This window comes from Triturus cristatus, chromosome 6 (assembly GCF_964204655.1).
Source record: "Triturus cristatus chromosome 6, aTriCri1.1, whole genome shotgun sequence".
Lineage (NCBI taxonomy): Eukaryota > Metazoa > Chordata > Amphibia > Caudata > Salamandridae > Triturus > Triturus cristatus.
Genome location: NC_140589.1, coordinates 240,302,777 through 240,374,865, shown reverse-complemented (window position 1 = coordinate 240,374,865; position 72,089 = coordinate 240,302,777).

Below are 72,089 nucleotides of genomic sequence, written 5' to 3'. Positions count from 1 at the left end.
GCTGATTTTGTATCTTCTTCTTTCCACTGGAACTCTACCAAAATTAAATATTTAGGTTTATGGTTCACCCCTTCTATCAAGGAAACTGTATCGCTCAATCTTAAAAACCTCCAATCGACTTTAATTAGTTCCACAACAAGATGGCATCCCTTGTTTTTATCTTGGTGGGGTAGATTGGATTCTATAAAAATGATGTTGGTCCCTATAATCTTATTTTTCTTATCTAATCTGCCTGTTAACATCCCTAAATCTTGTTACAAACAAATATATACTATTTTATCAAAATTTTTGTGGCATAACAAAAAATCTAGGATGTCTTTTTCCAAACTTAAACAACCTAAAAATTTGGGTGGGGTTAATTTCCCTGATTTTGCACTATACCATACTTCCTTCTTTCTTAAGAATTCTTCTTCCCTACTATCTCAAAATACGACTGATTTGTTATCATTGCCTCTGTGGGTAGATATTGAATCCTCTTTCATTTACCCTCTCTCATTTGATGATTTTTTGTCCATATCGAATACTCCTCAGAAATTCTCCCTTCCTATTCTTAAACATATTCGTAAAACTCTTCATCCTCTTATGCTAGATGGTTTCGATGACCGTACCCATTTCTTACAATCACCGATTTGGTATAATACTCGTATTAAGATCAAGAATCGGACCCTTTTTTGGAAAGAATGGTTCAATCTTGGTCTTAAATGGACTCATCAACTTTTCATAGGCGACACTTGCATTCCTTTCCGTATATTGCAACAACGCTTCTCTCTTCCCTCCTCATTTCTTTCTAAATATAAATTGTTGACTTCAGCTGCCCAAAGTTCCTATGATAAGCTTCCGGCTTCCTCCACACAGATCATTTCTTCTCCTGTTACGATTTCATTCTTGAAATCGAACCCCTCAGCCTCTCAAATTTACAATAAATTGAGACATACTAATCAGACTCGAGACAAATCTGCAGTTGAAACTAATTGGGAATCCGACTTAAGCACTTCCTTTTCCACGTCAGTATGGGATAACATCTGGATTAAGATAAGGAAATCTTCTAGGGCAGCAAATACTACACAAACATTATTTTTTATATACAATAGACTATTAATTACTCCAGCCAAATTACATCAGATTAACCCTATCTCTCCCTCTACTTGTTGGTCATGCCCAGCTCCTGTTGCAGACCTTAAGCATATGTTGTTTACTTGCCCAGTCATTCATCAATTTTGGGTTAAAGTTTGGCAGCAAATTAACAAAATATTTCACACACATATCCCCTTTTCTTTCTCTCACATTTTTCTAGGTAGTGTTGCAGAAGTTTGGCCTTCATCTACTTCCCTTAATACTCTTATTATTGACTTACTCATTGCTGTTGCCTTTCAACAGATCACTAAGTCGTGGAAAAATGCTTCTAATGTCTCTTTTCAAGCCTGGTGGTATGGCGTTTGTTATAATCATAGGTTAGATGGAGCTTATGTTTACCCGATTACTCTGGCTATTAAACGTGACTTGTTATGGCTTCCTGTTACCAGTTTTTTAGATTTATCTGCTCAATCATTACCATCCCATGTTCCTGCCATAGAGGAAGTTTCCAAGCCTCCTTAAATTAAGTTTAATTCCATTAAGGTAACTTAAATGTTGTTCTACTTTATATATACTCTCAATATATGAGTGAATTCGTGGTAGTGAGTTCATTACAATGTACCTGTTATACTTGGTGTATAATACTGTTCTATGGTATTGTTATAGGACTTACATATATTTTTCTTTTTCTCTCCTTCCCCCCTTCTTCTCCCCTCTTTTCTTTTTCTCTCTCCTTAGTATATATAGTTTATTTTCTATTGATATTACTTCTATATGCTAGATTGTATTATTGATGTATCTATTGCTTATTTTCAATAAACTTTCTTTAAACTCAAAAAAAGAAAAATGCAAAGCACCCACAGTGTTGTATTGTAGTACATTTTCTATTCATAATGTACTACGTTGAATTGAGGGGGCTATATACACGCCAATAATCCTCATCCTCTATTGTGTGTATGTAAACACAACTATATTCATTACTTCTTTTTATGAAGAGCTTATCCACAGATTGTAGCGTGGAGTTAATCGAGGCATATATTTGTAGGACTCACCTAAGCCCCTTTTCATGTTTTACTAAATGAGATATCTATTTTTATTTGGACTCTGTTTAGATATATTGATACAAATATTGGCAATCCAATTTATGGTCCAGTGCCATTTTACAACATATACACTTCCAGTGAATGTTTTTAATAATGCATACTGTGATCACTTGAGCACTGAGCACACATTCTTGGGAAGTAAACTTGTTCTTTGTTGGCAACAGATGGTCATGGTCTTTCTATTGATAAAATTATTTGTATGAAATTGTATTCATGAAAGTCCGATTTTACGATTAATATATGATGATTATTACTACAAGGGGCCTTTGCTCTTTATTGTGTTATATGCCCCTGGTTCCAGGTGGTCAAATAGCGACCTCTGTTGCATAAACACCTTTTTAAGTTTTCGTACTGTGGCATTTCTTCAAAACTAGTGCAAAATATATTGTAAGTGGCATATATGGACACCTCTTGAATTCTCATATGAGCTGCATCACCTTTTGCACGTTCATTTAAACAGTACCTCTTTCTCGTTGGGTGGAAAATGGGTGCAATAATACTCAATGCTTCCTCCTTGTGATTGGGTGCTTTTATGCTCTAACTAAAAAAGCTATCTTGAATTGTCACTGTCCTGCATACTACCTAAATACTTTTTCATACACAAGTTGTTGGAAATGGCCGTTTTTGCAGGGTCACCCCCAAAGCCTTTGTTTTCCTCCACCCCTTTTTCTGACCTTTGATTTTGGTAGGCTCAGCGCCCACCTTACCGCTACTAACCAGTGTTAAAGTGCTTATGCCTTCTCCTTAAAACATGCTAACATTAGCTATTGTCATATTTAATTTACTTATAAGTCCCTAGTAACGTGCACTACATGTGCCTAGGGCCTGTAAATGATATGCTACTAGTGGACCTGCCGCACTGATTGTGCCACTCACTTAGGTAGCCCTTTAACCATGTCTCAGGCCTGCCATTGCAGAGCCTGTATGGGCAGTTTAGCCTGCCACGTCGACCTGGAACAATAAACCTTTTGCCAGGTCCAAACCTTCACTTTTTGTACACATAAGTCACCCTTAAGATAGGCCATTAACAACCCAAAGGGCAAGGCAGATTATATTTAAAAGGCATGACATGTACTTTTAAGTTTACATGTCCTGGTAGTGAAAAACACCCAAAGTTATTTTTCACTACTGCAAGGCCTAGCTCTCCCATAGGGTAACATTGGGACTACCTTATTACATTTTATAAGTGTAATTCCCAATTGTGAAGAGATTGACTTTTCAAGTTTGATGTCTCTGGAATCACAATTTAAAATCACAACTTATAGTGAAGTTGGATTTTAAATTGCCATTCTGAAAATGACACTTTTAGAAAGTTGGCATTTTCTTACTTTAGCCAAGTCAAGTCAAGTCAATATAACTTTATTCGGCTATGTTCTGGCCATAAAAGTACATTTACACAAAAGGAAACCCATACAAGTGGACTATAAAAGCTACTGTACATGTGCAAATATCAAAACACAGTTAAAAAGTTTGACAGAAAGATTTAAAACATTTCTTGATTTAGCCCAGTAACACCTGAGTCATTACAACGGGCAATTCATATATTTCCTTCTGCGTATTTCCTCCGATAGAAAGCTCGCAACCCCATAATATACCAATGGAGAAGAGAGCATTTGCAGATCAATCAGGGCTGGTCCTACTTATGCAAATTACCAATTTTTTAAAAGAGGTAAAATATGTCTAGATCGTAATTTGTTATACAAACCACAGAACAACATCTTACTTTAGCCATTTCGTGCCTGCAGCCTGTCTCTGACCACACGTCTGGGGTGGGTGACAGTTTGGCTTTGTGTATTCTCCGTAGACAGTCACACATTAGGAGCGTAGGTGTGACTTGATGGGCCATCTTGGCAGTATGGGAGGGAGGAGCTGGACCCAGTTTTGCTTACACCTGGATAGGCTGTGTCCTGTCCCCACACAAAAGGCTGCATACCCCCTGTAGTGAGTCTGGGGCCAGGGCAGAAAGGGAGGACATGTGTGCACTTCAAAGGCATGTTTTTGAGTCTGCCCCGCTTCAAAGACACAACTGGATATAAGTACTGGACCTCTGACATTACCACTTTAGTACACTGCTGGACCTGTGAAGACTCTGCCAAGAAGGACTTCTTTGCGGCTGAAGGACTGCCACTCTTCCAGACTGCTGCTTTTTTTGACTCCTGCATTTCCCTTGCTGTACTGCCCTGCTACCTGCTATTCGACTGCCTGGGTGAGCAGGACTGGACCCGCATCACTTGAACCCAGAGTGACTCCAAGGGTTAACTGGCTGGCGTCCTGATCTGAAATCTCAGGGACATTCAAGACTTCCAACCACCCTGCGTCTGCACCTGGACTTTGCCATCTGTGAGTCTGCCCTGTCAAGTGGTGGCAGCCCAGTCCTGGGCCCTTGGAAGTGGGCCTAAGGTGCTTGCTCCAACAGAACCCACGCCTCCTCTGTTGAACTGGTGCATTGCTGCCGTTGCATGGATCAGAACAGGTGCATCACTCCTGTTAGGTGGACCAGAACCAACAGGTGCAATGACTCTGCTGTATTAACCGGTCCCAACGTATCACCTTAAGAACCAGCACTGCCTAATTCTCTACCCAGCGCAAGGTCTTTGCATCCTTGTCAACGGCATTCTCGATGAAGAATCTCTGCAGTGCAGCTCTTTGCTCATCAAAGGTGACACATCATCACTGCCGCACAGATCAGGACCGACGGATCGCCAGCACTGGTGGATTGACACAGATGCATTGCTTTGGCTGCACCCCACATCTTTGACATCGACGCAGCTGGGATTAAGGTACTTTTGTTCAGCGGGCTTCAATGGGTCCCTGTATCTGCCCCGCGCTCCATTTCGGTCGTCTGAACGTTTGACTTTGCCCTGATCTGGAGTCACCAGATATCCCAAATAAGCGCTATTTTTACAGTTTATTCTTTAAAAAATCACATCTCAAGTTCTACTTATTGGATGTTTGTCACATTGGTCTTGTTTTATTTCTTAAATTAAGTTCTATTTTTCTAACCTGATGTAGAATATGTTTGTATGGTGTTTTCACTGTTTTACTGTTTGAAGTGTTGCACAAATACTTTACACAGTCCCTCTAAGTTAAGCCTGACTGCTCTTTGCCAAGCTACCAGAGAGTGAGCACAGGTTAATTTAGGGTTTGCCCGCTTCTTACCCTGACTAGGATAGTGATTGATGCTTGACTAGGGTTCATACCCCAGTCAACTTACAACCCAATTTCAATTGCAAGTAAAGTGACATCTATATGTAATTTGTTTTTTGTAACAGACTTTTCTATTAATAAAGAAAAGGAGGTTGAAAGCTGTTAAATCTTCCTTTGAGATGAAAATAATTCTTTAACAAAAAGTCTTTTGTTCATGCTTTACAGCAAGCAGGAGGGAGCCTGTGAGGCCTAGATGCTCTTAAACTAATTAAAGTCAGAATCATATTCTGTTGAGTGTGTGCTGACTTTGGATTGGTGATAGGAGCTCAAAATTTTGATTATCCAGGGAAGCTCCTGTCAGTTTTTGATTAGATGTGAGTGTCCCCAATTTCCCGTCGTTATTAGGGTCAATGCTGGATATGAGTCATGAGGTTGCTTTAAGTGCTGAATGGCTTGCCCATCCAATGACCAGCCCTGTGAACATCAGTATGAGGGCCTGATTTAGAGCTTGGCAGACAGCTTCCTCAATCACAAACGGTATGGATATCCTGCCTGCCTTATTACAAAATCACTATTTACAATGGCACTTATAATAAGGTGGGCAGGATGGAGTAACCTGTTTTTAAAACTATGCATCAGGTAGTATATTTTTAATAGACAAACAGGCTTTAAGGTTATGTCCTTCCACTTTTAAGTGCTAGTTATGTATACCAATTGTAATTTATACAATCCTAAAAGTAGTTGAGATCAGACCAAAGCAGTGTAGCTGGTCACTGGTTATTCCACATCACTGCACTCTGTTCCTGCCAGACCATGAGTGAGGAGATAGGTGTTGTGTTCAAACTTTAGTGCTATCTTCAACTTGTTCTGCAGATTGCGTACCTGGTCCATCGTGTTCATCTGCATTTTCATTGCTCCCATTCTTCCAGCATCTTTGCATACATGTCTGAGCTGTACAACTGACATGGTATTTCTGAGCTGTAGGAGAGGATTAGGAGGTGTGTTTCTTGCCAGCAGGGTTTCTTCCTTTTTATTACTGGTTCCAATTTCTGCTGGGAGATGAATGGAAGCTGTGTCTCAGGACTTTATGGATTACTCCCTACTTCCCAGCCACTTTCTCTAACCTATACAAGGTCATCATACTCATAATCTGAAGTGCAGAATATTTTGATACAGAGTAAACCTCAGACTTGAAGTGCTCTGGGCTATCTGCATTCTGACAAAGGGCTTACCACCCACACTGGTAAAAGCATAAGCATGGTCAGGGGAGGGGAGCCTCTGGTTGTTAATTCTTTCTGACTTACTCTATCTGGAAACTGTGCAGTTTGCATATCCCAGGTATGGTTAACTATGCCGGTCCAGGGACATGTCAGATTCAGAGCTAGGGGCCCACCTGAAGCTCTTACTTTGCTTTCCTTCTCTCCGCCATATACAGTGACAGGAATCAGAATTGACACAAAGTAAGACAGAAGTATTTATTCGTGGCAGCTAACACCACTGTTGTTCTTGGACAATGATTCTATATCAGCAATATATAACTAACTGAAATAAATGTGACTCATCTCCCTAGTCACTGTACATAATAGGTGCCGTGCAATTCTACCATTGAAATAGGTAACTAGCTGCAACATTATAGTACTGGCATGGCAAAGTATGCTTAGTAGTGGCGAATATGAGGAACCTAACATGACACTGTACCTACCTGGGGCACTGTGATGCATGCATGACAATATGTTTCTATCTAGGACATCATGGATATCATGGTTCTGGCCAGATATTTGCACCAAACTAGCTAAATGTGGCATGATGGAAATGCTTACCTAAGTTGTCACAGCCATACTTGGTTCAGTACCTTATTACCTCGGTACGACATATTGATGCTGGTATGATTTAACTGGGGCTTTTGATAATGGTAAACTTAACCAGGTCAAAAGTGCTGTCAGGAATCTGACATAGCATTATACCAATGGCTTCTGCTTTTCTGTTATAAATGATTGGCACAGGTAAAAAAAACTACTGGATAAAAAGTGGGATACTTTGTTGATACTGTGTTGTGGTCAGAATAGCTTTCGTGCAGAAAGGAATCTTCCTGCACAAAATCTATCCTTAGAGGCTTATTCTGCTTTACATGTGTGTTGAAAAATGAAGCAGACATACAAATAGGAAACAACAAGGAGAAATAAAGATATTTCTCCTGATTACGCCAGTCTCAGTGTGAGTAAATATGGGTTTGCGTTAAACTACATGGGTGGATGCATAGGAACACCCATGGTTCACCCATGTAATGCCTCACTGATACAAGGTAACACAAGGTTGCGCTATGCTGTAAAGATTCTTAGGTCATGAAGAAGCTCACAGACCATTTCAGAGCTTAGTTGATCGCTCTACGAACAATTGGAAATTCCTGACATTGTAGCCTTGTTTTTAATCTTTTCAATGGCACCATTAATAAAATGTATCAGATTAAAAATGGTATTATTTTAGACAGATATAAATCCTGGCTCCCCTCTTTTAAAAGACAAATAAAATGTCTCTTGCAGGAGCTCCTTCCATTAGGTGTTCCATGCAGACTATCTGCCCTGAAGGAGGGGAACCTATGATGAAGAATGCCACCTTAGGTGGGTGAGGGCCATTCTTCCTAAATATAGATACCTCTAGAATACCTCTCCTTTGTGATCTACTACCTATACAGGTTTGCTAAACTTTTTAAGTTTGCAAACTGAATAGAGATAGCTGGGAAACCAAAGCAAACACAACAATTGCCAGTCTTAGGCCATGATTCCAAGTGTGTCAGAGGAGTAGACGCCTATGTATCACACCTGATGAATTCCAACACTATGGGGTCTGTGTAATGCATCCAAGTCCGCATCTTATGGTAAATACCATGCTGTTTTTCCTGTTAAATTGTGGCAGGTTTGACCTGCTAAAATTCAACAAAGATATTTAATAAATCAGTATTTATTGGATGTTGTAAATGCCACCCAACTCAGAATGCGAATCCCCTGAGCAAATAGGGGTTTACGCAGGGGTCAGAAAACATCGACCCACTCAAATTAGGGCTAAATTACAAATGATAGCTTAGAACAGTTTCTAAAAACACTAGACGGATCCCACTTGTAATTTAGACCTGTGCAAAATTTCAATTTGGGGAATTTTGTCTTCTGCTTGTTATGTGAAATTCCTAAAATTATGCCATTACACCAGTAACGTCAGTTTCATACTTATGCAGCTGTTCACTGTAAAAATATAGTGCAGAAATAACACAAACAAGTAGAACAGGATTGGCTGTTTTTCACAGTAATTTGTGTTGCTCTATTTCTTCAGCACAAAATGAATCCTCATGTTATGAATTGACACGAGAACACACTTCTGATTAAAATATAGCCACAAATGATGCGTTTCATGTAATCATGTATGATCCAGCACTCTGGGCCAACCGTCTTGCCATTTCTCCTCCAAGGAACCTTTCTCATTGACTGAGAGGTGATGGGAGTTAACATTAGATTAATCAAATTTCAATTAACAGTGTAACCCATTTGGCTACACAATAAGGACCAGGAATCAGTGACTGTAGTTAAGAAGATGTATTGCAAGTTAGCAGTCAAGTTAAGGTACACATATCCCAGCACAATGCTGTAAAGGTACAGAATAACAACTGGGAAACTCAAATTCCTAAAGACATTTAAGTGCACCAGTATTAGCCAACCAAGAAGTTCAGTCACAGCAATACAAAAGCTCAATAACAATATTTGGTGCTCAGAGAAGAGTTTCTGGTTCTCTCTTCTATACATGAGTGAATCTAAAATCATCTAAGTTACAGCCCAAACTAAAGAGGACGGTTGTATCTCAAAGAATCCCAATGCTAGGGAAATTCAATAAAGGAGAAAAATAGAAGAAATGTGTTAGAATAGGAAGAATGGGAAGGTGCCAGCATTTCAAAATCTCAGCCAAGAGCTTCTAGGGTTGGGGGAATAAGTGTGAGCTTAAGCCATGCTCACGAAAGACTCAAGGGAAAGTATACAGGCCTAAAGGTGTCAAAGTGGAAGTGGAAGAGGTGTGGCGCCGCGGCCAGTGCAACTGACTCCGGAATCTGCGGACCACGGTTCGATCCCCAGTGCCGGCGGCAGTTTAGCCCAGCACCATGTGACTCTGGGCAATAGCTTGCTTAATCTTCCCGACGGCCCCCAGCACCTAGAGACCCTTACGGGTGATTGTTCGCGCTTTACAAATGTCGATTATTAAAGTCCAAAGGAAGTATGCATCTAGGAGGTCTGGTAAGGTTCTGAAAGTGTTCTGCGTTCAGACAGTGTGAACACTAGATTTTAACACAAGAGTTTCTTGAGCCTCTGTTCGCAACATCAGGGGTTCCATTGTTCTTTTCTGTTCTCACGTTGTTAACTGCAACATTTGTGAAATGTCCCACACTGGACATGGGAATGACATCATCCTTGTTCACTCAGGCCATGTTGCAATAATATTGAATAAAACCTTTCAATGAATGCTCTGGCTCTCCATATTCTTCATCAAGGTCTTCTTCTGAGGCTCTCTCTCTATCGCTTGTACAGTGTTGTATCTGTTCTCAACTAACAAACCATGTGAATTGCACCTGCAAGGAAAAAGTAATGTAATCAGAAAATGGAAAACAGTATTTTAGGCAGAATGGAAAACAGGCCTAGTCAGGTCAACTTTAAAGTATTAAATCAATGGTGCACCTTAAGTATGCATGTGGACTTTTAAACAGAAATGAATGTAAATTGTCAGGACGTTAGAGTTATATGTGGCATGTAGAAACATCTTGAATATGTAGGTGAAAGTATGGCTAAGAACTGCATTTTAATGCGATTTATGAAACATTAGCGCACACATTGCATAACACATTCTTGTTTCAAAGTAAACACATTTTTAATAGGTAAGGATGGTTTATTCATCAAATCTGCATTAATAAATTCTCTAATCCTAGGGTGAATGCACTTTAATGACGATGTAAAGTGCAACAACTTTATATTAGTTGTTAGATCACACAAGAAACATGTAGTAAGTGCACGTTTATGTATTTGTGATGTGTAAGGGTGGAGCCAAGATTAAGCCGCACCATGTGTAATTTTGCGTAAGTATCCCAAAATCTTGTGTTATTTTTCAAAAGCAAATTATCTGAATTTCACACACACCTAGCACTAAGCTGAATGTCTGGAAACTCTCCAGACTCCTGAAGTCCATGCCTTTTTCCAAATGTCAATATAACCGACCTTCTATTCTTCTAAGTTGTTTAATTTTCCACCTAAAGACTTGGCTCGATTCCTAATGGGTTTGAATCCAGTAGCCATTGGTGGGCAAGGGTATTGTTGGTGTTTGGGGAGATTAGAAGAAATTATTTTTTTCAGGTTTGAACCCTACTTAATGTTTAATAGTCATGTATCATATCCCTATATACATCTATTGGCTCCACTGAAAAGCAGGAGCCAAGTTAGCACCTGCAGATCCATACAACAAGTTCTCATCACCAGTACAATTGTGTATCAATTCCCTGTAATGTACTATTCTCATAGGCACAAATGGTATAAAACTCTGCTAACCACTTAGACCAAGACAGTGCAGTCATGAAAGGAGATGATCGCTTGTTTGGTAACCTTCACTACCCGGGAGCCACAAGAAGCACTTATGTGGCCAGATTGCCTGGGTTTGGCTCCTTCTTTGGCCTTCTCAAAGGATGAATGGCATAGTCTGCCAATTTGGAATTTTCCCAGGACTTCTTCAGGTCATGCAAAACCTCGAAACTTGGTTGCCTTTTTGCAGCCAATAATAGTAAATCCGCACGCTATCCTCACCTACCTTGCTAGGCAATCGAGAAACAGGCATAGATGGAGCTCTGTTCTGTTTTCCATACTGCAGGATTGGTGTCAGCCTAGGAAACCTATACTATATACCTGCTGGAATGGAAGGGGGGTTTACCTTCAGTTTCATCAGTGACCTTCCCCTGGTGAATCGCTGCTCAAAAACATATCAGAAGACAGAAAGTATAGTTATAAGTCCACTGCAGAGGTTAGGACACCTTTAATTATACGCATGCACATAAGCAACCTGCAAACAAAGTCTGCAACATAGCCTGACTTTTAGTGGCAATACTCAAAGCTTCAAGCTGCAGAATTCCAGCATCTTCATCCAGAGTCGACTTTAGCGCTGGTCTCCCTCAGTGCAATAATTTGTTTGGTGCATGTGCAATGATCTCTTTCTCCATGAATTCCCTCACCACCAACCTCCAACAGTGATCTTCATCTATCCATAGCCCCTCACCGACATACAGTTCTTTTTTTATATCACTACTCTTAGTTCACTCACATTCAGTTCTGTTATCTGTATGGTACACGTTCTTTGCAGCAGGCACATAAGCCCTCTGACCTACTTTAGGATGAGTCAAAGTTGCCACTAGACAAAACTCTGTTCTCTCTACAACAGGAACGTTAATCACCAGAGTTATCTTGACATTCTTATTGTTGGATACAAACTGCTGGATACACAAGGAACTCCACAGCACGTGCATTAAAACCCATAAGATAATTTTGAAGACAGCGTTCCCCCTCCCAGATGTCAGTGCAAGGTACGGCTGCACCTGTTGCACCACCCTAAATCCGGCCCTGTCTCCATCAAGTATTTGTTCATGTAATAAAGATAACTGCAAGTTTAGCAGCACTTTTAAATTAATTGTCAGTAGATAGCCGACCAAACAGATTTCCTTATCCTGTATGGGTGGTATAATCCATTACCATGGATGTAATCTCTACAGCCCTTCCGAAATAAGACTTTAACTTTAACAATTGAAAGATCACTCAGTAGCACAGATATTGTTCCAAATTTGCACCAGGCATTTGCAACAACATTGTACCCAGCCATACAACATGTAATTTCGCTTGGGTCAGTCTGTGCAAATGTAATTTTTGCATTTATTAGGTTGTACAAAAGTTGATGCAAAAATGAACTAGCACAGATGCGATCCGTGTAATCCACCCACTGGATCGAAGAAAAGACTTGTTGATCTATTAAATAACTAAGGGGCAGATGTACAACCATTTTTTGCAGTCACAAACGGGAATTCGGCCCGTTTGCGACTTCAAAATTTGTCAGCCCCATGTATAAACCATATTTTGCGAGTCGCTAACCAATTAGCGACTCACAAAATATGGTTTGCGACTCGCTATTAGGAAGGGGCGTGCCAAGGGCGTTCCCTCCTATAGCGAGTCTGACTGCAATGTGTGATTGTTTTGCAACCGCATTTGCGGTCGCAAAACACACGCAGTTTACCACCCTTTTCAAAAGGGTGGTAAGCCACTGGCAAACAGGAAGGTGTCCCCAGAGGACCCCTTCCCCTTTGTGAATGGGTGCGGAAATATTTTTTAACAGCAGGCAGTGGTCTCAGGGACCACTGCCTACCCTTAAAAAAATGAAACTGAAAAGTTTAATTTTTCTTTTTTAAATCCATCCCGTTTTCCTTTAAGGAAAACAGGCTGCATTTAAAAAAAAAAAACTGCTTTATTAAAAAAGCAGTCACAGACATGGTAGTCTGCTGACCCCAGCAGGCCACCATCCCTGTGAGTGCTAGCCATTCCCAATGGGGTTGCAAATTACGACTGCCTCATGAATATTAATGAGGCAGGTAATTTGCGACCCCATTGGGAATCGCAAACTGTGTCAGGAACACTGTTGTACATTCAGTTTTGCGAGTCGCAATTCGACGCAGTTTATGACTCGCAAATGTGATTGAGCCCGATTCACAGAACTAACTTAAGACAAAATCCTAAACTTACTACCATTTTGGTATTCACAGAAGGCACTTACTCATTTTGGATTTTCACAGAAGGCACTTACTCATTTCGGTATTCACAGAAGTTAGGAGTCCTAACTTTAGGACTCCTAAATGCCTTCTGTGAATACCGAAAGTCTTAAACTTAGGATTTTTCTCAGTTTAGGAGTAGTAAAGTTAGGACTCCTAACTTTAGGACTCCTAAATGCCTTCTGTGAATACCGAAAGTCTTAAAGCTAGGATTTTTCTCAGTTTAGTAGTCCTAAAGTCTAACTTTACTACTCCTAAACTGAGGAAAATCCTAATTTTAAGACTTTCGGTATTCACAGAAGGCATTTAGGAGTCCTAAAGTTAGGAGTCCTAACTTTACTACTCCTAAACTGAGAAAAATCTTAACTTTAAGACTTTCGGTATTCACAGAAGGCATTTAGGAGTCCTAAAGTTAGGACTCCTAACTTCTATGAATACCGAAATGAGTAAGTGCCTTCCGTGAATACCAAAATGAGTAAGTGCCTTCTGTGAATATCAAAATGGTAGTAAGTTTAGGATTTTGTCTTAAGTTAGTTCTGTGAATCGGGCCCATAATTCGTACATATGGCCCCAAGTGCTGTTTTTCAGTGTTGACTCCGGACCGTGAATACAGGCAGCAGCAACCCACAGTGACATTTATGCCACCTTTGTGCATCCTCTGCTTTCTGCTGGTAAACCACTGGTCCTATCACAGGGGTGTTCTCACTTTAAATCTGAAACTTCCCCATGCAGGACGACAAATGCCTTAACGGCGATGCTGATGATACTGACAGCAACAATATACTGGAAGTGCAATTGATAAATGGCAGAGATGATACTGAATGCCCTTTTCCTGCTTCCTTGCTCCCAAGCAGCTGGCAGTCGCCCACTCTCCTTGACCTCTTTCTGTTATCTGCTAAAATTTGTGGACAACGAGGAGTTGATAAATTCTTCAGAAATCTTGTGAGACATAGTTTGTTTGTGATGTGCAAAGCTGTCAGATTCACCCCACACACTCTGGAAGCGTAAACTAGGAGACATTGCAGGAAAATGATTTCACATTTAATACCCTGTCACTGCAGACAAAAATCCTATGAACATGTTGTGGGTGGTAGCTTTTGTTTTAAAAACTAATGTATGTGCTGTGAAATGACTATGCTTAACAACATATGCGTTCTGCCTTATTGGTGACTGTTTACTTTCAGAAAAGTTAATTTCTCGACGTATTCTTCTATAGCCGCAAACAGGTTAATACAGAACATTGGCTCAAACTTGGATTTGTTAGCACAAGGTCAGCTAATGGGAATAATTTCTATTAAAAAAAACTTACTAGAGTATGTACGCAGTTGCATACTGGATATTAACAAAATCAGGGCTTGAAAATTAAACTACTGATGAGCCCTTATAAGGGAGAAACCAGACCTGGGTTGCTTGTGTTATGATTCAGGAAGGACCTGACCTGGCAGTTTGGGCTGGACTGTTCTCATTGGAGCAGTGTCAACACTAATTTGCATATGGCTGGTTTCAAACTTAGGTGGCATGGTGGGTGAAAAACAATGCATTGGGATGCGGCTTGACTGAATGCCAGTGGCTGAGATTAATTCAAGCAGCCCATAATTTTGTTTTGTGTGACGGGTATTCCCAGACGCGGGTCCTGGGCTCACTGTGCTACTGGAACAAAGCTATACCTGGCCGATGAGCCCTAGTAAGGGGCGGCACTGGTCCTGGTTTGCTATTGTTCCGGATCAGGGAGGGACTGGCTCGGCAGTTCGGGCTGTACTGTTCCCATTAGAGCAGGGTCAAGACTGAGTTGCATATGGCTGGGTTCAAACTGACGTGACATGGTGGCAAAAAAATGAAGTGTAATGGAAACTTTAGCCTCTTGTCAGACACCCTGTGACCTACTCAGACTGGATGGATCATTAAGCACCCTTTTTCCAAATGTACTTGTGCACCAAAGTTCAACTTCGCCTGCCAAAAAAGTACCCGGAATTTGTGGAAATGTACACCCTCACATAGCACATATTCATAAATCCAGGAAACACAAAGTTAAAACTGTGATTTTTCACCTACTTACTGCATGGGTATGCATACCATAAAACACAGATAAATCTACTGACAAAAAGGTTACAGGAAGTATGTTTCCAGGATAGTAAGGAGAAGAGAAAACTTACAAAGTACATGGGGAACTGAGGGAAGGGTTTCTCCATAAAGAAAAGTATGTTGGGTGTTACAGAAATCCAGTCTTTTTACCCTATCAAATGTCTGTCTTGCAGAAGTAAGTCTAAGTAGACAGATGTATAGAAGGAAATCCTTGACTCCCCCCATAAGGGCAGTTCTCTGAGGAGTAGATTTATGACTTTTTAAATAGTTTTATGAATTGGCACAAAACGACTATTCTATGGCCAGTCATCACCCGTTTTCCCTATAAAACACTGATGGCTTAATTCAGAAAAGTACACTTACACTTTTCTGTAAGGGTACTATTTTTTTATATTCACAAACTATCAGTTTAATTTTACTAATAAGAATTTTATAACTTGGGAGAGTCCATAGTTGGGGCGGCAAACTCCGCACATAAAAACGATAGGGATTGCCACGAGTTGCAACAATTCCTCATGATCTTTGTAAATTTATACTCAAATTTGAAAATTCTAGGGGGGCGTGGCCTGACGCCTGCCAAGATGGCAGCGTAAAAGCGAGAGCACCACCAGGGCCGGCCGAAGGCCCGCAATATCTTGATTAAATCCTGTGTTTGCATCACTACAAGTACCTGCGAAGAAGCGGGACACCAAGCGCTGTCGTTTGATGTCCAGAAATGAGAGCTACGACTCGCACTGATGGAGAAAGGCTATGGCGAGTTGGTGCGGCCGACTAACGTGGAGGCCTCTAGATCGGCTGGGCGGTGCTTGTGTAGTACGCATCCCGATGTCAGATCATTCCAGGCCGCGAGATCAAGATGCCGATGTGTGTGACCAGGGGACTTTTAATCTGGCCCCCGAGATCCTGTACTGTGCCGCCGGACCTGCCAGGTAAGAATTGAGGCACCGGGCGGTGTTGGGCGGCGGCAGGATTAGTGTGCGGCTGTGGGACTGTGCCCTATGGTCTATCGCTTTGGACCTAAACAGTTGGGGCTGGACGTGAGCCACCCCACATGGACCGCATGCATCTGAGACATTGAGGGCCGTAGCGCAGGCCAGCCCCCACCCTGCGCCCATGATGAGAGGAGCCTGGTGCCGTTACTGCGCCATTGATCTGCCACACCCTTGGTCTGTGCAGTGACGAGGCATCCTGCACTGCGCTGCCTCACCCACCCACGGTGCAATCGGTGAGCTCGGGCGGCATCAGGCAGCAGCGGAATAGAGGCCGATTGTTTGCTGGACATAAACAGAGCCGGGCCTGAGCTTGGGCAGCAGAGGAGGCCCCCTTGCATGGTTCATTGTATTCAATGCTGCTGGGATCCTCGTGCAGTAAGGCCCACTTGAATGATTTTGAATGTGGCGTCACCTGTGGCCATCCTGTTCCTTTATTTCTGCTTCTAGATCCGGACATAGTAGACTGTGGCCAGCGGGGAGGTGGCTCCGCTTAACAGCGGTATTTGCAGTTGGGGTCTGAGCGCCTTTTTCTTCTGCCAATTTCACAAGGGCGATTCTAGGGTGCATACGTTGGAGAAGTTCACGGTGGGTGCGGCCCTACAGTTGTACTACTTCCTGGGGCTGAAGAGTGGTCGCGCCCCACACAACTTTTTGCAGGTGCTGAGGCGGGGTGCAGTTCCTGACCCGGCGGCGGATAGGATACATAAGGCCTCACCATATCCCTGTTTTCAAGTGAGACGCCATCTCTAGGGGGAAGGAAGAGGCTCCGCAGTACAAACAACTCTGGCGCTGGCTTTGGGCGCATATCAACACTTGAGTGGGGTGATTATTGTGGATGTGGTACCCTGCGGGGGTGCCTGTGGATGTGCTGGGTGCCCTGTCTCGGTGGGTAGCTACCAACGGCGACAAGGTCTGGCAACTAGGCCCACTTGGAGCTGCAATGAAATTCGAGTGTGCACTGGGAGTTCACTATTTATCGTCTTTCCTGTGGCCCTGCCCGGTGCAAGATGAGCCTAAAGGAGCCTCGCAAGTGCAGTCTAACAAAATGAAAAAATATGCGGTTCCGAAACAGTCGCTCATGGATGAGGGGCCGTTGGGGGCCAGGAGGAGGCAGCCAAAACGTCTTGAAGCTGTATAATGGCAGCCATTCAAGTTCTTGGAACGACGCTGGAAACAAAGATCGATAAAGTTTCTATTGAAATGAACTTGATCCGTGCTGATATGGCAAAAACCTAGGAGAAGGTTACAATGGCGGAGATGTACATAGCAGAACTGCAATCCACCACACGCAGGTTGGAAGAGCGGGTTCAGCAATTAGTTCATCAGCACAAACAGGTGGCTCTGAAGCTGGAGGACCAGGAAGGTAGGGCCCTACAGAACAACATAAAGGTGGTTGGGGTCCCTGAGGGGGTGGAAGGCCCTAGCATGGACCTTTTTCTGGAGGACCTAATATTGAACCATCTTAAACCTAAACGACTCTCCACCTTCTTTGCCGTGGAAAGGGCACACAGAGCTCCGGTCCCTCCGCCAAAACTGGGGGCTCCCCCCAGGACAATCATCGCACGGATCCTGAACTAAAAGGACCGGGATGCCATTCTGCAGGCAGCTCGCCTCCATGGCGACCCTCCATTTGAGAACACGATCGTTAGGTTTTCCTGGATTTTACTTAGAAGGTGCAGCAGGAACGCCTCACCTTTGATGGAGTGAAGCATGCCCTAAGGGAGAGGGGCATGAAGTAGAGGATGTTTTTTCTGGCGAAACTTAAAGTCATTGACAATGGTAGATCCTGGTTCTTCACAGCCCCTTTGGGCGAGGGGCGATCACAGCGGAACAATCAACGTAGAGAGGACAGCTGGAGAGACACTCAAGATCGTTTATCCAGATCTTCCAGTGGACCCAAGGGGCTAGATGGGCGAGAGAAATGATCTCGGCGGTCATGATCATTGAGACCAGCGGCCTGGGAGGCTCGTGGAAAATAATATTTATGACTCGGATTTGTAGTTTGAGGAACTTGCAGCTGAATCACGTAACATGTATAGTTATGTTTAGTTAATGGGTCGTTGCAATCCTCATGAGGGGTAGCTCTGTGAACCGTGGTAGTGCTCTGCAATGGACCTTTATGGGACTCGGGCTGGGTTACGGCCTTACGGGGACTTAGGGTGGCGACCCTCAGGAGCCCCTTCAATTTTTGAGTGTTTATTGGGAGACAGGCGCTCTGCTAGTTGAAAATGTGGGTAGTTTTAGGCCTATGAAGCAGGGTAGCAGGGAGAGGGGTTGTAGTTCAAGGGGTCTGTTTTTGTACAGTTTTGTCATGTATGCTTCAGAATACTAATGTCATCCGAAGTGACCTGGGTCTTGGGACAGTAGGATAGATGCCGATGCATATGGGGTGGGGGAGGCGGGGTGGAGGAGGGTTGAAGGTGTGTGGATTAGTACAACATACTCCTTTCGGATGGCCTCGCAACACACCCAAAAACTAAAGGTGTTATTGTGGAATGTGAATGGTCTGGGGGACAAAATTAAAAGGACTATGGTGTTACAATATCTCCGTCGACACTCCCCGGACATAGTGCTCCTGAAGTAGATGCACCTCAAGGGAAATAATTACCTAGCGCTTGAACGGTTTGGGTATACGCTTGGTACACATGCTGGGTTTACAACTGGTTCTAGGGGACAGCGATAGTGCTTAGGAACTTGGTGCCACTAGTGGTATCCCGCACAGGGTGGGATCATTTGGGTCGATACACTGCGCTGTCAGGAATGTGGGAAGGGCATAATCTTAATTTATGCTCAGTGCACATCCCTCCAAGAATGCATGGGGCGACCTTCCCAGACCTTAGCAAATTGCTATTGGGCATGCCAGTGGGTACTCTCATCCTGGGAGGGGACATGAAAGAGACAATGTCGCCTGAACTAGACTGAGATGCGAGCTCCCCTAGGGCTGGAGGCGTGCGGCCATTGAAAGTCTTCGCGACTGCGATGGGGCTGGTGGACCTGTGGAGGTTACATAATCCATCTGCCAGACAATACATTCACATCACCGTGGCATACGGTAGGGGGTCTCGTTTGGACTACATTTTCACACACACTACCTGCGTTGGACTCTTCCAGGTGGGCTGTCACAGGGCCCGGGAAATATCTGATCACTCCCTGGTGGAGGTGCTTCTGCTAAGCCCGGTCAGGGACTGGACTTTACCTCCGCGCTTAGGTCCCTTTTTATTCAAAGACCAGGAGTTTAGGGAGCAATTTAAGGAACGTACTGAGCAATATTTTACAGAAAACCTGAGATCTGTGTAGTCCAACTGTATATTGTGGGAGGCTTATAAAGCGGTGGCCAGGGAATTTGTGCAAGCGACTGCTGGGGCTAGACGCAAAGAAAAGAGGGCGCAAGGCGATAGTCTGGAGCAAGAGATTACAGCTCTTGAATCTGCATTAGGACCAGAACTGGGGGGCGATGCAGGATGTCTACCCACACTTCGACTCAAACAAAAAGAGTTCAGAGATCTAGAGGAAAACACAGCTCGTACGCATGCTATAGCGACGCAAAGACGCTTATACGACCTAGGCGATAAGGCAAATAAACTCGTTGCATGGTGAAGGGGACAGGCGCAGCCATAGCAGAGGCGTTCGCCCAATATTATGAGGGGATTTATCAGACCCAGACAGATAGGGGGGTAGAGGATTGCACGGAATTTCTAAGGGATATAGCTTTACCAATGCTCAGTGAAGAGGACCGGGAGGCGGCTGACGCGGACTTCTCTACAGAAGAGATCGAGGGCGCCATACGGGACTTTCAGTCCAGGAAAGCTGAGGGCCCGAACAGGTTCCCGGAAGAACTGTACAAATGTGTGGCAGGGTACTTGGCACCCTACATGCTCCGTATGTTCCAAGAGGTGAGGGCGAAGGGTCAATTGCCACTTGACCTGAGGATGGCTAATATTGTCGTAATCCCTAAGAAAGGCAAGCTGCAAGATTGTTGTAGTTCATACTGGCCTATTTCACTCCCTAATTTGGAGGCCAACGTATTGGCTAAGGCACTCGCAAACAGACCATCTCCGGTGGTACAGTCACCCAGATCAGTCTCTATTCATGCCTCACAGAAACACCAGACTGAATCTTTGTCATTTATACTGGGTAATGTACATGGTGCAGCAGTGCCCGGACGATCAGGCGGCACTCCTATCACTTGATGCCCATATTGCTTTTGATAGTATGGCCATATTTCTTTGCTTTACTAGCCAAGCTTGGATTTGACCTGGGCTTCCGCACCTGGATTGAACTGCTTTAAGCAGCCCCGCTGGCGCGCGACAGGGTTAATGGAATGGTGTCCAGAGTTTTTCGGCTGCATAGGAGAATGCAACAGGGCTGACCGCTCTCTCCGGTCCTCTTTGCGCTCGCACTTGAACCGTTGGCCTCATGGCTAAGAGGGGATCCGCTGGTGAGAGGCATTGATGTGGGAGGGTGGGAAGAACAGATCTCCCTCTGCACAGATGATATCCTGCTGTACTCCCATAGACCAAGGCAGTCCTTTCATAGGCTTATCCATATCATTCGGTCCTTTAGCCAATACTCTGGTTATCGCTAGGGGTGGGCGGAATTTGTGAAATCCACTTTCGCAAATTATCGCGAAAATGTTTAAAATTATCGCAAACAAGCGGAAATATCGCGAAGATGCAGAATTTTTTTTCCCGCATGTTCGCGAGATTTTCTGCATGGTTGCGGGTCGCCAACTTACCCATGTGGTTGCTCGCGGGCGCGGCCATCTTGTTTTGAGTTGTCTCGCGGTGCATGATCACGAGAAGAAAGAAGTGATCGCGCGACGCATAACGTCACTGCGGGCGCGAACTGTGGCGAGACAGCGCAAATGGTTAAAAATGATCCAACATCTCATGGAGAACGCGACCGGATCAAGAAGACTTGTCGGCGAATGCAGGGATTCAGGTAAGGCGATCGCGCGCGCACGAGAATGTATTATTTTACAGCACGAGCAAGAAACAAATTATCGCCAAGCTGCGGAAAGTGGAAATTTTGACATTTTCGCGCTCTCCACGGAACGCGAAAATGTCAAATTATCGCAATTTCCGCGAACGGAACGAAATTTTCGCCCAGGCCTAGTTATCGCATAAACTGGGACAAATCCTTGGTATACATTCTTTCAGGGGAATCCCCGGTCCTGATGTCGGCATGTAAAGAGCTGGTTCACAAGGATTTTTTTGAATACTTGGGTATCTGGATCACCAAAACGGAGGAGGGGTTCATGCAACTAAATGTACATTCGCAGCTAGACAGGTTGAAAGGGGATGTGGCACATTGGCAGCGCTCAACGGTCTCCCTTATGGTAAGGGCGGTCTTGTTCAAAATGATGGCCCTCCCGCCTCTCCTCAATGCCATACAAAATACCCTGTTCCTGATTCCATAAGCATTCTTCCACGCGGTTGAATCTGAACAGCACCATTGTTATGGGGGGGAGGCTCTCCTAGTATTGCCCTAAAGAAATTGCAGAAGGGGGTCTACAAAGGGGGGCTGGCGGTATCGGTTATCCCAAAATATTACTGGGCAGCTCAGCTTGTTAATATTAACCGGTGGGTCTTTTTGCCGAGCCTGAGCTGAGGAGCCTACCTACCGGGTTTACCGCTTGCTATGGGAGCAGACAGCTACCTGGCTACTCTTTATGGGGGTAGGAGGGGCTCCCCGTCTCTTCCGAAACATACTCAGACAGTTGTTACAGCGTGGCGGAAGGCGACCAAAATGATTGGTTGGGAGGCCAGACTTACCGAACAAATGCCACTGTGGGAGGGTGACTTTCTAAGAGAGGTGAGGCGTCTGAAGGGTTTCCAGAGGTGGAGTAGCATAGGCATTGATCTCCTGGGGGACGTTTGGATAAAAGGGAAAATTATAACATTCTCGGTCTTCAGACAGAGTTTCAAATGGGTATGACCGAACACTTCCGATACTTAAAGTTGCGACAAGCACTTCACTGCCACCTGAAGGAAGGGGACTCCATACCGGAGTATACAGCACTTGAAGACAGACTCCTACTTGACCCGATGATTGATAAGGCAATATCCCTCACTTACACAAAAAGCTACTTAATAATACACCTGACTGACTGGGACCCTTACGGGTGGCATGGGAATCGGATGTGGGTCTCCTCGAGGAAAATGACTGGCGAGATTCCCTGCAGAGCCCAAGAGAGATAGCGGTACGAGCAAGATTTAGGCTGATCCAACTGCGCATCCTGCATCGGTCTTACACCTCGAGGACCATACAGTACCATATGGGCCATTGTACCTTGGTACAGTGTATCAGGAGCTGTGGTGAGACAGGAACTTTCTTCCACATATTGTGGGCTTGCCCCAAGATTCGGGTTTTCTGGGCGGGAGTGGCCAGAGTGATGACATTGGTAGTAGGGGAGCAGGTTCCACTCGAAGTACGATGGCATATCCTGGGGGTGACACGACAAATAGTATGGCCCAAAGGGGCAACCACATGGCTTGCCCTGGCGGGGCTGGTGGCAAAACGCAACATCGCCCGTGCATGGGGCTCCAGTGTAGTTCCAATGGTGGCATCCTGGGAAAATGATTTAGATTGGTGTCAGCGGGCTCAGCAGGCAGTATATCAGAGGATGCCCACGCAAATGGGAGAAGATATGGTGGGCCTGGGTGGATACAGAACCGGGCAGTCCCCAGTTTCGTAATGGGCTGCAGGTATGTTCAAGATTACTGTTGATTGATTGTGAACTATGCTCGACGGGTGGAGTGGGAGGGCTAATGGGAGGGTTGAATTGTGGTAATACTTCGTATCTATATATGCCAAACACACTCTATGTATACTGTAATGTTTCTGAAGCATTTGTTGTTTTTGGTTAATAAAAATAGTCTTTTAAAAAAAAATGAAAATTCTAATTGTGGGAAGAGCTGTTTTCAGAGATGATTTGTTTCGTTGATGACGAATTGAGCTAGTGTTCTAGGGGGTAGCGATTCAAAATGTATTGCACACCCACAAAGTTGAACATGTTTTTTTCAGAAGCACATTGCACGGAAAAGTATGTTGATCTACCCACAAGGAAGTTAGAGTTTCCAGGATGGAAAATAGATCTGTCACCTTTTCAAAGGACTGCTGGCAAATAAAAATTCACATCATAATAAAATCTAGGAATTTGCATACAGAATTAACACATGACATGAGCAAAAGTGCAATTTTTATGTGCACTAAAACCACTACAGAAAAAAACAATACTGCTAAGGATCCGGACAAGAGGATACAGTATTTCCCAAAAGGTGGTGCTACCTCCAATAATTCTGAGAAGATCAGACTATGGGGCGTAAAATGGAAAGGTCTGACGTATGTATTTATGTAGATGTGTTTTCCTAATACATTAATATTTTACATTTTTGAAATACCTATCATTAATGTGCAGCACTTTCCACAGATTCAGCAAAGTGAAAACTCAAGCTGTCCAGTGCTTAATTTGAGTCGGGGGTTTCGATGCTTGGCACCGGCACTTAATTGTCAACATCAGCACATCTGAGAGTCTGCCATATGGTGGCACAGTTTGCCTAATTTTGAGATGAGCGTAACCACAGTTGTTTAATAATTCAATATATATTAAAATGACTGATACTTGCCACCCAAACCATTCTTAGAGTTTTGGGGGCCTGGAATTGTCAGGAATGTCACACCAGTAGGAGTGTAAAGGTTAGCAGTCCCCATCCCGAGGACACATCTCCTTGTGTTAGCTAGGCCTTTCCCCACCGCAGTTTTCCCAGATCTCTCCGCTAGCGCCAAGATGCTCCTTGAAGTGAACGTCGCACTTTATATATAAATTCATTCATTCATTGGTACTGTCATTGACAGTGTTGGCAGGGGTGATGTGTGTTGCATGCTGCACTGGCCTCTTGACGACGGCCCTGGCACTTATTTGTTCACAAATTAAGCCCTGAAGCTGCCTAACCAACGTTATGTGGTATTCATTTATCCAGTCCTGATTTGTTTTTCTATTTTGCAATCTGGTATTTTTGCATTTAAATTATCATGTGTGAGAAGGCAATCTACTCCCATCTGGCACCTGGCGTGGGACTCACCTGTTCTTAAAGCCAGCCCCCTGCTTTGTGATTGCACTGCCTTGTAAAGAAATATAAATTCCACAATTTGATGAGGTGACTTTCGCGTCTGCTAGTCATATATTCATTCGTTATTGTCAGCTCATTACTGAGAGAAACTTTTCAGAGTCAATGTGACATTCTTTGCTGAATCCATCTACGGAAAGCAGACATCTTGAGGTGAAATACCAGGCGCGCTGAGCTCTGCACACAGCCACGCGGCGCCCTGGCACTGGAGGCGAGCACAAGATATTAGCCGAGGGTTTTATAACACTGGCGTTTTAATGATTTTGTTCCAGGTCTTGCTTGAAAAAGTATACTCCAGCATGCTTGACGACGGCATTTCAATTTCGATTTCAAGTACACAGAAAAAGGAACTCGAGGACATTAATGGGGCTTGTTTCTGTCTAGGGGTCACTCAGAACAGAGGAAATTAGTCAGGCGGGTTGAGATGCTTGAGTTGTGATATTTGAAGAGCAAGCAATTCAAGGATGGCGGCATTCAAAGAAACAATCTTAGTTGAGTAAAACTGTGATTTATATCCTAGGAAAGGGCGTTATTAAATTATTGATTTGTAAAAGGCCTTGGTATATAATGCATAGGACCCCATTCACTAAGCACTAAATTAAACCTATGAGTAAAAATTGCTGTATTTAGCACTGTAAAGAAATTCAAAAGGTGACCTTGCGATCATAAATTATTTTATTCATGCATTGCATTGCACCATGTAAATTCCCCGTATGTGATTAAGAAGGGGCTGCCGGAGTATGGTTGGATTTAAAAGTCCGCAGCACCCTCCAGCACAAGTTGGTGGGATTCACCAACAAAAGCCATAAATATACAGGTGGGGGTCTACAAAGGACATAAATTAGATTTACGACTTTCTAGAATTCACAAAACTTTTCCAGGTGGCAGTTTCCAGGTTTTATTCTGATGTAGTTTTATTGATTCCTGCTTCCTCCTTCACAGAGACATTTCACCCATGTGTAGTTGTATAAATTGTACAATTACACATTGTGTACAATGGCACAATTTGTTTTCCTCTTCTTTTCTCCACGGAAAAAAACATGTATTTACACCCCACAGAATTATAGGTGAATCCTCTTCCCACCCTGGGAAGGGATTTTCTCCTGCTCGTGACAGGAGGAAGGGCTAGGTGTACTAAGCACCGTAATGGTCGCAAACACTTCAATTTTACATTTGCAACAGTTAAAAGGTTTCTTTCTGTACCAATACTATTTCAGGAGTCTGAAATGTTTTTCTGACTTCTAAAATGGGATTCTGGATGGATACTGTTGGAGCCGGCCTCGTGGCGTGGTCCTGTTCCCCCTCGCTCAGCCGCACGAGGTCCCATGCACCTCGGGGCTCCTCCATCTTGGATTACACGTCACTTCACGTGACCACCTCCGTGACCCTGCTGTACCCGGCCTCGGTCCCAGCGAGGCCCGACATCGAGGCGCCCACCCCTGGCCCGGGGGATACCACGTGAGCCCTTCCCACTCCCGGCAGAGGGCAGTATCGATGGGACCCCCAACCGTCCTTCCACACCTAGGTGCGACCGCCCCACAGCTCTCTGGGGCCTGGCGCCTCTCCTGCTGGGCGTCTGGCCGCGCCCTACCCGGCTTCTCCGCCCTCCTGGGCGCAAGGGTCCGGACATCAAAGGGCTCAAGACCTATATCTGGGGCGACCCGACAACAAGATGACAGTTGTATCCTGGAGTCAAGAGCCCTGCTGATCGGATCGCGGCTGACCCTACGGAGAAAGACTCTTCCTGAAACTACCTGCTGAGCCCTGCTGACGACGTCGCGGCTCCATCATGCTTACAAGACCTTCACGAACCTTTGGGGCCCTGCTGACGCCATCGCGGCCCGACCTTGTTGCAACAGACCATCAGAGCCCAGCTGACCTCGTCGCGGCTCGACCGAAGCGGACCTACCACCGGAGCCCTGCTGACGGTGTCGCGGCTCGACCCAAGCGGAACTACCACCCGAGCCCTGCTGACGCCGTCGCGGCTCTCCACATCTGAGCCGCTCTGAGACCAGCATCCAAGGTCTGGCGCAGGGCCCTCCCGTACCTGGTTGGTACTAAGACTGTCCCGCTACCCTATACCTTCCAAGACATTGAGACTCTTACTGGATCTCTCGATCCCACTGTACATATTGAACGTGCTCCTTTCTTTATATAAAGAACCAAGATAAGCAACCGATCCAGAGTCCTGTGTGGTGGTGTTACTGGGCCTAGTACGATTATAGGAGAAGGACCTCTCCTAGGAGGCTTCTCAGCGGCGCTCGGCTATAATTTGGCGGTAGGAAGGTGCCCGGAGTAGTCCCTCCGACTCCCCGGTGGTCCTCCCTCCAACAGATACAGTTTCGGTATCTGGAAAGGACGTGTTATAGCATCCCTTGTAAATATTGAATTGGTAATATATGTATCAATGATTCGTGACCGAAATCCGACCGCAAAATATTGACATTTTACTGACAGTTCTCGGAGGAGGTGGTAATGTATCCGCAAAAGGAAAGGGGTTTCACTAGTGCAAGATTGTCCAATGGTATCCGGCATTTGCTTACCACTGGTGACAAATAGCTTCTATACATTAACCCACAATAATATCATGACACTGTAGTGCCAGTGTTTTATTGCAACCACACAACAGACTTTCAGTGTCGTCTGTGGAGCAAAAATGGATGGATAATCTAACATAGACACAGTACAAAACATCAGACTGATCTAATAGCAGCACCCTTGACACCCACCCATGCATACATTATACTTCTCCCTAAATGTGCTCCTATCCAATGGAGACCTACAAAGTTTGTATATGATATCATCAGTCTTTTTTGTCATTGCAGACATGCAAAAAACAATTTGTTGTGTACATGCTCACTGGTGTGACTGCATTATATACCATTTAACCTCAGGACATGCCACCTCATGATGACACAATGATATACATGTTTCCAAAATACATAAAATGGCACAGCATATATATTCACTATGAAAATGCAGTTGGTGAAACCTCTGATAGGTGTGTGGATACCTTCCCTTATGTGGAGCATATTTCTGCAGGGAAGATTAGAATCCCCACCTGGATTACCTTCATACTTATATCCAGCAGTATCTTGCAGCTGAGACATCCTTCTGCCAATGAGTCATAAGTGAGAATAGGTTACCGAGGGTCCACAATATAATTTCTGTGGCAGTTATCATCCTGGCAGATAGTGTCCTTCACAACAAAACAGGTCTTCAATAAAACTGTGGAACAACTAACAAGTAGTAGCAAGATTAATGGACTACTTTGCCCAAAAAAGTAACAGGAAAGAAGGTCTGAAAGTGGTTGAACAAACTCAGATGATGATGACACATCAGGAGTGAGTCAATTCTGGAGATCACATCCGAGCACCAGTTACAGAAGTTCTAGTCCCAACTGACCATAATACCAGTATGAGAGTCTGCTTCCCATTGGATTTTCCGGAGGTTGGATCAAGACATCCTTACACCGGAAGATGGCAATTAATCCTCCCTAGACATAAATATCCTCAGTCTTATTTATATTTTCCACTCACACTAGGCTGCTCTCTCGCCCACCACAAACCTTTCAGTGTTTTTATGTCTCTGTAATCTGTTCATGCCTTGCTTCTTAGAAGATTTGGCTACATTTAGAAAGGTCTGTGCTGGATGGAAAGCTATTTTGACAGCTTTGGTCATTATACCGAAGGCCATTGGTGACCCCAGAGTGGAAGCCACAAAGTCAATAAGAGATATTGAGCCAAAGATTGAAGTACAGCTGGGAGAGGTTGTGGTTGGTTAAAATAGGAATGACTGGAGATATGGATTGCCTAACTACTGAGAATCCAGGTGTAGGCAATTTCATCGACCTTGGTTTATTGGTACTATATTACAAAAGAATGGGGATCAAAGCATAAATGCCCGCACCAGTCTTAACATCCCTATAATTTAAACACAAAACAAGGTGCAAAGAGCCTGGGACACAATCCCCTAGGTCCCAATATAGAGAAACCAGGAGAAACCTAACTGGTTCCTCTAGTACCATACAACAAAATAGCTCAGCACACTTGTAGATATTAAATATGGACAATCCACAAAAAAATGTGTCTATAACACAACTGTTTTCCCAAAAAGGAGTCGATATGTTCTGTTGATAATATGTTCTTTAATCACATATGTTTTGCAACCGCCAACGGATTTCGTCCACAATCGACTCCTTTTTAGGAAAACAATTGTGTTGTGTACAAGTTTGCTGAGCTATTTTGTTGTATGGTACTATATTAGGCATTTCGGATATATTTGCTGATGTTGAGTTTTGCTGTGGTATGAAGACTGCTAAACAGGCATTTGCCTCTGCATACTCTGTGTATAATGGTACTTCGTTTCCTTCCTTTCAACCCCTACTAACACAGGCCTGTGCTGACATTGCATCAAGAGAAGATCTTGGTATGTGTAAATTATTAATAACAACTATATTGTAAGGTAAATGCAGAAGTGAACATTGTTCTGTTTATTTACATTTATGGATCAGTTATGTAGTTGTAATTCGTGAGTTTAATACTCACTGTGAAAAAAATCATTCTTTTACACTTGATCACCCGATTTTTTGACTGACTGGTATAGCTGAATTTTCCCCACAGGTGTCTAATCCACAGCGTATATGCTCTGACCCCTAAAACATGGTAAAATTGGCTAATTCCCAATTGAAAGGGTTTAACTTTCTAATAAGGCAATAGTATATGGTACAGTAAAGTGCAATAATTGCAAAGAAAATCAAAAGTCACCTGATGACTGCAGCAACTATTGTGGCATTCACTAAACTTCAAATCTACATGAATAGCCTTACTACTGCGATTTTTAAGTCTGTTGGTCAAACCTGTCAAAATAACCCTTCTTGACAGGAATGATCCCTACTTTTAAAGATTAAGTAAGTCACCGTGCAGAAGGCCATGTAGCCCACATGGTAGGGTGACTAGTATTTAAAAGTGTAACATGTAAGAATTTAAGGATGGAACATTAGTAAAGTATCTAGCCCCCAAATGCTATTTTCACTGTACAGGGGTGTAGCTGTTATGGTGGGGAAAATGAGAGTAGATTTAAAAATACTTTTTTGGTAAACTTAATTTGGAATAAGCTTCAGAGTCCATTCATCACTATTTTTTATATTTATCAAAAATCCAGTTCAATGATAAATTTGAATATTTCATAGATATTAAAAAGTTAGACATTCGATGCCTAAAGCACCAGTAGGTTAAGTAGAATTAGCCTGACTGCAGTTGTCCTCCCTGTCCATGCTTTCCTCTTGATGAGGTGTGGCACCTGCTCCTGGAGCAGAGACATTAGCACAGGCCTCTTAGTAGAGGGCCTGTCTGAGAGAGGAATGTTACTCATTTTCTCTCCCTGTAATGACAGTTGCAGAGGCTTCAGAAACCAGAATTGGAACAGGATGAGTTCAGCCAATCCAAGTTAAGTGTAAAGTGAGACCTGGAGAAGAGAGGCCTTTTGATACTAGGGCACAGTGAACCCCTCCTGGTCACCTTCCCAGTTGGGAGGTGGTCCTAGATCAAGTTTTCTGTAGTTGAGGAGAAGAGGGCCGCTCATTTCCCTAAACACACCCTTGGCTAGGCCACCAGCCTTGTCCAGGGGCAAGAAGGGGTTGTGCCATTTTGTCTCTCCCTAACAACAGTGCACTGTGGAATAATCTGCAGCAAGAAAAACAGAAAAAGGGAGAGGTTGCCACTGAAAGCCTTGTTCCCAAGGGTTAGTGAGTGTCTAGCAGTCACCCCCATCCACTGGCTAGGGAATCTTGCAAACATGGCACCTCACTACCTGCTCATCAAAACACATCATAACTTTTGAATGGACAATAGAGGACTGGACTGTTTGTCTGTGACCTGTGTGTGGACCTGAATGGCTGGACCTGCTCCCAATTAAATTGTACCTAGGACTTAGAAGTGGGGTCTAAGGTGGATCTCTGACATATTATCGACAGACACATTATCGAACTACACAAATATCGCATCAAATATATCGACATCAAAAATATCGACATTGTATACTTATTTAAAAAACTACACTAATATCGACACTACAATATCGTAATACAATTATATCGATCACACAAATATCGCACACATTAATATCGCAATACTAAATATCGACATGAGTTAATAAATATGACACATGTCACAAATATCGATAACCAAAATATAGACATCAATAATATCGTTTTTTTAAAATATATCGACAATTCTAATACTAATAAAACCAATACTTTCAACAACATAAAGACAATATTTTCCCAAAACATACATTTTCAAATGAGATTCTACTTAAACATAAACATAACATTTATAGCGAACTCAATATTTAACAACATAATAAAAAAACACTGAAATAATTATCACATTGGCATTTCGAACACATTTAAATAAAATTACTACACATTATAAACAATCTTTTTATATATAATGATTTAAAACTCTCCTCCTTTAAAACTAAATATACTCTTACTTAGCATTTTCCATAAAAGGAAACCAATTAACTAAAAAAAATTCAAACCATCCAATAGAAAGGCCACATACAGAAAACAACCAATAACATTCAAGAAACAATTTGAAACCACTATATAAACCAATTAAAACAAGTCTTCTACTGTGCCTTAAACCAAAGCATTGAACGAAGAAGAAACTCTACTAAACAGAAGAAACCTACATCCTACTACTATTCTAAAAACGTAAGTAAATATTCTTTTCTAACTAAACTGCCAAATTAAACTAAAACACTAATTTATCTTTACTCAAATAAATAACTAACTTATATATTCCATCTCTTTATGTTTCCACTACAGATATTACTCCAAACAGCTAAAGAAAATATTGAAGATTGCCAGAAAAGACTCACTAAAAAGTAAGTATACTATCAAAATACTTTATAAAATATTAATTAAATCCTACTCAAACCCCAAAACATCCTAAACCCCTAAACAAATCCATGTTCTCTTTTTTAAATTTTTAAAAACCTGTATAAATTAACACCTATAGTCTATACCACTGGGCATGAGGGTAGGCTCTGTTTGCTTAGGGAGAGGTTAGGCTACTGCATCTTATTTATTAGGCAGGAGGGGCACATAGTAAGAGGGGTAGGGGACGGGGGTACATTGACATGTGGTGGGGGAGGGGGGGGGTAGAGAACTGGGTGGGAAGGTTGTTCATTCTCCTGAATAATTGGTCTTGATGATAAATGTGTGGTACTTCCGGGACAGGTGAAGGCGGGGGAATGTTTTTTGACTTGTTAATTTGTAAAACAATAAAATACGTTTCTACAATAAAAAAATAGTCTATACCAAACAGCAATACCACCCCACTTAAAAAACTAAACCAACCACAACAATAAATGTTCTTTAACTTTCAGAGACTACATCAACTAAACAACATTTTGTCTACAAACAACATCTTCATTCAAATATAACCAAAAACACTTGGGTGCCGATCACGATCCGGTAAAAAATGTCCCCGTACGACTCGTATCGGGTCTTTTTACCGTACGAATCGTACAAGTGCCGTACGAACTGGCAATCACGATTCGCATGGTAAAAAGTCCATACGAACCGCACTGGGAATCATTCCCCACACGTCCTCGGGTCGGAAAATGTGTCCGACACGTCCTCGGACGATTTACCTTACAAACGTGAAAAGCCAAGTCCGACCGAGGAATCACGATCCATCCCGTGCGTCCGAGCTTACAACCGTATGGAAAAAACACCGTCCGCACCGAACTCCTATAGCAACCATGGAGACATGTGCCCGCATACGCGCCCAACACTCCCCCCAGCCCCCGTACGTCCGACACGTACCCCCCGTGTATGTATACCCCCACCCATCTAGGTACACCCCAGTACGTTCAAGTCGTACCCCCACCCCAGTACGTGTCGTACCACCGTCTATGTACACCCCAGTACGTTCGAGCCCCACCCCCACCCCTGTACGTGTCGCACCACCGTGTACCTACACCCCAGTACGTTCCAGTCGTACCCCCACCCCAGTACGTGTCATACCCCCGTCCATGTACACCCCAGTACGTTCCAGTCGTACCCCCACCCCAGTACGTGTCATACCCCCGTGTACCTACACCCCAGTACGTTCCAGTCGTACCCCCACCCCTGTACGTGTCGCACCACCGTGTACCTACACCCCAGTATGTTCCAGTCGTACCCCCACCCCAGTACGTGTCGTACCACCGTCTATGTACACCCCAGTACGTTCCAGTCGTACCCCCACCCCAGTACGTGTCATACCCCCGTGTACCTACACCCCAGTACGTTCCAGTCGTACCCCCACCCCTGTACGTGTCGCACCACCGTGTACCTACACCCCAGTACGTTCCAGTCGTACCCCCACCCCAGTACGTGTCGTACCACCGTCTATGTACACCCCAGTACGTTCCAGTCGTACCCCCACCCCAGTACGTGTCATACCCCCGTGTACCTACACCCCAGTACGTTCCAGTCGTACCCCCACCCCTGTACATGTCGCACCACCGTGTACCTACACCCCAGTACGTTCCAGTCGTACCCCCACCCCAGTACGTGTCGTACCACCGTCTATGTACACCCCAGTACGTTCCAGTCGTACCCCCACCCCAGTACGTGTCATACCCCCGTGTACCTACACCCCAGTACGTTCCAGTCGTACCCCCACCCCAGTACGTGTCGTACCACCGTCTATGTACACCCCAGTACGTTCCAGTCGTACCCCCACCCCAGTACGTGTCATACCCCCGTGTACCTACACCCCAGTACGTTCCAGTCGTACCCCCACCCCTGTACGTGTCGCACCACCGTGTACCTACACCCCAGTACGTTCCAGTCGTACCCCCACCCCAGTACGTGTCGTACCACCGTCTATGTACACCCCAGTACGTTCCAGTCGTACCCCCACCCCAGTACGTGTCATACCCCCGTGTACCTACACCCCAGTAAGTTCCAGTCGTACCCCCACCCCTGTACGTGTCGCACCACCGTGTACCTACACCCCAGTACGTTCCAGTCGTACCCCCACCCCAGTACGTGTCGTACCACCGTCTATGTACACCCCAGTACGTTCCAGTCGTACCCCCACCCCAGTACGTGTCATACCCCCGTGTACCTACACCCCAGTACGTTCCAGTCGTACCCCCACCCCAGTACGTGTCGTACCACCATCTATGTACACCCCAGTACGTTCGCGCCCCACCCCCACCCCTGTACGTGTCGTACCACCGTCTATGTACACCCCAGTATGTTCGAGCCCCACCCCCACCCCTGTACAAGTCGTACCACCGTCTATGTACACCCCAGTACGTTCCAGTCGTACCCCCACCCCAGTACGTGTCGTACCACCCTCTATGTACACCCCAGTACGTTCGCGCCCCACCCCCACCCCTGTACGTGTCGCACCACCGTGTACCTACACCCCAGTACGTTCCAGTCGTACCCCCACCCCTGTACGTGTCGCACCACCGTGTACCTACACCCCAGTACGTTCCAGTCGTACCCCCACCCCAGTACGTGTCATACCCCCGTGTACCTACACCCCAGTACGTTCCAGTCGTACCCCCACCCCAGTACGTGTCGTACCACCGTCTATGTACACTCCAGTACGTTCCAGTCGTACCCCCACCCCAGTACGTGTCATACCCCCCGTGTACCTACACCCCAGTACGTTCCAGTCGTACCCCCACCCCAGTACGTGTCGTACCACCGTCTATGTACACCCCAGTACGTTCCAGTCGTACCCCCACCCCAGTACGTGTCATACCCCCGTGTACCTACACCCCAGTACGTTCCAGTCGTACCCCCACCCCAGTACGTGTCGTACCACCCTCTATGTACACCCCAGTACGTTCGAGCCCCACCCCCACCCCTGTAGGTGTCGCATCACCGTGTACCTACACCCCAGTATGTTCCAGTCGTACCCCCACCCCAGTACGTGTCATACCCCCGTCTATGTACACCCCAGTACATTCCGGTCCTACCCCCAACACAACCTCCTAAGTACGGAGCGCACCCCAGGCCCCAACATCACAACCGCATGTACGAGTCGTACCAACCCACACACAAGGACAGCACCGTACAACCAAATGGCCCATCTACACACCGTACACACGCTCAAAACGCACGTACACAACCAGGACAAAACAAAACAACACAAGAAGACACTATTCGAATGGCACAAAGCCACTAAACATGGCCAACAAACACTACAAATATACCTTCACTGACCTGCAACTGCCAAAGACAAACAGAGGGCCAAAACACCACCACTACTTATAACACACCCACCCAAAATTCAAACACTGCCACACCCACCCATGGACCAATAAAAAGGGCCCACACACACAAACCATGAGCCTTTGCAACAGACTCACTGCTGCCAGACACCACAGAACCATACAACAAGCTACACCACACCTTACACTTGCACACCTTCACACAACCACCCTCACAAACACCCCCTCATCACATTCACACACACACACACACACAACCATCCACACACCCCCCCCAACATCCCCACCCACACCCCTCACCATGCCCACTACCAAGAATCCAAAGTTCAGTAACCGAGAGTTGGAGGTCCTTGTTGATCAAATCCTCAGAGTCGAGCCACAGATCTTTGGAACATTGGTCAGAAACACCAGCCTGGCAGCAAAAACAGCCATGTGGCAGACCATCGTCGATGCTGTGAATGCTGTTGCGGAAACCAGGAGGACCAGGCAGGAATGCCAGAACAGGTGGTACGATCTGCGGAGGAGGGTCAGAGCCAAGAGGCAGGAGGAACACGACCAGGCCAATGCCACCGGAGGAGGGCCCTCCCGCAGACCCGTACAGTACCATCCCTGGGAGGAGAGGGTGATGGCCATACTGCCGGTGGAGGCAGTCGATGGATTAGAAGGACTCCGAGACCCGGGTGAGTACACAAACAACGCACCTCACATGGGGGGAACGGCATCCACAACCAAAATCACTAACAGGCATGCAACCACCACAAGCCATCGCATTACTCAACCACGCTCCATGAGCACGCACATGCCACTGCTGCCACCATGCCCCATGCACACAGCTGGACAATGTCAAGTCACAGAAGACAACAACACATGACACGGTAACCCGGATGGCGGGAGGCTGGGCCCCAAAAATCACATAGTGCGACTCCGAAGCAGACAACAATGCACTCTGCCCATATGGCCTAGGTCACAGCCAGACAAACAGTGTGTCCCAACACAGGAATGACTTGCCAGCAAATGGCGGACGCCTTGCATCAACACATGGGGGTGAAGGCACTGTTTTGCACATGACAGCAGCTAATGAACAGCCAACATTGTGAAAGAGTGGCAGCACACACCACCACAGCAGCAGCGCACAGACACACATCACACCCAATGGGTGCCTGGAGATCAGAAACAAACTCACATCAACAAGCCAAGGGCCACTCAAAGATCTGCTAACAGTGTGTGCCCAGGAAGCTGGGCTGAGGTGACAGAGAGTGACACACAGAGGGAGGGAGAGGGGGACAGAGAGGGAGGGAGAGGGGGACAGAGAGGGAGGGAGAGGGGGACAGAGAGGGAGGGAGACACAGGGAGACGGACAGAGGGAGGAGGCTGACACACAGAGGGAGGGAGAGGGTGACAGAGAGGGAGGGAGAGGGGGACAGAGAGGGAGGGAGACACAGGGAGACGGACAGAGGGAGGAGGCTGACACACAGAGGGAGGGAGAGGGTGACAGAGAGGGAGGGAGAGGGGGACAGAGAGGGAGGGAGAGGGGGACAGAGAGGGAGGGAGACACAGGGAGACGGACAGAGGGAGGAGGCTGACACACAGAGGGAGGGAGAGGGTGACAGAGAGGGAGGGAGAGGGGGACAGAGAGGGAGGGAGACACAGGGAGACGGACAGAGGGAGGAGGCTGACACACAGAGGGAGGGAGAGGGTGACAGAGAGGGAGGGAGAGGGGGACAGAGAGGGAGGGAGAGGGGGACAGAGAGGGAGGGAGACACAGGGAGAGCAAATCAGCCGTGTGGTGTGTGGGAATGTCTGCTCGTCAGCAGGTAGACTGCGTGCATGTAGCCAAGGGTGGCCCGTGCCAGAACCCCCCCTCTTCTCCATGGCAAAACACAGGGCCATGTCACAACCTGTGCACGAGCACAATGACAGCTACCTGCATCACATAAGTGTGTGGAACAAATCCATGTGCACATGTACAGTGCTACACGGAAGGCGCCAATGCATGGCTCGCAACACCTGCCCACTCCACTGCTGACTGCAGTCACACTTGACGCAGCAAGTAAGACTGTGCCACACATAGTTAAAGGTGCCAAAGTGGTGCCCAAGGGACACACCCATGCACAAGTGCACTGTGAGTGAAATGCAAGACAGATCCTAATTCCAAGAGGAAATGTGCCAACTTAGGAAATGATGAAACATGGATGTTGCATGGACCAAAATTAACATTGTCTCTCTCACACACAGGTCAACGTCGTGGTGCACCCCCCAACACTGGGGGGAACACTCACAGGACCCGGATCTGCAGGAGCCCGATCCCACCGGCAGCGACCACTCTCACCACTCTGTGGACGACCCCGACCGACCTGGCCCCTCTGGTATCCAACCGCCTGCAGCACCTGCGTCAGGTACAACTGTGCCAACCACCACCCCCACTCCTGCCACATGCCAGGAGACACCCAGGATCCCTGCCCCAACACCACAATGCAGCCAGGCTGGCCAGGAGGGACACGGTGTCCCGGGCACCCAGGAGGAGGCAGGCGACAACGCCAATGCCACCCCTCAGGGGTCCCGGAGACCCGATGTGCCCACAAGGGCAGGCCAGGCGCAAGTGGGCAGGGGTGGTGGGAGTGGAGGACGGCGGAGGCACGAGCCTGACCAGTTGGCTGGGGATCCGGTATTTTCCCATGTCCGTAACATCCTGGACTCATACCGGCAGGACACCACGGTCATGGCCCAGGTTGTGTCCACCCTCAATGAGATCAAGGGGAGCCTCGATGAGATAAAGACCCAGCAGGCCCAGCAACATGCGGAGCTACATGCCTGTCTACTGGTACACCAACGGAGGATGGAGGACAGACAGGCTGAGCAAGTGACGGCATTCCAGGGGATTCACGCTACACTCCGTCGGATGGCCGACAACATGGCCGACCCTCCCTGTGCCAGAAGGCGGAGAACATCACCACCCACAGGGAGGGATCAGGAGGAGGAGGAGGAGGAAACATCCGACGGAGCATCCCAGATGTCGTCACGGCCTGCTGGTGAGGTTCCCCGCAGGAGGCCGGGTCGTCCACGGAAAGGACCGTGAGGGTCGGCGCTACATCACCATCTCCCAGGACACCTGGCCTGGCACCTGGCCCACTGGAGCAACAGCATCACAGCATCAAGAGACATTCTCTGCCACATGGCCCTGCTGGTCACTGGCTGACCAATGTTGACAAAGACTGTGGCATGGACTCTGAGGACATCCAATGGCAAGGACACCAACTCCCCTACTGAACTTTGGATTCCAAATTCCCGGAAAGACACTCACTTTGTTTCCCCCCCCCCCCAATAATAAATCACACTATGAAGAGTAGATGCCTGCTGGTAGCATTATTACCTAACATGTGTCTTGTAAAGTCAAAACATGCCTGAGTCATCTTTTGTCTTCAACCACCCACACCCTGGGGCCTGAGTCTGGCACAGGACACATGGGTCACAGTGTATTAGGCAAGACAGACATGGAGCACCATACACACCCGTGATGGGCCCAACCAGCTGAGGGGGTTACCGAACAACCGTGCTGACAGACACATTGAGTACAGCAACAGTCATGCGCAGAGGTCAGGGATCCAGTCCAGTGTCCTGGGGGGCACCCAGGTATGTGTAGACAGGTGGCAGAAACATGTCCTGCAAGCTTGAGTCCGGTGGATGCAGAGAATGGGGGCCTGGCCAACGTTGGATGCATGGGGATGGCACATGTCACAATACCCACACAGTCATGGACATCATGCCCAATACACAGTCTCAGCCAGACAAGCAGGATGCACCGTGGCAACACACCAGCATTGACTGAGAAGAGGCACCTTGGAGGCATAGGGACACCTTTATTAGTCATGTATTCGGGATTGCAGAGGCAACTCGAAGTACACAGGAACACATCATGTGGAGTAACATGTGGGTCCAACACTGGCACCCCCCTTCAGCAGCACACATGCGTGTTCGCCATGGAACTGCCACACAAGCGTCGGCTAACAGCTAAATACCCACAGCTGCACACGGAGAGCCTGCCATACACCATAGATCCGCGGATGTCGAAGTCCCACACCATGTCAAGCCAATGCTAACCGAATGTGTCCGAGGGCAGTGTCACACACATTGATGCCATCATCACAATCCCCTATCCCATCACTGATGACTGTCAACCAGGCAGACCATCTATTCAGGTGTACACAGCTGCATGTCGTGTCCCATGGGGATGCGACATGGCTGCAGAGGAACCAAACACCGACAGGGGCAGTGTGCACACATCGTGAACAACTGCCACACCCAATACACCCCAGATGCATCCCTTACCCCATGGAGACTTCCAAACGTGTCCGTGCCTGTAACGCTGAGTCAGCCCACGATGTCATGTCCATGAGGAATAGCAGTGCCACAACAATGCAACCAGCAGACGGCATGCGCAGGTACCTGGGGAAGAGAAACACACAAGAAGTCAGCCACAAAAAGCACAGCCACTTGCATGTGCATTTACTCGACACATGTATGGATGACAACATGCTAGGTCACAATTATGACTGAGGAAGTACAACCATCACTGGCACCATCACTCCAGTGACACACCCACACACACCTCTGACTCACGTGCCATACATGCAGGTGGAGACACACATCACAACGCATGCCACACGGGGACCAATGCGTGCACACTCAGACACTGGTACTCACCACTATGCAAAGAAGTCGCGTATGAGCCGAGTCTGGATGTCCTCTTGCGGCTCCACATCCTCCACATCACTAGCCCCATTGCCAAGCCCTTCGTCCTCCACGGGTGGATGGTCCTCGTCATGTTGATTCAGGATGAGTGGCACTGCTCTTTCAACTGCCATGTTGTGCAGCATGCAGCAGACCATGAAGATCTTGCAGACCTTCGCCGGGGCATATGGGAGTGCGCCGCCGGTCTTGTGGAGGCATCTGAATCGGCTCTTCAGCATGTCAAACGTCCTCTCTATCACTCGCCTTGTCCGGCCATGGGCGGTGTTGTAGCGGAGCTGGGCCGGCGTGATGGGGTTGCGGAGAGGTGTGAGCAGCCAAGACATGTTGGGATAGCCAGCGTCCCCTACATGGAAAGCACATGGTCACCGTTAGAAGTGGCGAAGCGGTCGTGCTGGTAGGCTATACTTAATACAGGACAGACAGACTGTACCCACCAACAACACATGCCCGTTCGTTGCGCAGCTGCATCATCATATCAGGCATCCCGCTACGCCTCATGATGTAGGCATCGTGTGCTGATCCTGGAAAACAAGCACAGACATGTGAAATCACCATGTTGGTCAGACACACCACAAGGGTATTGATGGAGTGGTAGTGCTTCCGATTGCGGTACGCCACCTCCTGTGCGTTTGGTGGTACCAAAGCTACATGTGTCCCATCTATGGACCCAATGACATGGGGCATCCCTCCCAGGGCATAGAATCCACGCTTGACCTCAGTCATCTGTTCAGGGGTTGGGAACTTGATGAAGTCATCCAGGTGAATCAACATGGCCTCTAAGAAATCATGCAGCACACCACTGAACGTGCTCTGGGACATGCCACCAACATGAGCTATGGTATTTTGAAAGGTACCCGTGGCAAGAAAATGTAGGGCAGCCATTACCTTCAGCTGGGGTGTCAGTGCCGTGGGATACCTGTGCTGCGGTTGCAGGTGTGGTGCCAGTCTCGCCGTCAACTCCAGAATCAATGGTTGGGTGAAGCGGTAGAGCCGGATGCTGTCATTATCCTGCATGGCAGCCAAGTCTGGAATTCTTCGGGCAAGAGGCGGCGCTCTGCAGTAATTTGGAAGTGACAACGAAGAGTGAGTGCACTACGACAACAACTCATGTGTACTGAGCACATGTTAATCTGGCAATACACACATGCTACATAGGGAGTCAGGTATGTGCTACATGGCCAGGACACGTATGGATGCAAGGTGACACTCCTTCAAAGACCCAGCTACACACGGAGATTGAGAACCTCCCCATGCCATGCCATGGGAATAGCTGTGTCCCAGTGCAAGTGAACAGCCAGACGCAACACAGGAGTGACATACGCCCACACATCAGCAGCAGTAGGATGCCGATTGCAGAGATTGTTAGCGGAACACTGGAGCCACAGGTCACATGACATTACACTAGGCCAGCCCACACACCTTGCCATGAAGGTGCACATGTCATGACTCACCACACATACCTTGTGAGGATGCTGACATGTCCTTGTCACGCTACACCGTGTCCCATGCATACATGTGCACCTCACATCCGATACCACATGTGGCATGGTGTGCGGAACAGTGTGCAATGACAATCTACACACAGACACATGTTGGTTGCTGCAACGGCTGCAGCTTTTGAGGGTGCTCCAACATCAACCTGATGGGAAGCCCCCACACATACATGACATAGTCACATTGTGCACCGTGGGTAGTGACAAGTCAGGTGTCATAACCCCTGTACCGGGCATCAGGGGACACTTCCGTGTGTTGGTGTCCGTGCCATGCCAGTGACGCTCACCCCAAGTGCGCAGTACGACATGCACACATGTCAAAGGAGTCAAGGGCATGCCTGGCACACATCGCACCATCACACAGTACATCTGTACACATCTCATCATACATCTGGTGCCTTCTCGACTCAGGAGTAATGTTCCACATCACAGGCCTTTCACACCTGTGCCCCACACATGTAGTGATGCACAGACGATGCCTCGATGTCAATTAATGGACAAGTATGTCCATCCATGGACAAGTATGTCCGCCCTATCCCTACCTGTGTGCCGCCTGTCACCACTGTGATGTGTGAATACCGCTGTACTGCTGCAAAGAGGGCCTGTGTACGTTCCCATATCACTATGGGAGTGCTGCCGTATGTGTACCCATCGTGATGGCGAGCGTACAGGCATGTGTACGGCCCATACCACTACGAGTACGCATACGCGAGGCCACACATACTGATAGGGAGCGTACAGGCGTGTGTACGCTCCCTATCAGTATGTGTGGTTTGCGTATGCGTACTCGTAGTGATAGGGAGCGTACAGGCGTGTGTACGGCCCGTACCACTATGAGTACGCATACGCGAGGCCACACATACTGATAGGGAGCGTACAGGCGTGTGTACGCTCCCCATCAGTATGGGTGGCCTCGCGTATGCGTACTCGTAGTGATAGGGAGCGTACAGGCGTGTGTACGGCCCGTACCACTACGAGTACGCATACGCGAGGCCACCCATACTGATAGTGAACGTAGTCACGCGTGTACGGGCCGTTGCAATGCATTTGGGGTGCCCTAGGGCCCCGGAACGCACCGTACCTGTGTGTGGAGCTCAAAATTACATAGGGGACACATGAGGGACAAGTATTAAGGCCTACATGCATGCTGGTTGTCATGGAGACCAAGTTCAAAATTCGAATTTCTTCTGGAAGGTGAACAGCAGAAGTCAGTTGGAATTAAAATACTTTGTTGCAATGTGTTTGTGGAGCTGACATCATGCAGGAGAATGAAACCGATAGAGTACACACAGACTGCTAGGTTTGAAGGGATTGGTGGAAACATAGGATGCAAATGTGAGTGACCAATCACTCTGTACTCCTGTGCATGAGACAGGGCAGAAAGGCACATATAAGGCAGCCAGGTCCCATGAGGGAGTACTTGCCTGCACATCTTTGAATTCGTCGACCCAGCTGCTGCTACTGATTCCCTGGAACCATGTCAAGGGCTGTGGAGAGGTCACAGCCATTCACCCTGGAGGAGAACATGGCATTGCTGGATGTGATCCTCCCACAGTACCCCATGCTGTATGGGCGACCAGGGTATCAGGTGAGTGCATAGGCCACTGGCACAGACTGTCCCTATGTTGTGACTGTGACTTCTGCCATTGTGTCCTGGTGTGACACACATGCCATGTACTGTTGGGGGGGTGCCAGGGGGGGGATGCCTGATGTCTCTCAGCAGTGCCCTGAGACAGGAGGGGTGTGTGCCTATCACTAACAGCAGTGCCCTGAGACAGGAGGGGTGGGTACAGAGTGCTCCCAGCAGTGCCCTGAGACAGGAGGGGTGGGTGTGGAGTCCTCCCAGCAGTGCCCTGAGACAGGAGGGGTGGGTACAGTGTGCTCCCAGCAGTGCCCTGAGACAGGAGGGGTGGGTACAGAGTGCTCCCAGCAGTGCCCTGAGACAGGAGGGGTGGGTACAGTGTGCTCCCAGCAGTGCCCTGAGACAGGAGGGGTGTGTGCCTATCACTAACAGCAGTGCCCTGAGACAGGAGGGGTGGGTACAGTGTGCTCCCAGCAGTGCCCTGAGACAGGAGGGGTGGGTACAGAGTGCTCCCAGCAGTGCCCTGAGACAGGAGGGGTGGGTACAGTGTGCTCCCAGCAGTGCCCTGAGACAGGAGGGGTGGGTACAGTGTGCTCCCAGCAGTGCCCTGAGACAGGAGGGGTGGGTACAGAGTGCTCCCAGCAGTGCCCTGAGACAGGAGGGGTGGGTACAGTGTGCTCCCAGCAGTGCCCTGAGACAGGAGGGGTGGGTACAGTGTGCTACCAGCAGTGCCCTGAGACAGGAGGGGTGTGTGCCTATCACTAACAGCAGTGCCCTGAGACAGGAGGGGTGTGTGCCTATCACTAACAGCAGTGCCCTGAGACAGGAGGGGTGGGTACAGTGTGCTCCCAGCAGTGCCCTGAGACAGGAGGGGTGTGTGCCTATCACTAACAGCAGTGCCCTGAGACAGGAGGGGTGGGTGTGATGCACAGTGTGAGCCTTGATCATTGATTGTGACATTGCCATCATTCCACCTGTGTACCCACTATGGCACGTACTGCTTTTTCCCTCACTAGAGGATCATGTCCCTATGACAAAGGTGCAATGCGTTGGCTGCATGACATGCCTTGTTGTTACCAGCTAATTTGTTATCAAATGTCTCTCTGTGACATGTGGCTGGTGTATTGATGTGGTGTCACTTGTTCTTCCTCACAGGTAGGCGCCACTGCCAAGGAGCAGATCTGGCTGACCGCCGTCAGTGCCGTGAGGGGTGTGGATGGTCGGAGGCGGAGCCTGTCCCAGGTGAGGAAACGCTGGCAGGATATCCGGTGCTGGACGCGGAGGATTGCACGGGTCCTGCTGGAGGACTCACCTGAGAGCCACAAGAACCGCGGGCGCCGCCGTCTGAGCCACCTCCACAGGCGTGTGCTGCCGGTGGTCTTTCCAGACTTGGATAGGCGCTTACAGGCGAAGCAGCAGCCGGAAGGGGGTAGGTACATGTGTGTTGGACAGGCCACACAGAGGGCTTGCTTCCCCCCCGCACGACAGGGCCCGAGCTCCGGCCCACCAGGCATACCCCCGTGACAAGCCCCTGTACTCCGTCTCCCGACGGACCCTCTGCCCTCGGACCCCTACTCATCACGGGGCCCAGCCCCACCGGCTTCCCCGGCCGGGTCAAGCCGCCATCTTGGGCCCTGCACCACGCGGCCGCGTGGCCTCACCTCGACCCTAACCCCGGACCTGGCCGGCCCGACATCCCGGCACCACCATCCACCCAGGAGGTGAGCGGACCACTTGGCAGGTCAATGGGAGAACGAAGCGTCAAGAGCTCTTCCCCCGCCAGGTGCCGATCGCCTCCAGCAGCCCCCAGGCGCTGGCTCCACCCCCTGCTGGGTGTCTGGACACCTTCATCCCGGACCCTCCGACCTCCAAGTGCGAGGGTCCGGACATCAAAGGGCACCAGCCCTATAACTAAGGCAGCTCCGGAGCAGGAAGGCAGTTGTATCCTGGAGTCGAGAGACACCGAGTGAACTCAACCCTGACGGTCTACTGGCGCTGCCGTAGCCCGCTCTTGTGAACCATCGTCCTGCCTGCTGGCGCTGCCGCGGCCTTCTGCAACCTTCATCTTCCTGGGACTTGCTGGCGCTGCCGCGGCCCGTTGTAACGACCATCTTCCTGGGACCTGCTGGCGCTGCCGCGGCCCGTTGTAACGACCATCTTCCTGGGACCTGCTGGCGCTGCCGCGGCCCGTTGTAACGACCATCCTCACCGGGACCTGCTGGCGCTGCCGCGGACCGTACATCTTCCGGGGACCTGCTGGCGCTGCCGCGGCCCGTTGTATCAACCATCCTTACCGGGACCTGCTGGCGCTGCCGCGGACCGTACTGCCTAAACACCAAGCTCGAGGATTGTGAGCTCGTCATCATCTCATCTGAACTACCTGATTGGTAAATAGACTGACCCGCTACCCCCTTCCCTACCTTACGAGACTCTAATCGAGGGGACCCCTGCGTCCAGACCTCCTTGTACCATTCTACCGTATCATAACTAAGTACCTATAAAGAACACTGAACCTTATCCGTGTGTGATCTCTGTCTGTGGGGGGGGGAAGTTACTTGTCTGTACGATCGCTGGAGACGGCTCTCCCCGGAGACCTCTCCCCCTGACCCCGGCCGGCCCTCCCGGTCCGTCTACCTTTTCTAACATTGGTGGCCAGCGGCGCGATCCGAATCAACGCGTAATCGTACAGAGAGTAGCTCACCCCACGACAAAAACACGATGTCGACCAAAGAGAGCAGCTCCACCGAGAAATTCCAAATGGAGAAATTAGAAGAATACAACCACCGCGAACTGAGACAATTTTGCATGGAACTTGGCATTGCTACCACCGGCCTGAGTACCAAGGATGATCTAAAGCGCGCTCTGGAGTCATGGACAGAAACGGGGGTCACAGGACCCTCCGACCAAAGCAGCGTCACACCAGACCAAACCAGCATCACACCAGAGGGGAACGCCACGGCTCCCGAGGAGCGGGGAACGGGCCTCCCGCAAGAGGAGATCCGAGAAAGAGACAGAGTCAGATTACACGAGTTGGAGATGGCACGACTCAAGATGGATGGGGAACTCAAGTTGGCTGAACAGAAACTTAACCTCGAGCAGATGCGGCTTCGAGAGGAACGAGAAGAAAAGCAGAGACAGAGAGAGCTGGAAGAGAAAAAAATAACGCTCGAGCACGAGCGCCGACTAGCGGAAATAGAACTGCGCAAACAGAATAAGGAACAGGGGGTGCCTGAGCGACCACACACCCCGGGGCCAAGTGAGAAAAAAGTTCACATCCCCAAGGATGTTGTCCGCGAATATGTCCGAGAAGACGACATACAACAGTGGTTTAAAGCCTATGAGATCGCAATGACCTCCCACCGAATCGACCGGAGTGATTGGGGAGCCGGACTTTGGGGGAGGTTTATCAACGAGGGTCGCGATGCCCTGCTGCAGCTCCCCGATCACCAGATGTCGTCCTACGACCACATGAAGCCTGCCCTCCTCACCCGCTACGGCCTCACGCCCGAGATGTACCGCCAGAGGTTCAGAGATTGCACCAGGATCCCAGGTACAACTTGGGTAGAATACGTGAACTATTTCAGCCGGGCATTCGAAGGGTGGATCAAGGGAAGTCAGGTCGCCACTTACGAACAACTCTTCAACCTTATGGTGTGGGAGCACCTGTCAAACAACTGTTTCGTCGAGCTCCGGCAGCACCTACTCGACAGTAAGCTGACCGACCCCCGGCAGCTCGCCGCCGAAGCTGACCGGTGGGAAAGCACCCGAGTGGGCCGGAGAGGGCCCCACGATCAGAACAGAGGCAACCAAGGCCAGCACCGTCCTCGGGGAGGAGGAGGGGGCCAGGGGCGAGGGAGAGACGCCTTACCAACAACACCCGTGGCCAGCACCCCGCCTCCGGCCGGCCGGGGCAACCCCCCGTTGCGGCCTGGGTACCGAGCCAACGTCACGTGCCACCGGTGCCAGCGACTAGGCCACTACGCCAACGACCCGAACTGCCCGCTAAATCAAACACCCAAGCCCCGCCAGGTAGCGGCCGCTGCCCTAGGGGAAGAGCAATCATCGGAGGGACCCGAAGAGTACGAGCCGGCCCAGCAAGGGTGGGAACCGGCCGCCATGGTCCTGGCATGCCTAGGGGGAAGAGACATGGTTCCGCGGGCTCCCCTACCCGCCAACACCCGAAAATACGGTCAGTGGGTGACCATTAATGGACAGAGAGCCGAGGCCTTGCGTGACACCGGCGCCAGCGTGACGGCCGTCCGCTGTCATCTGGTGAAGCCCGAGCAGATCCTGCCGAACATTCTCTGCCCCGTCCGCTCGGCAGATAACTCTGAGAGTATGTGTAAGATGGCCTGCGTCCCGTTTGAATGGGGAGGGGTCTCCGGCCTACTGAAGGTGACGGTCCGGGACGATGCCCCCGTGGACTGCCTCCTGGGGAATGACCTCGAGAGTTCCCCGTGGGCCACCGTCGAGAGAAGAGAGCACTTGGGGATGCTGGGCCTCCCGGACTGGGCCTGCATAACCACCCGATCCATGGCCGCCCGGGCCACCCCCCGATCAGAAGAAACCGAATGGCCAGCACCTCCGCCCCCGGTTGCCCCCGTCGAGGGCAACGGCGAGTCCGATCTCCCGGACCCGACTATCGAAGCAGACGCACAACACCAGGACCTTCCGGATCTGGCTCAGTGGCGTCAAGAGGGGGGGCCCACCCAAGAACAGTTCCGCCAGGAACAAAAGACCTGTCCCTCCCTCGAGGGACTCCGCCAACAAGCCGATACCCAAAACGCAGGGGACACCCCCGGAACCCACTGGGTCTACTGGGACAACGACCTGCTCTACAGCGAGCAAAGGATCGCCGAGCTGGGGGCCGGTCGAGTTCTGGTGGTACCGCTCCGCTTCCGAGACTTTCTGCTCAACCTGGCCCACGATGTCCCCCTGGCTGGACACCTGGGCCAGGACAAAACATACAGTCGCCTGGTGACCCACTTTTTCTGGCCGAAAATGAGGAATGACGTCCTGAACCACTGCCGATCTTGCCCCACGTGCCAAGCCAGCGGGAAGAGTGGTCGGAAGCTGAAGGCCCCTCTGCAACCCTTCCCTGTGGTCACCACCCCGTTCGAGAGGGTGGGGATAGACATTGTGGGGCCTCTGGACCCCCGCACGGCACAAGGACACAGGTTCATCTTGGTACTAGTGGACCATGCCACCCGCTACCCCGAGGCGGTGCCCCTACGGACAGTGACAGCTCCGGTGGTTGGCCGGGCCCTGATGGGGATCTTCTCCAGGGTAGGCTTCCCCAGAGAAGTCGTCAGCGACCGAGGTACGAATTTCATATCTAAATACATGAAGTCCCTCTGGCAACAATGCGGGGTCACCTACAGATTCACGACCCCCTATCACCCCCAAGGGAACGGACTAGTGGAGCGTTTTAACCGCACTCTCAAGGGGATGATTGGGGGATTGGAAGAGCCTCTCCGTCGCCAGTGGGATGTGCTGCTCCCGTGCCTCCTCTTCGCCTACCGAGAAGTCCCCCAGAAGTCCCTCGGCTTTAGCCCTTTCGAACTCCTGTACAGGCACCCTGTGCGAGGGCCCCTCAGCCTAGTCAAGGAAGGTTGGGAGATGGCCCCCTTAACGACCCCTCCCGACATCTTCAAATACATCCTGGCCCTACGAAACCAGACCCGGCGCTTCAGGGAGATGGCCAAGGCGAACCTCGAGGCCAGTCAGGAGGACATGAAGAGGTGGTATGATCACAATGCCTCCTCCGTTGAATCCGAGCCTGGGCAGCAAGTATGGGTGATGTCCCCCACCGAACCATGTGCCCTGCAAGACAAGTGGACGGGGCCCTTCAAAGTGGTCGAGCGTAAAAGCCCCGTCACTTACCTCATCGACATGGGGACCACCCGGAACCCCCTGCGGGTCCTCCACACCAACCGGCTCAAACCACACTTTGTGCGCTCCGAACTAAGCCTCCTGATGGCGACCGACAGTGGTACAGAAGAAGACTCCGAGCCCCTCCCGGATCTCTTGAAGACTCAGGAGAAGGACGGCTCCGTGGATGGGGTCCGGCTCTCCGACGCCCTCACTTCGGAGCAACGCCAGGACTGCCGGGACCTCCTGCTGCAGTTCGCTGCCCTGTTCTCCCTCACCCCCGGGGTCACTCCTTGGTGTTTGCACGACGTAGACACCGGGGACAGTCCCCCGGTCCGGCACCGGGCCTACCGCGTACCAGATCGGGTACGGGCCTGCATACAGGAGGAAGTGGCCAAGATGCTCACGATCGGGGTCATCGAGCCCTCGGACAGTCCCTGGGCCAGTCCGGTTGTATTAGTTCCCAAGGCCGCTGCCCCCGGCACCGCCCCTGAACTGAGATTCTGCGTCGACTACCGGGGCTTGAACGCTGTCACCCGGACCGACGCTCATCCCATCCCCCGAGCAGACGAGCTGATCGACCGGCTGGGGGCCGCCCGCTACCTTAGTATCTTCGACCTAACGGCGGGCTACTGGCAGATCGGCCTCACACCCAGGGCTCAGGAACGGTCAGCCTTCTCCACCCCCGATGGCCACTATCAATTTAAGGTCATGCCCTTTGGCATGAAGAATGCCCCCGCCACATTCCAACGTCTTGTGAACCAGGTCTTGGCAGGGCTCGAAGAATTCAGCGCTGCCTACCTGGACGATATCGCTGTATACAGCCGCCACTGGTCCGACCACCTCCGTCACCTCCAAGAGGTCCTCCAAGCCCTCCAGCGGGCCGGCCTCACCATTAAAGCCGGCAAGTGCCAAATTGGCCAAGGGTCGGTGACCTACCTTGGGCACCAAGTGGGAAGCGGGCTGGTGGCCCCACTACAACTTAAGATTGCTGCCATCCAGTCCTGGCAGCCCCCCGTCACCCAGACCGAGGTCCGAGCCTTCTTGGGGCTCACCGGATACTACCGGCGGTTCGTAAAGGACTACGGCAGCATCGTGGGGCCCCTCACGGGACTCACATCCAAGAATCAACCGAAGCGGGTCCACTGGACTCCTGATTGTCAAGCGGCCTTCGAGGAGCTGAAGGCCGCCCTGTGCACCGCCCCGGTGCTCCAGGCCCCCGATTACAGTCGGGAATTTGTGGTGCAGACCGACGCCTCCGACCACGGCATCGGGGCCGTCCCCTCTCAGCTGAACTCCGAAGGTCATGACCAGCCGGTGGCCTTCATCAGTCGACGTCTCCTGGCCCGAGAACAGCGTTGGAGCACAATCGAGAGGGAGGCTTTTGCAGTAGTGTGGGCCCTCAAAAAGCTCCGACCCTATCTCTTCGGTACCCACTTCCGGGTACAAACCGACCATCGACCCCTGCAATGGCTGATGCAGATGCGGGGGGAGAACCCAAAACTCTTGCGCTGGTCCATTTCCCTGCAGGGAATGGACTTCACTGTGGAGCACCGGCCAGGCCAAGACCACGCCAACGCGGATGGCCTGTCCCGCTTTTTCCGCCTCGACGAAGAGAGTCCCCAAGGAGATGGGTGACTCTCCCCGCCTTCAGCTGGGGGGGACGCATGTTGGACAGGCCACACAGAGGGCTTGCTTCCCCCCCGCACGACAGGGCCCGAGCTCCGGCCCACCAGGCATACCCCCGTGACAAGCCCCTGTACTCCGTCTCCCGACGGACCCTCTGCCCTCGGACCCCTACTCATCACGGGGCCCAGCCCCACCGGCTTCCCCGGCCGGGTCAAGCCGCCATCTTGGGCCCTGCACCACGCGGCCGCGTGGCCTCACCTCGACCCTAACCCCGGACCTGGCCGGCCCGACATCCCGGCACCACCATCCACCCAGGAGGTGAGCGGACCACTTGGCAGGTCAATGGGAGAACGAAGCGTCAAGAGCTCTTCCCCCGCCAGGTGCCGATCGCCTCCAGAAGCCCCCAGGCGCTGGCTCCACCCCCTGCTGGGTGTCTGGACACCTTCATCCCGGACCCTCCGACCTCCAAGTGCGAGGGTCCGGACATCAAAGGGCACCAGCCCTATAACTAAGGCAGCTCCGGAGCAGGAAGGCAGTTGTATCCTGGAGTCGAGAGACACCGAGTGAACTCAACCCTGACGGTCTACTGGCGCTGCCGTAGCCCGCTCTTGTGAACCATCGTCCTGCCTGCTGGCGCTGCCGCGGCCTTCTGCAACCTTCATCTTCCTGGGACCTGCTGGCGCTGCCGCGGCCCGTTGTAACGACCATCTTCCTGGGACCTGCTGGCGCTGCCGCGGCCCGTTGTAACGACCATCTTCCTGGGACCTGCTGGCGCTGCCGCGGCCCGTTGTAACGACCATCCTCACCGGGACCTGCTGGCGCTGCCGCGGACCGTACATCTTCCGGGGACCTGCTGGCGCTGCCGCGGCCCGTTGTATCAACCATCCTTACCGGGACCTGCTGGCGCTGCCGCGGACCGTACTGCCTAAACACCAAGCTCGAGGATTGTGAGCTCGTCATCATCTCATCTGAACTACCTGATTGGTAAATAGACTGACCCGCTACCCCCTTCCCTACCTTACGAGACTCTAATCGAGGGGACCCCTGCGTCCAGACCTCCTTGTACCATTCTACCGTATCATAACTAAGTACCTATAAAGAACACTGAACCTGATCCGTGTGTGATCTCTGTCTGTGGGGGGGGGGAAGTTACTTGTCTGTACGATCGCTGGAGACGGCTCTCCCCGGAGACCTCTCCCCCTGACCCCGGCCGGCCCTCCCGGTCCGTCTACCTTTTCTAACAATGTGTGTGTTGTGTGTCACCGGCATTTGTAAGGGCACAGTAGCATGAATTCACTGCCAGGGTTTAAAGGTGCTGTGCAGATCCATTTTGCCCCAGTATAGCGCTGCGCCCCTGCCACCCTTCCCCTCCTTGCAATGTGTTCCCTGGTCTGTGTGTAGTCACTCCTTCACAAGGTAATGTAGGCTGGCGCTTTTGTCCACGAGAACTATGCCTGTAGCATCATGTGTGGGGGTGGTGTGTAACAGGTTTTGGCACCTTGGCTGTGCCCTGTCAAGTTCACTGCATGTGGGTGCCATGTCAGTTGGCACTGATGCTGACTCCAGACATGGGAGTTGGTCTCTCATGTGTCATGCCTTACAGCGCGCATGTCCTATGTAGTGGCCTGTGACATGATGTGCATGAGTGTGCGATACGCATAGTGCAGGGATGGTGGCGTGGGTTGCAGTCATTACCATTCAGGAGCATGGAGTTGCGTGGCCACTACTGTCCCCTGCGGCACCTTTTCATCGGTGTTGTATGTGTCATCATAAACGTGGACACTCTCAGTGTCTACAGCGTAGGTTGTGCTCTGTGCCATTGTCCCCTGGCACCATGTATATAGACGTGCTATTTTGTACAGGTGTCCACTGTGCAGCCTGACCTGAATGTCCTTCTTCATACTCACAGTTGCTAGTGCCTGTGTGTCTTGTTATACTCATCTGAGGATGGGCACTGGTACCTCATTATTTGTACAGGCGCACCTTGGGTGTTTGGCGTCCAATCTTGCATTTTGCCTGCCCCTGTGTTAATCACCCAGACTATGAGATGTTGGTGCCACCTGTGTCTCAACTATTTGCCTCGTGTAGGGGGTGGTTGGGGCGGGCAAAGCCTATATGTCAAATCCAGATTTCTACTTGCTGGGTCTGGGCAGTGTGTGATGTTTGTCTGGACACACACGCAAGGTGCAGTGACCGAGTCATGTTGTGCATGTTTTCAGCATTACCTATGCAGCATGTGTCTCAAGTTCATGGATATGGTCCCTGGTCATCGGTATTTTCGCCAACGCTGTGTGGTGCAGATGCAGTGCTGGATTGTCCCCAGGGCCTGGGTGCTATGTCAGACTCGGTTTCCTGTCTTTAGCTATTGTCTCATGCTCTCCATGGTATTTCAGTGGCATGGTGGCTCAACCAACTGTGTGTTTCATGCCCTATGTTAGACGGACCGGTAGGGTCGGCCGCGGACAAGGGGAGAGGTCTCCGGGGAGAGCCGTCTCCAGCGATCGTACAGATGAATAACTTCCCCCCCACAGATATACACCACACAAGGATAAGATTTAGCGTTCTTTATAGGTGATTTCTTAAGGTACGATGAAATGGTACAAGGAGGTCTGGACTCAGGGGTCCCCTCGATTCGAGTCTCTTGGTTTGGGGAAAAAGGGGGTAGCGGGACAGTCTGGTTACCAGTCTGGTAGCGGAGATGGTATGGTGGATAGCTCACAATCCTCGAGCTCGGTGTTCTAGCTTGGACGGGCCGCGGCAGCGCCAGCAGGTCCCGGTGAAGATGGTCGTTACACGGTCCGCGGCAGCGCCAGCAGGTCCCGATGAAGGTGGTCGTTACACGGTCCGCGGCAGCGCAAGCAGGTCCCGATGAAGGTGGTCGTTACAACGGGTCGCGACAGCGCCAGCAGGTCCCGACGAGGATGGATGTTGCAGAAGGCCGCGGCAGCGCCAGCAGGCAGGACGATAGCTCACAAGGCAGGGCTACGGCAGCGCCAGTAGTCCGTCAAGGATGAGTTCTCTCGGTGTCTCTCGACTCCAGGATACAACTGCCTTCCTGCTCTGGAGCTGCCCTAGTTATAGGTCTGGCGCCCTTTGATGTCCGGACCCTCGCACTTGGAGGTCGGGGGGTCCGGGATGAGGGAGTCCAGACACCCAGCAGGGGGTGGAGCCAGCGCCTGGGGGAGCTGGAGGGCGATCGGCACCTGGCAGGGGAGAGCCATCGACACTTCTTTCTCCCATTGACCTGCCAAGTGGTCCGTTCACCTCCTGGGTGGATGGTGGTGCCGGGATGTCGGGGCCGGGCCAGGCCCAGGGTTAGGGTCGAGCTGAGGCCACGCGGCCTCGTGGCGCAGTGTCCAAGATGGCGGCTGATCCGGCCGGGGGAGCCTGTAGTGGTTCGGCCCCATGATACATGGCTGTCCGGGGGCAGGAGTTCCGTTGGGAGACGGGGTGCGGGTTGCCCTTGTGGGTAACACCTGGGAGTCCGGGGCTTGGGCCTTGTCATGCGGGGAGGGAGCAAGCCCTTCATGTGGCCTGTCCAACATGCGTCCCCCCCAGCTGAAGGCGGGGAGAGTCACCCATCCTCTTGGGGACTCTCCTCGTCGAGGCGGAAAAAGCGTGACAGGCCATCTGCGTTGGCGTGGTCTTGGCCCGGTCGATGTTCCACAGTGAAGTCCATCCCCTGCAGGGAGATGGACCAGCGCAATAGTTTTGGATTTTCCCCCCGCATCTGCATTAGCCACTGCAGGGGTCGATGATCGGTTTGCACCCGGAAGTGGGTACCGAAGAGATAGGGCCGGAGCTTTTTGAGGGCCCACACTACTGCGAAGGCCTCCCTCTCGATTGTGCTCCAGCGCTGTTCTCGGGCCAGGAGGCGTCTGCTGATGAAGGCCACCGGCTGGTCAAGACCCTCGGAGTTCAGCTGGGAGAGAACCGCCCCGATGCCGTGGTCGGAGGTGTCCGTTTGCACAATGAATGCCCGACTGTAATCGGGGGCCTGGAGCACAGGGGCGGTGCACAGGGCGGCTTTCAGCTTCTCGAAGGCCGCTTGACAGTCGGGGGTCCAGTTAATCTTCTTCGGGTGGTTTTTGGACGTGAGACCCGTGAGGGGCCCCACAATGCTGCCATAGTCCCTTACGAACCGCCGGTAGTAGCCGGTGAGTCCCAAGAAGGCTCGGACCTCGGTCTGCGTGACTGGGGTTGCCAGGACTGGATGGCAGCAATCTTGAGTTGCAGAGGGGCCACCAGACCGCTTCCCACCTGGTGTCCGAGGTAGGTCACGGACCCCTGACCAATTTGGCACTTGCCGGCCTTGATTGTGAGGCCGGCCCGCTGGAGGGCTTGCAGGACCTCTCGGAGGTGGTGGAGGTGGTCGGACCAGTGGCGGCTGTATACAGCGATGTCGTCCAGGTAGGCGGCGCTGAACTCTTCGAGCCCCGCCAAGACCTGGTTCACTAGACGCTGAAAAGTAGCTGGGGCATTCTTCATGCCGAAGGGCATGACCTTGAAGTGGTAGTGGCCATCGGGGGTAGAAAAGGCGGACCGTTCTTGGGCCCGGGGTGTGAGACCGATCTGCCAGTAGCCCGCTGTCAGGTCGAAGATGCTGAGGTAGCGGGCAGCCCCCATGCGGTCGATCAATTCATCCGCTCGGGGGATGGGATGAGCGTCGGTCCTGGTGACAGCGTTCAAGCCCCGATAGTCGACGCAGAATCGGAGTTCCGGAGTGGTGCCGGGGGCAGCGGCTTTGGGGACCAGCACGACCGGGCTGGCCCAGGGGCTGTCCGAGGGCTCGATGACCCCGAGCGTGAGCATCTTGGACACTTCCTCTTGGATGCAGGCCCGCACCCGATCTGGTACGCGGTAGGCCCGGTGTCGGATAGGGGGACTGTCCCCAGTGTCCACGTCGTGCAAGCACCAGGGGGTGATCCCTGGGGTGAGGGAAAACAGAGTAGCAAACTGCAGCAGGAGGTCCCGGCAGCCCTGGCGTTGCTCTGGGGTGAGGGCATCGGAGAGCCGGACCCTGTCGACGGAACCGTCTTTCTCCTGAGTCTTCAGGAGATCAGGGAGAGGCTCGGAGTCTTCTTCCGCCCCACTGTCTGTAGCCATCAGGAGGCTGAGTTCCGAGCGCACAAAGTGGGGTTTGAGTCTGTTGGTGTGGAGGACCCGGAGGGGGTTCCGGGGAGACTCCATATCGATGAGATAGGTGACGGGGCTCTTGCGTTCGACCACTTTGAAGGGCCCCGTCCACTTGTCTTGCAAGGCACATGGTTCGGTGGGGGACATCACCCACACTTGTTGACCAGGTTCGAATTCGACGGAGGAGGCATTCTGATCGTACCATTTTTTCATGTCCTCCTGACTGGCCTCAAGATTCGCTTTTGCCATTTCCCTGAATCGCCGGTTCTGATTGCGTAGTGCCAGGAGGTACTTGAAGACGTCTGGAGGGGTCTTTAGGGGGGCCATTTCCCAACCTTCTTTGACTAGGCTGAGGGGCCCTCGCACAGGGTGCCCGTACAGGAGTTCGAAAGGGCTAAAACCGAGGGACTTCTGGGGAACTTCTCGATAGGCGAAGAGGAGGCACGGAAGTAGTACATCCCACTGGCGACGGAGGGGCTCTTCCAATCCCCCAATCATTCCCTTGAGTGTGCGGTTGAATTGCTCAACTAGTCCGTTCCCTTGAGGATGATAGGGGGTCGTGAATCGGTAGGTGTCCCCGCACTGTTGCCAGAGGGACTTCATATATTTCGAGATAAAGTTTGTGCCTCGGTCGCTGACGACTTCTCGGGGGAAGCCCACCCGGGAGAAGATCCCCATTAGGGCCCGGCCGACCACCGGAGCTGTTACAGTTCGCAGGGGCACAGCCTCGGGGTAGCGGGTGGCGTGGTCCACCAGTACCAGGATGAACCGATGTCCTTGTGCTGTGCGGGGGTCCAGGGGCCCCACAATGTCTATTCCTACCCTCTCGAACGGGGTGGTGACCACTGGGAAGGGTTGCAGAGGTGCTTTGAGCTTGCGGCCGCTCTTCCCGCTGGCCTGGCACGTGGGGCAGGACCGGCAGTGGTTGAGGACGTCGTTTCGCATCCTCGGCCAGAAAAAGTGGGTCACCAGGCGACTGTAGGTTTTGTCCTGGCCCAGGTGTCCAGCCAGGGGGACATCGTGGGCCAAATTTAGCAGGAAGTCTCTGAAACGGAGGGGCACCACCAGCACTCGACTGGCCCCTAACTCCGCGATTCTTTGTTCACTGTATAACAGGTCGTTATCCCAATAGACCCAATGGGCTCCGGTGGAGTCCCCTGCGCTCTGGGCGAGGGCTTGCTGGCGGAGTCCCTCGAGGGAGGGACAGGTCTTCTGCTCCTGGCGGAACTGTTCCTGGGTGGGCCCCCCTTCTTGACGCCACTGAGCCAGGCCGGGAAGGTCCTGGGGCTGGGCGACCCCTTCGGGGGTTGGCTCTGGGGGGTCGGTATAGTCGGTGTCCTCTACTGGAGCGATCGGGGGAGGAGGTGCAGGCCATTCTGGTTCTTCTGGTTGGGGGATGGCACGGGCGGCCATGGACCGGGTGGTTACGCACGCCCAGTCCGGGAGGCCCAGCATCCCCAGGTGCTCTCTTCTTTCGACGGCGGCCCACGGGGAACTCTCAAGATCATTCCCCAGGAGACAGTCCACGGGGGCATCATCCCGGACCGTCACCTTCAACATGCCGGAGACCCCTCCCCATTCGAAGGGGACGCAGGCCATCCGACATAGACTCTCGGAATTGTCGGCTGAGCGGACGGGGCAGAGAATGTTCGGCAGGATCTGCTCTGGTTTTACCAGGTGACAGCGGACGGCCGTCACACTGGCCCCTGTGTCACGTAGGGCTTCGGCCCGGCGCCCATTAATGTTCACCCACTGGCTATATTTTCTGGTGTTGGCGGGTAGGGGAGCCCGCGGGACCAGGTCTTTTCCCCCTAGGCACGCTAGAACCATGGCGGCCGGTTCCCACTCTTGTTGTGCCTGCTCATATTCTTCTTGTTCCTCGGAGATTTGTTCTCCCCCCAGGGCGGCGGCAGCTACCTGGCGGGGTTTTGGCATTTGGTTCTGCGGGCAGTTCGGGTCATTGGCGTAGTGGCCGACTCGCTGGCATCGGTGACACGTGACGTTGGCTCGGAACCCCGGGCGCATCGGGGGGTTGCCCCGGCCGGCCGGGGGCGGGGTGCTGGCCGCGGGAGTGGCCGGGACGGTGTCTCTCCCTCGCCCCTGGCCTCCTCCTCCTCCTCGGGGACGGTGCTGACCTTGGTTGTTCCGGTTTTACTCGTGTGGCCCTCTCCGGCCCACTCGGGTGCTTTCCCACCGGTCAGCTTCGGCGGCGAGTTGCCGTGGGTCAGTCAATTTACTGTCGAGGAGGTGCTGCCTGAGCTCGACGAAGCAGTTGTTAGACAGGTGCTCCCACACCATGAGATTAAAAAGTTGCTCGTAGGTCGTTACGTGGCTTCCCTTGATCCAACCCTCGAAGGCTCGGCTGAAATAGTTGACATATTCCACCCAAGTTGTACCCGGGATCCGGGTGCAGTCTCGGAACCTCTGGCGGTACATTTCGGGTGTGTGCCCATATCGGGTGAGGAGGGCAGCCTTCATGTGGTCATAGGATGACATCTGATGGTCTGGGAGCTGCAGTAGGGCATCGCGGCCTTCGTTGACGAACCTCCCCCATAGGCCGGCTCCCCAGTCACTCCGATCGATCCGGTGGGAGGTCATGGCGATCTCGTAGGCTTTGAACCACTGTTGTATGTCGTCCTCTCGGACATACTCTCGGACAACATCCTTGGGGATGTGGACTTTCTTCTCGGTTGCTCCCGGGGTGTGCGGTCGCTCAGGCACCCCCGGTTCTTTATTCTGTTTCCGAAGTTCTATTTCCGCCAGTTTGCGCTCGTGTTCGAATGTTAGTCTTTTTTCTTCGAGCTCTCTCTGCCTCTGTTTTTCTTCCCGTTCTTCTCGGAGCCGCAGATGTTCTAGATTTAGTTTTTGCTCGGCTAACTTTAGTTCACCGTCCATCTTGAGTCGTGCCATTTCCAACTCATGTAATCTGGTTCTTTCTCTTTCTTGGATCTCTCCCTGCGAGAGGCCCATTCCTCGCTCCTCGGGAGCTGTGGCGTTCCCCTCTGGTGCTACACCGTTTTGGTCGGGGGATCCGGCGACCCCGGTTTCCGCTCACGACTCAAGGGCGTGCTTCAAATCGTCTTTGGTACTCAGACCGGTGGTAGCAATGCCTAGTTCCATGCAGAATTGTTTAAGTTCGCGATGGCTATACTCTTCCAATTTATCCATCTGGAATTTCTCGGTGGAACCGCTCTCTTTGGTTGACATCGTGGTTTTGTCGTGGGGTGAGCTACTCTCTGTACGATTACGCGTTGATTCGGATCGCGCCGCTGGCCACCAATGTTAGACGGACCGGTAGGGTCGGCCGAGGACAAGGGGAGAGGTCTCCGGGGAGAGCCGTCTCCAGCGATCGTACAGATGAATAACTTCCCCCCCACAGATATACACCACACAAGGATAAGATTTAGCGTTCTTTATAGGTGATTTCTTAAGGTACGATGAAATGGTACAAGGAGGTCTGGACTCAGGGGTCCCCTCGATTCGAGTCTCTTGGTTTGGGGAAAAAGGGGGTAGCGGGACAGTCTGGGTACCAGTCTGGTAGCGGAGATGGTATGGTGGATAGCTCACAATCCTCGAGCTCGGTGTTCTAGCTTGGACGGGCCGCGGCAGCGCCAGCAGGTCCCGGTGAAGATGGTCGTTACACGGTCCGCGGCAGCGCCAGCAGGTCCCGATGAAGGTGGTCGTTATACGGTCCGCGGCAGCGCCAGCAGGTCCCGATGAAGGTGGTCGTTACAACGGGTCGCGGCAGCGCCAGCAGGTCCCGACGACGATGGATGTTGCAGAAGGCCGCGGCAGCGCCAGCAGGCAGGACGATAGCTCACAAGGCAGGGCTACGGCAGCGCCAGTAGTCCGTCAAGGATGAGTTCTCTCGGTGTCTCTCGACTCCAGGATACAACTGCCTTCCTGCTCTGGAGCTGCCCTAGTTATAGGTCTGGCGCCCTTTGATGTCCGGACCCTCGCACTTGGAGGTCGGGGGGTCCGGGATGAGGGAGTCCAGACACCCAGCAGGGGGTGGAGCCAGCGCCTGGGGGAGCTGGAGGGCGATCGGCACCTGGCAGGGGAGAGCCATCGACACTTCTTTCTCCCATTGACCTGCCAAGTGGTCCGTTCACCTCCTGGGTGGATGGTGGTGCCGGGATGTCGGGGCCAGGCCCAGGGTTAGGGTCGAGCTGAGGCCACGCGGCCTCGTGGCGCAGTGTCCAAGATGGCGGCTGATCCGGCCGGGGGAGCCGGTAGTGGTTCGGCCCCATGATATATGGCTGTCCGGGGGCAGGAGTTCCGTTGGGAGACGGGGTGCGGGTTGCCCTTGTGGGTAACACCTGGGAGTCCGGGGCTTGGGCCTTGTCATGCGGGGAGGGAGCAAGCCCTTCATGTGGCCTGTCCAACACCCTACATCGGTACCTTGTTTAGTAGATGTTAGGGATCTTCCTTTTCAGGCTATGCAATGTTACCTATGTAGATTGGACTCATGTGACAGATGTGTACAGGTGTCTGATTAATTTCTGTCTCTCCACCCTGCCCACAGCATCGTCGGGGGACACAGAGGGAGACATGGACACAGACCAGGCGGAGGGACCGAGCACCAGTGCCAGCCGTGACATCGGGGCTGGCACATCGAGTGGGACAGAGGCGGAGGATAGTGCGGCCGAGGACCTGTCGACTGGCACATCAGAATACGAAGCTGACAGGTCCGAGGAGGATGTCTCCGAGTGGGCGGAGGCTGCACCAGCAGCTGACAGCGGAACAACACCTCGCACCGCCCCCTCAGTTCCCATCAGCCGCCTCCCACTTGCTCGTGTCCCTTCCCAGCGTGCCCGGTCACCGCATGTCTCCTTCATGCCAGGCACCGCACCCCCTGCCCCTGTCTCCACTGCTGCCGCCAATGCTGAGTCTGTGGACATCCAGCGGCAACTGCAGGTTGGTCAGGCTGCGATCCTTAATGTCCTCCATGCCCACGGTCAAACCCTCAACAACATCGAGGCATACTTGGAGGGCATTCATTCATCGCAGGCTGACCAACGCAACTTGCTGAGGTCCATAGACTCGACACTGACTGCAGCAGTGGGTCTCCTGCAGCGCGACCTCCCCCCACCTACCCCTGCCCCATCCACACTTCCCACTCCCATGCCTGTCCCACGTACACCCAGACGTCGGCATGCACCCACATCAACAGACACAGGCACCACACCAGCAGGGAAGGTCCACCGCACTCCTCCTGACACGCACACACAGGGTGAGGTAGGCACACCCACTGGGTCGGGGGGCAAACGTGTGACACGCAGCCATAGTGGGAGTCCGCATTCCACCCAGTCCACTCCCTCCAAATCCCCTCCCCTCAGCTCTCCTGGCCACATCTCCCCCAAGGACTCCTTCATGGCCGCTCTGTCCCTGAGCCCCACAGTGACACCACCCCGCAAGCGGTCAAGGAAGTCCTCGGTCAGGGTGGTTGATTCTCCCCCCCTGTCTACGCTCTCCCCCGGTGGCGCTGCGACCCATCCCTCTGACCTCCCCCCTCCTTGGGGCCTGTGGATCCTTCGGGTGCAGGGGACTCCCTGGAGGACCTTGCAAAGGTGTGTAGTGCCATCCTGGCCTCCGCCTTTGGCCCTGCCCCACCCCCTGTGGTGGAGTCCTCCATCCCTGCACCCACAACACCTCCCCTTTGCCCTGATGTCCCTGCGGTGCCTGGTGCTTCCCCCCCCCCTGATGGCCTCACCCCTGTGGAAGACGACGGCATGTAACTGTGCAGGCAAGCTAGAGGACACGCATCCCACTGTGTCCCCCATCCAGCTGAGACTTATTGACTGCCCTATGGGCTTTGTGAATATTTAACTGCCTGCAATCCACGGACACTGTGATCATGCTGAATAAAGCTTTATTTATTTTTTCATTCTGACACTACTGCTATGCTGGTATTGGTGTTGGTGGGGCTGCTACATGGTTTTGGGTGGTGTTTATGTGTTGGGTGTGTGGGAAATGTAGTAGTGGGCTGCTCATTGGGGGGACCCTGGGATCTGTGTGCCATCACAAGGTGTTAGCTAACTTTCTTTGTTCATGTAAGCAGTTACTGCATGGTGCAATTGTCCCAGGGTGTATTCCTCCCTCTGTGTACCCTGATATCTTCCCTGCAGGGTGTTCCAAATGTTTAGCGCAGAGCTGTGTCTACATGAGCTGTGTGTGTGACGGAGCCCTTCTACTTTGGCCATGCATGCAGGGCCATGTCTCCACCTGCAACATTCGTGGCATCCTTGGTGATCACTGTACTTGTGTGTGGAGTCTGTTGACATGAGTTCATGGGGACATGTTCCCTTGTAGGCAGTATGCATGTGGGTACTTCCAGCCTCACACACATGTGTTGCACACCTCCTGTCTCTGGGCACTGCTGGGAGTGATAGACACCCACCCCTCCTGTCTCTGGGCACTGCTGGGAGTGATAGGCACCCACCCCTCCTGTCTCTGGGCACTGCTGGGAGGACTCTGCACCCACCCCTCCTGTCTCAGGGCACTGCTGGGAGGACTCTGCACCCACCCCTCCTGTCTCAGGGCACTGCTGGGAGTGTTAGGCACCCACCCCTCCTGTCTCAGGGCACTGCTGGGAGGACTCTGCACCCACCCCTCCTGTCTCAGGGCACTGCTGGGAGTGTTAGGCACCCACCCCTCCTGTCTCAGGGCACTGCTGGGAGGACTCTGCACCCACCCCTCCTGTCTCAGGGCACTGCTGGGAGTGTTAGGCACCCACCCCTCCTGTCTCAGGGCACTGTTGGGAGGACTCTGCACACACACCTCCTGTCTCAGGGCACTGCTGGGAGTGTAAGGCACCCACCCCTCCTGTCTCAGGGCACTGCTGGGAGGACTCTGCACCCACCCCTCCTGTCTCAGGACACTGCTGGGAGTGTTAGGCACCCACCCCTCCTGTCTCAGGGCACTGCTGGGAGTGTTAGGCACCCACCCCTCCTGTCTCAGGGCACTGCTGGGAGGACTCTGCACCCACCCCTCCTGTCTCAGGGCACTGCTGGGAGGACTCTGCACCCACCCCTCCTGTCTCAGGGCACTGCTGGGAGTGTTAGGCACCCACCCCTCCTGTCTCAGTGCACTGCTGGGAGGACTCCACACCCACCCCTCCTGTCTCAGGGCACTGCTGGGAGGACTCTGCACACACACCTCCTATTTCTGGATATGTACGCTTGGAACATACACGGTGGGGGTACGCTCCATGCATACGAGGGTGATGGTACGGGTCGTACTTACACTGTTGGGGTGGGTGTACGGTACGTACATACGCGGTTGGGGTGGGGGTACGCTCCATGCATACGCGGGTGAGGGTACGGGTCGTACTTACACTGTTGGGGTGGGGGTACGCTCCATGCATACGAGGGTGAGGGTACGGGTCGTACTTACACTGTTGGGGTGGGGGTACGGTACGTACATACGCGGTTGGGGTGGGGGTACGCTCCATGCATACGCGGGTGAGGGTAGGGGTCGTACTTACACTGTTGGGGTGGGGGTGCGCTCCATGCATACGCGGGTGAGGGTACGGGTCGTACTTACACTGTTGGGGTGGGAGTACGCTCCATGCATACGCGGGTGAGGGTACGGGTCGTACTTACACTGTTGGGGTGGGGGTACGCTCCATGCATACGCGGGTGAGGGTACGGGTCGTACTTACACTGTTGGGGTGGGGGTACGCTCCATGCATACGCGGATGAGGGTACGGGTCGTGCATACGCGGTTGGGGTGGGGGTACGCTCCATGCATACACGGGTGAGGGTACGGGTCGTACTTACACTGTTGGGGTGGGGGTACGGTACGTACATACGCGGTTGGGGTGGGGGTACGCTCCATGCATACGCGGGTGAGGGTAGGGGTCGTACTTACACTGTTGGGGTGGGGGTACGCTCCATGCATACGCGGGTGAGGGTACGGGTCGTACTTACACTGTTGGGGTGGGGGTACGCTCCATGCATAAGCGGGTGAGGGTACGGGTCGTACTTACACTGTTGGGGCCCGATTCACAGAACTAACTTAAGACAAAATCCTAAACTTACTACCATTTTGGTATTCACAGAAGGCACTTACTCATTTTGGTATTCACAGAAGGCACTTACTCATTTCGGTATTCACAGAAGTTAGGAGTCCTAACTTTAGGACTCCTAAATGCCTTCTGTGAATACCGAAAGTCTTAAAATTAGGATTTTTCTCAGTTTAGTAGTAGAATAGTTAGGACTCCTAACTTTAGGACTCCTAAATGCCTTCTGTGAATACCGAAAGTCTTAAAATTAGGATTTTTCTCAATTTAGTAGTCCTAAGTTTAGGACTCCTAACTTTAGGACTCCTAAATGCCTTCTGTGAATACCGAAAGCCTTAAAATTATGATTTTTCTCAGTTTAGTAGTAGTATAGTTAGGACTCCTAACTTTAGGACTCCTAAATGCCTTCTGTGAATACCGAAAGTCTTAAAATTAGGATTTTTCTCAATTTAGTAGTCCTAAATTTAGATTTAGGACTACTAAATTGAGAAAAATCCTAATTTTAAGACTTTCGGTATTCACAGAAGGCATTTAGGAGTCCTAAAGTTAGGAGTCCTAACTATACTACTACTAAACTGAGAAAAATCCTAATTTTAAGACTTTCGGTATTCACAGAAGGCATTTAGGAGTCCTAAAGTTAGGACTCCTAACTTCTGTGAATACCGAAATGAGTAAGTGCGTTCTGTGAATACCAAAATGAGTAAGTGCCTTCTGTGAATACCAAAATGGTAGTAAGTTTAGGGTTTTGTCTTAAGTTAGTTCTGTGAATCGGGCCCCAAGGGTGGGGGTACGCTCCATGCATACGCGGGTGAGGGTACGGGTCGTACATACGCGGTTGGGGTGGGGGTACGCTCCATGCATACACGGGTGAGGGTACGGGTCGTACTTACACTGTTGGGGTGGGGGTACGGTACGTACATACGCGGTTGGGGTGGGGGTACGCTCCATGCATACGAGGGTGAGGGTACGGGTCGTACTTACACTGTTGGGGTGGGGGTACGGTACGTACATACGCGGTTGGGGTGGGGGTACGCTCCATGCATACGCGGGTGAGGGTACGGGTCGTACTTACACTGTTGGGGTGGGGGTACGCTCCATGCATACGCGGGTGAGGGTACGGGTCGTACTTACACTGTTGGGGTGGGGGTACACTCCATGCATACACGGGTGAGGGTACAGGTTGTACTTACACTGTTGGGGTGGGGGTATGCTCCATGCATACGCGGGTGAGGGTACGGGTCGTACTTACACTGTTGGGGAGGGGGTACGCTCCATGCATACGAGGGTGAGGGTACGGGTCGTACTTACACTGTTGGGGTGGGGGTACGCTCCATGCATACGAGGGTGAGGGTACGGGTCGTACTTACACTGTTGGGGTGGGGGTACGGTACGTACATACGCGGTTGGGGTGGGGGTACGCTCCATGCATACGAGGGTGAGGGTACGGGTCGTACTTCCACTGGTGGGGTGGGTGTACGTTCCATGCATAGGGGGGTGGGGGTAGGGTCCGTACATCTCTATCCCCACGCTATGTGATGCTTGTGCGGGCCGTACCCAGGCCTTTGCCACGTGGGTACGATCCATCCCGCCATTGTTGGGGTGACGTGGGTGTGGGCGTGGTACGTCTCGTACCCACGCTCTTGAGGCGTGGGTACGGGACGTACCGGTCTGGTTGTGTTGCCGGTTCGCGTGGTGACAGACTTCCGTTGTGGCGGTCGCTGGCTTAGCTGGACACGCCCCCACCCCCTCGTAGTGACCAGGGCATGGGTGTCAGGTATGTCCTGGGCATGTGTGGTGTGTGAATTTGGTGGGGGTTTTGTGGCCTGCCCTGGTCCTGCCACCCCCACCCCCCCCCCTCTTTCCCCCCTCCCTTAGTTGTTCTGACCTTCTGCGGCGTCTGCGTCGGAACCTGTAGAGGAGGTGGACTGCTATGAGGGCCGGGATGACCCGTAGGTTCGGGTCCATGTCTGTCCGTCGCGTACGGGTCCTCCTTGTTCGCGTCATCCTGTGTGTCCGTCGCGTACTGGTGGTCCTTGTTCGCGTCGTCCTGATTTCCCGGCAGTTTTTGGCAGCCGGAAAATATTCACCGTGCGGGATGATGTCGGTGCGAATCGTGATTCCTGGTTCGTGAATGGCAGGCTGCGAGCGTCCCGACGTCAGGTCGGCCCTTTCCCGGATCGCATTGGTAGGTTTATTTTGTTCGGTCGGGCTTTTTTACGAATCGTACGGAAATGGTGTTCCGTGCGAATCGTAATTCCTTGTTTGTAAATTTTGACGACCGGGTACGCGTCGGACAGAGATTTTGCTCCGTCCGACGGTTCGTACCCGGTTTTTACCGGATCGTGATCGGCACCTTGGTAAGTATATATAAAAAAAATGCTTTTTTGCTATTTTCATTTAAATATATAAAGTACTATTGCATATATTTTAATATACATTTTTTCCAGATTTGTAACACATCACGATGACAGAAGAAGCCCAATTTAAAACTTCGCAGAAAGGAAAATTCCTATTGTGTTACATGGGTTACACATACACCCAAGAAAAGCAGACGGACCGAAAAGTGAACTGGAAGTGTACTAAATATTATTCTAACAAATGCTACGGACGAGCAACAATAAGAGAAACAACTGTACTATATAAAAGAGAGCATAACCATCCACCCAATCTCTCTGAAATAGAAGTCAGATCAACTCTTGAAAATATCAAAGAATTAAGCACAGGTTCACAAACTGCTACAAGTGTAATCCTAAAAGAACTATTACCTAGAGTGCCCAAAGAAGCAAGAGGCCAATTACCTTCAATTGCTTCTATAAAAAGAACTATTGCTAGGACCAAAAAAGCAACCACGACAACTATACCATCCCCTAAAACTTTTCAAGAGATCATCATTCCACCAGAATTAAGTATCACCCACAATAATGAACCTTTTATTTTTTTTGATAACAAAAGCCCAGAAAAAAGAATCAAAATGTTTGCTACTGCAAACAATATAACTAAACTGCAACAATGCCAAACATGGATGATGGATGGCACCTTTACAATATGCCCAAAACCATTCTACCAGCTTTACACAATACACGGTCAATATCACAACACTTCCATACCTTTAATTTATGCACTATTACCTAACAAACAAAACACAACATATAATGAAATGCTAGGAAAACTAAAACAAGAATCAAATGATTTTTACCCTCAAAGAATTATCATAGACTTTGAGCAAGCCATGATAAATTGCATTCTAAAACTGTACCCCCATACAGCTATCCAAGGATGTTACTTCCATCTAAACCAATGTATATGGAGACATTTACAAAAATCTTCACATAGGTGCCGATCACGATCCGGCAAAAAATTCCCCCGTGCGACTCGTATCGGGTCTTTTTACCGTACGAATCGTACAAGTGCCGTACGAACTGGCAATCACGATTCGCATGGTAAAAAGTCCATACGAACCGCACTGGGAATCATTCCCCACACGTCCTCGGGTCGGAAAATGTGTCCGACACGTCCTCGGACGATTTACCTTACAAAGGTGAAAAGCCAAGTCCGACCGAGGAATCACGATCCATCCCGTGCGTCCGAGCGTACAACCGTATGGAAAAAACACCGTCCGCACCGAACACCTATAGCAACCATGGAGACATGTGCCCGCATACGCGCCCAACACTCCCCCCAGCCCCCGTACGTCCGACACGTACCCCCCATATATGTATACCCCCACCCGTCTAGGTACACCCCAGTACGTTCCAGTCGTACCCCCACCCCAGTACGTGTCGCACCACCGTCAATGTACACCCCCCCACCCCTGTACGTGTCGTACCACCGTCTATGTACACCCCAGTACGTTCCAGTCGCACCCCCACCCCAGTACGTGTCATACCCCCGTGTACCTACACCCCAGTACGTTCGAGCCCCACCCCCACCCCAGTACGTGTCATACCCCCATGTACCTACACCCCAGTACGTTCCAGTCATACCCCCACCCCAGTACGTGTCATACCCCCTGTGTACCTACACCCCAGTACGTTCCAGTCGTACCCCCACCCCAGTATGTGTCGTACCCCCTGTGTACCTACACCCCAGTACGTTCGAGCCACACCCCCACCCCAGTACGTGTCATAGCCCCGTCTACCCACACCCCAGTACGTTCCAGTCATACCCCCACCCCTGTACGTGTCGTACCACTGTCAATGTACACCCCCCCACCCCTGTACGTGTCGTACCACCGTCAATGTACACCCCCCCACCCCTGTACGTGTCGTACCACCGTCTATGTACACCCCAGTACGTTCCAGTCGTACCCCCACCCCAGTACGTGTCGTACCACCGTCAATGTACACCCCCCCACCCCTGTACGTGTCGTACCACCGTCAATGTATACCCTCCCACCCCTGTACGTGTCGTACCACCGTCAATGTACACCCCCCCACCCCAGTACGTGTCGTACCACCGTCAATGTACACCCCCCCACCCCAGTACGTGTCGTACTACCGTGAACCTACACCCCAGTACGTTCGAGCCCCACCCCCACCCCAGTACGTGTCATACCCCCGTGTACCTACACCCCAGTACGTTCCAGTCGTACCCCCACCCCTGGACGTGTCGTACCACCGTCAATGTACACCCCCCCACCCCTGTACGTGTCGTACCACCGTCAATGTACACCCCCCCACCCCTGTACTTGTCGTACCACCGTCTATGTACACCCCCCCACCCCTGTACGTGTCGTACCACCGTCTATGTACACCCCAGTACGTTCCAGTCCTACCCCCACCCCAGTATGTGTCGTACCACCGTGAACCTACACCCCAGTACGTTCGAGCCCCACCCCCACCCCAGTACGTGTCATACCCCCGTGTACCTACACCCCAGTACGTTCCAGTCGTACCCCTACCCCAGTACGTGTCATACCCCCCGTGTACCTACACCCCAGTACGTTCCAGTCGTACCCCCACCCCAGTACGTGTCGTACCCCCCGTGTACCTACACCCCAGTACGTTCGAACCACACCCCCACCCCAGTACGTGTCATAGCCCCGTCTACCCACACCCCAGTACGTTCCAGTCGTACCCCCACCCCTGTACGTGTCGTACCACCGTCAATGTACACCCCCCCACCCCTGTACGTGTCGTACCACCGTCAATGTACACCCCCCCACCCCTGTACGTGTCGTACCACCGTCTATGTACACCCCAGTACGTTCCAGTCGAACCCCCACCCCAGTACGTGTCGTACCACCGTCAATGTACACCCCCCCACCCCTGTACGTGTCGTACCACCGTCAATGTACACCCCCCCACCCCTGTACGTGTCGTACCACCGTCAATGTACACCCCCCACCCCAGTACGTGTCGTACCCCCGTGTACCTACACCCCAGTACGTTCCAGTCGTACCCCCACCCCAGTACGTGTCGTACCCCCCGTGTACCTACACCCCAGTACGTCCGAGCCACACCCCCACCCCAGTACGTGTCATAGCCCCGTCTACCCACACCCCAGTACGTTCCAGTCGTACCCCCACCCCTGTACGTGTCGTACCACCGTCAATGTACACCCCCCCACCCCTGTACGTGTCGTACCACCGTCAATGTACACCCCCCCACCCCTGTACGTGTCGTACCACCGTCTATGTACACCCCAGTACGTTCCAGTCGTACCCCCACCCCAGTACGTGTCGTACCACCGTCAATGTACACCCCCCCACCCCTGTACGTGTCGTACCACCGTCAATGTACACTCCCCCACCCCTGTACGTGTCGTACCACCGTCAATGTACACCCCCCCACCCCAGTACGTGTCGTACTACCGTGAACCTACACCCCAGTACGTTCGAGCCCCACCCCCACCCCAGTACGTGTCATACCCCCATGTACCTACACCCCAGTATGTTCCAGTCGTACCCCCACCCCTGGACGTGTCGTACCTCCGTCAATGTACACCCCCCCACCCCTGTACGTGTCATACCACCGTCAATGTACACCCCCCCACCCCTGTACGTGTCGTACCACCGTCCATGTACACCCCAGTAGTTCCTGGCGCACCCCCAACACAACCTCCTAAGTACGGAGCGCACCCCATGCCCCAACATCACAACCGCATGTACGAGTCGTACAAAGCCACACACAAGGACATAATCGTACAACCAAATGGCCCATGTACACACCGTACACACGCTCAAAACGCACGTACACAACCAGGACAAAACAAAACAACACAAGAATACACCATTGGAAAGGCACAAAGCCACTAAACATGGCCAACAACCACTAAAATAACACAATCACTGACCTGCAACTGCCAAAAACAAACAGAGGCCCAATACACCACCACTCCTTATAACACACCCACCCAAAATTCAAACACTGCCACACCCACCCATGGACCAATAAAAAGGGCCCACACACACAAACCATGAGCCTTTGCAACAGACTCACTGCTGCCAGACACCACAGAACCAGACTACAAGCTACACCACACCTTACACTTGCACACCTTCACACGACCACCCTCACAAACACCCTCTCATCACATTCACACACACACACAACCATCCACACCCCCCCCCAACATCCACACACCCCCCACACCCACACCATCCCCACCCACACCCCTCACCATGCCCACTACCAAGAATCCAAAGTTCAGTCACCGAGAGTTGGAGGTCCTTGTTGATCAAATCCTCAGAGTCGAGCCACAGATCTTTGGAACATTGGTCAGAAGCACCAGCCAGGCAGCCAAAACAGCCATGTGGCAGACCATCGTCGATGCTGTGAATGCCGTTGCGGACACCAGGAGGACCAAGCAGGATTGCCAGAACAGGTGGTACGATCTGCGGAGGAGGGTCACAGCCAAGAGGCAGGAGGAACACGACCAGGCCAACGCCACCGGAGGAGGGCCCTCCCGCAGAGCCGTACAGTACCATCCCTGGGAGGAGAGGGTGATGGCCATACTGCCGGTGGAGGCAGTTGAAGGAGTAGAAGGACTCCGAGACCCGGGTGAGTACACAAACAACGCACCTCACATGGGGGAACTGCAACCACAACCAAAATTACTAACAGGCACGCAACCACCACAAGCCATCGCATGACTCAACCACACTCCATGAGCAGGCACATGCCACTGCTGCCACCATGCCCCATGCACTCAGCTGGACAATGTCAAGTCACAGGCCACAGAAGACAACAACACATGACACGGTAACCCGGATGGCGGGAGGCTGGGCACCAAAAATCACATAGTGCGACTCCAAAGCAGACAACAATGCCCTCTGCCCATATGGCCTAGGTCACAGCCAGACAAACAGTGTGTCCCAACACAGGAATGACTTGCCAGCAAATGGCGGACGCCTTGCATCAACACATGGGAGTAAAGGCACTGTTTTGCACATGACAGCAGCTAATGAACAGCCAACATTGTGAAAGAGTGGCAGCACACACCACCACAGCAGCAGCGCACAGACACACAGCAGACAAAATGGGTGCCTGGAGATCAGAAACAAACTCACATCAACAGGCCAAGGGCCACTCAAAGATCTGCTAACAGTGTATGCCCAGGAAGCTGGGCCAAGGTGATAGAGGGTGACACACGGAGGGAGGGAGAGGGGGACACAGAGGGAGGGAGAGGGGGACTGAGAGGGAGGGAGACGGACAGAGGGAGGAGGCTGACACACGGAGGGAGGGAGGAGGCTGACACACAGAGGGAGGGAGAGGGGGACAGAGAGGGAGGGAGAGGGGGACAGAGAGGGAGGGAGACACAGGAAGACGGACAGAGGGAGGAGGCTGACACACAGAGGGAGGGAGAGGGGGACAGAGAGGGAGGGAGACACAGGAAGACGGACAGAGGGAGGAGGCTGACACACAGAGGGAGGGAGAGGGGGACAGAGAGGGAGGGAGAGGGGGACAGAGAGGGAGGGAGAGGGGGACAGAGAGGGAGGGAGACACAGGAAGACGGACAGAGGGAGGAGGCTGACACACAGAGGGAGGGAGAGGGGGACAGAGAGGGAGGGAGAGGGGGACAGAGAGGGAGGGAGAGGGGGACAGAGAGGGAGGGAGAGGGGGACAGAGAGGGAGGGAGAGGGGGACAGAGAAGGAGGGAGACACAGGGAGAGCAAATCAGTCCTTTGGTGTGTGGGAATGTCTGCTCGTCAGCAAGTGGACTGCGTGCATGTAGACAAGGGTGGCCAGTGCCAGAACCCCCCCTCTTCATCATGGCAAAACGCAGGGCCATGTCACAACCTGTACACGAGCACAAGGACAGCTACCTGCACCATATATGTGTGGATCCACTCCATGTGCACATGTACAGTGCTACAAGGAAGGCGCAAATGCATGGCTCGCCACACCTGCACACTCCACTGCTGACTGCAGTCACACTTGACGCAGCAAGTAAGACTGTGCCACACATAGTTAAAGGGGCCAAATTGGTGCCCAAGGGACACACCCATGCACAAGTGCACTGTGAGTGGAATGCAAGACAGATCCTAATTCCAAGAGGAAATGTGCCAACTTTGAAACGGATGAAACATGGATGTTGCATGGACCAAAATTAACATTTTCTCTCTCACACACAGGTCAACGTCGTGCTGCACCCCCAACACTGGGGGGGAACACTCACAGGACCCGGATCTGCAGGAGACCGATCCCACCGGCAGCGACCACTCTCACCACTCTGCGGACGACCCCGACCGACCTGGCCCCTCTGGTGTCCAACCACCTGCAGCACCTGCGTCAGGTACAACCGTGCCAACCACCACCCCCACTCCTGCCACATCCCAGGAGACACCCAGGATCCCTGCCCCAACACCACAATGCAGCCAGGCTCGCCAGGAGGGACACGGTGTCCCGGGCACCCAGGAGGAGGCAGGCGACAACGCCAATGCCACCCCTCAGGGGTCCCGGAGACCCGATGTGCCCACAAGTGCAGGCCAGACGCAAGTGGGCAGGGGTGGTGGGAGTGGAGGACGGCGGAGGTGCGAGCCTGACCAGTTGGCTGGGGATC